Here is a 60193-nt window from a genome sequence, read left to right on the forward strand (position 1 = left end):
TTCATTTAGTTAGTTCCAAAATTAAAAGCATCTATAAGATGAACATGTGTTTAAAATTTATACTACTTTTCTTTTCTAAATAAAGAAACACTTTTCCTATCTACGCTAGCTAAGAACTGGTTGAATAAAAAAAAAGTCAATCCCCATGAGATCCTTGGGAGATATTGAGTGTGTGTATATGAGAAAGAGAGACTAAAGGAGAGAGAGTGGGAGATGGGTGGTAATGGAGAAAAGATGAAATTTTGATCAGATTGAAACCATCATGAAGATGGAGGCCATGAAGAGAAGAAAGTGACCTATCAACTGTTCATAGTCAGACTCTAAAGATACCACACTCCCCATTTCTTCTTTTTGTTCTTTTCTTTTTCTTGGTGAATTTTTCTCCAAATGTCAAATTTACCCTTCATAAATTCTAGGGTTTCAAAACTTCCCTTACTCCCAAAAATACGTAAGGTCCACGTTTGATCTCATAGAATTACAAATCTAGAATTTATTGAATTTCGATATAAATAAAATAACTAGATGAGTTTTTTTTTCTTTTGATGAAATATAATTAGATGAGTTTTAAATCAGTATTTTAATTGAGCTTTAGGCCCATTTGTGTAAGGGTTTAATTTCCACGATTATCATATTTATCACATCTTATTGATATATCAGTGCCTTTATCATGAATATCGTAGTCAGTTTTCAAAAAAAAAACTTGCTTGTTCACGTAATTTGTTCGAGTACATATACGAGATCTTATGGATATTAAACCAAGATTCTATGAGATTTTATTTTGTAAAGCAAGAGATTAATTGTTGAGGAGTACACTCCAATCATCATCCATATCCTAATTGGTTGTGTGTTAATGAGATAACATAAAGTATTAGTATTCACCAAATGATAATAGACCTTTAACCAACCACTTAGTTTCAAGTGTCAACTACTTAATTAAGATACTAATTAAGCTTTCAAGACTTTGATCATCTTTCAATTAATATTAATTAAGTTTTATAAACTTGCCTCCTTTACCAAACCTTACAATTTTCCTGTCTCATTGGTCCTCAAAGTTGAATTAAACACATCAATGTTAAAGTAATCTTGAATATATCAATATCTTTGTTTCTAATTAATTAGGTACTAATCATGTAATACTAATGAATTAGCAGAAGTCTGATCCCATGAACAGTACAACATATAACAACCATTTAGATTTTTCTATTAAGACCCATTTTAAAATATTAAATTTGTGGGTCAGCCTTTATAGTTCCCTTTCTGTTTCCATAGTTAATGGAGAAAACAACCACAAATTTGTTGACCCACATAAGGGTAAGATATTTGTATTACGAGAACCTTCAAATGTTATTAGTGGTATGGGATGATGAGGACCAATATTTTGAACGGCAAATGATATTGTTTCCTTTGATATTTCTAGATCTCATAGTTTTTGAAACCTGATTAAAGAAGCGTTCTTAACTTCTTAAAAAGAGTACTACACTCCGTCTCATCACACTCCATCTCAGTATCGATGCGGGATTGCTTACAACAATCAACAATTCTTTTTTACAAACTTGTCAAACTACCTTTTGTAAGAATTTTTCTTATAGTTGAAGTGTGAACTTAACAAGAGATGGGTGTAATATTTATGAAGAAGACGAAACATGTTTTTCGGTTGTTCTACTGAAAACATATGAAAGCAAAATCCTCTTCTCTTTTTAGTTGCAAACAAAATACTCTTCTCAGTCTTCCATTGGATTATGTTATTTTATGAGCAATATTTGAAACTAAAGTCACATAAGCCACTTCTGAATATATCTTTTCTTTGAGAATATAAAATTGATACCCTAAGATTGCATGCCAAGCTTTAAATGAGACATGCAGGCAAACCCTTAATACTTATTTACCATTAAGAAGTATTGTAAAAGACAACATCACTTTAACAACTATTACCCTTTTATATCTCATATCTTGGTGGATATAGGAAGAAAATAAAAAAGAAATCCTAAAAGATAACATCCTTATGAGGCATATGATGTCATTTTCACTCACAGAGCTACAGGCCCCTGCCACCTTATTTGTAAGAAACACATCCAACCAACATTCTCATGGTATAAATGCCTCCCTCTTCATCATATAATCATTTTCACCTTTTAGAGAGTAAGTTTATCATTCCAATAATGTTTTCTTTAATCATAGTTATTACATCCATGATCCATCTAGAAATTGTTGTTTAGTACAAAGTGGTGGTGACGGGAGGTGGTGGAGAATCATGACACTCGAAAGTCATGGTAGTAGTCGAAGGTAAAACTGTAATAGAGATTGAAAAACAAACATGTCAATTTTTAGATTCAAAACAAATTTATCCCGCAATTCAAATCTTGAGTGAGAAACATCTTTATGCTTTGAAGAACACTTTGGATGCCCATCCCAAGTCGGTTGCCTTAATACTTTTTCTTTTTTTGTTGTTGAAGAGAACACTTTTGTATGTTATTTGATTTTGATTTAGGGAAGGTGAAAAATGTGAAACAGACAAGGTAACACTTCCCAAATACATTGAGGAAGTGATGACGTGCACATTTGTTTGCACAAATGATGTGGTCCTGAAATTTTCTCTAATGCTGGCCCACATGGACACGTCCACGTGGGAGATGGGCCCACTGAAACCAAAGAAGTTTTTTAGGTCTAGTAGCTAGAGAGATGTTGTTTGATGTAAGGTGTCGTTTGCCAACACTAAAATAAGTTACTTTTTTGCTTATTTAAGTGGAAAAGTCAAAAAGTTAGTTTGGTGCGCAAAAATTACCGACTTAGTTAAAATTTGACTTTCTTTTGAAGTTAAAATTTTTAGCTTTTGACTTCAAAGTAAAGTAACTTTTTTTTTACATGCATGAATTTTACTTGACGGTTTTTTTTTTGTCTATTTCCGCTCCACTACCACAATTAAACTTCTACCGTACCATTCTACCATCACCACCACCACAACAAGCATTGCATTTCTCCCACCACCCTACCTCAACTACCACGACCACACCTTAACCACCACCTTCGTACCACCACCACCACCATACACCACCATATCTCGACAACAACCACCTCGTAGCTCCACCTCCACCACCATCCCCGTACCTTCACCACCACCACCACCACCATACTTCCATCATTACCACCTACATATCTTATCCACCACCTTTACTACAATCACCATATCACCACCACCATAACTTCGTCACTATCACTCACATACCTTATCCACCACCACCATCGTATCCCAACCACCACCGCATTTCCACCATCACCACCACCGTACTTCCACTGCCACCATCGTCACCATCATACCTCTATACCACCACCACCACCACCACCACCATCAAACCTCAACCAGCACCACACCCCATAACCATACCTTCATGGCACCACCACTACCACTAATATCACCACTACTTCCTACACAAGAGTAATCGTGGAAATCATAAATAAATTCAATTAAAATCAAGTATCTCTATGAGAAAGAAAAATAAAATTATTGAAAGTAAATTGAGTTACCAAACTAACTTTTTGACTTTTTTTACTTGTAAGTAACATTTTTGCCAAATATACTTCTGAATTTTTTTTACTTTTTTAAAGCAAAAGAACTTCTACTACAAGCAAAAGTACTTCTACTTTTCGTTGTCAAACGACACCTAAATGTCCAAAGGGATTAAGGGAAGTTTTTTTTCCTGTTAAGGAACTAAGGGAAGTTTGTTGGTACAACTGAATATTAATACGGGTATGGGCTGTGTCGTGTGGAAAAGTATTCTAACCGGCGATCGCTTTTGCCCTCGACCCTTAGGGGTTCAGGTACACAAGTGTTCAGTCCGAAAGTCAATTGGGTGGCCTTGGACGAACAAATGAGGAAAATTGAGTCCTTGTCATGAAATAGTCTCACATGAGAGAGACACGATATAATTGTTAAGTTCTCTTTGCTCATTGCTAATTAGTTTTGAGTTGGATGACCACAAATTCAAAAATGGTATCAGAATTAGACACATACATGTTCCACGTCACCTGAAAAAAAAAACTACGCTCAAAGAACCCTACACATGAAAAAAATGTTTGTGAGAATATAGTTTTACATGATAGAAGAGCGATCCAGGAATCAAGATTATAATCTCTAGACCCTCTTCACTCATTGTCAATTAATTTTGAATTGGATGATCACAAACTTAACAGTCGTTACCAGTCTAAGTTCGGACCAGAAGTCAGAGACTTCGAGTCTCGGGCGAACTTGGGTCTAATGGAACATATCTTTTCGGGCCTCCTACGGTGGCAGCCTAGAAAGACCCCCCATATATGGGAAACTTACAGGGTAACCACATTCTTCGGGTGGCCCTTTACAAAATGGGATTCCCATTAGCTTCTTTTTGTTTCTGGAAAATTTTCCTCTGTGTGCACAAAAATGAGAGTGCGTCTAGCGAAATTGGGGGCCTATAGACTTATCTTTTGGGCTTTTAGCTTAGGGCAACCCCCTCCATTTAAAATGAGTTACACGCTTTATTTTATTCTTTTTCTCTTTCTTCGATAATCTTTGAAGTATTTGAAGTTGAGATAATCTCTGAAATTGCGATTACCTCTGGAGATTCTCTTTAAACTCGTTTTTGTACGAAACCAAAATGGGTAATCTCGTTGGTTTGAATTTGTGTTAAGTGTTAAACAGTAAGTTCAAACCATTTTTTGGTAAAATAAATAAATGGGTTTTGAATTGATTTTATTTCAACCCTACCATCACTATTACAGGCGATTGAAATTGGTTGGGCCGAACAGACTTTCGGTCGCAAAATCAGTCTGACTCGACCGGCCACTGATAACGAGGTGGTCGAAGCGAATTGATCACAAGTCAAAGGGGGTGAGGCCGCTGTTAACACAAATGGGAGGCGCCACTAAAACTTCCCGTTAGCATATTAGCAAAACGAGCTGGGTTACTTAGGGTGCCAAGATTAACAAGTGTCAAAAACTATCACGCAAGAGTTAAAAGCCGTCACTAATATGCATCAAAACTGTTACAAAAGTTGTAGATCAAACCCCATTCCTAAAACCTCTATCTCTCTCTGTTTCTAGAGTATTTATTACTAGAAGTCATGAACATCTAATTTAGCAATGCAAGAAAAGAGAAACATAAAAAGTGAAGTGCAAGACACATTTGAGAAGAAATGATGAGCTGCTTGTTGTTTGAATAAGCTGCTGATCTTCTTGATCCCCTTGAACCAACACTTTTTTGTTCTTTCTCTAATCGTTACTTTCGATGAGAATGTGTAGCTTTTAAGGTATCGTTGTCGACAAGCATAACTCTCATGCCAACTACTAACAACTAGTACTGATGATTTTCCACAACAAGAAGAAGAAGAAGAAGAAAGGATCTTATTCTTGTATTTATGAGGATCTGTAGTTTGTTTATTATGATTTGTGTTGCTAATAATAAGTTTACTCAAGAACTCAGCATCTGATTCTGGCCATTGGTATAGTTTCCTGAAGCTTACTAATTTAGTGGGTACTGTCACATCTATACAGCTTCCTACACAACAAGTACCCCTTCCAACCATCATCATCATCTCTCTCTCTCTCGCTCTCTGCAGGTTTCTCTTTGCTCTCCTTTAAATTATGAGAAGCTAGAGAAATGGAGCTTTGGGTGGTTTGTTTTTTGTCTTGAAAGTAGAAAGAATAGATTCCATTGTGAAGCACAATGTGACAAACATATCTTGCTCAAAGACTTGGGTATATGAAAATGTTTAAAATTCGCCATTGTGCACCACCTGTCCCACGTGGCTAAGAGGACGGACAGGGGCAATTTTGTGAGCGTAAGACGTTGCACAAGAGTGTACGCGGAGATGTATTTGTATCATCTTTGTTCTGTAAACTCCCACAGTATCAGAGTTTATGTGCTCACCTATTTCTCAATGGACCAACTTCTAAATGATTTTAATTAGTACAATTTTTTCTTCTAAGAGGTCAATATTAATTGACACTCTTCTACACAACATATTCAATGTGTACTCTTTCATATCAAGATTTCAATTTGATGTTCACAAAATGCTACATTTGTAAAATACCTAAATAGTCATCTACCAATTCCATTGTTGCACCACGACTATCAGTGTTTAGTGTGATACCCTCGCTTTCATATTTTTCTTATATTTTATTCAATTGCTTCAATCCTTTGTAAATAACATAAAATGGAGTCGATGATAGTTTTTTATTGTTTGAAATCTGAGCCGGATAAAACAAAAAAAATTAAAACTACAAAAATGTAGTATATAATAATAAACATACTGCCTGTTCCCAAAAAATGACAGACATCCGGAAATTCAAAACCACAAAGACTTTGTTCCCTTACTCTCTCTGTCATGTGCCCTTGATATTCAAATTTGAAGTTCCACAGTAGTAATGCTGATTTTAACCTTTTCATCAACTTAAAAAAAAAAAAGGCATCAACAGTTTGTACTTTTAGCAACTGTATAATACCGGAAGACAGTATTAGTGACGTCATAACCCGTTGCCTAAACAAATGGTTTTCGTCACATCCCTCAAGTATTAAGATTATCAAAATGATAAAAGTACCTTCTTTGATGAGTGAGTCCTTAGGTGACCTCCTTGACTACCTGGTGAATAAGCAATTCAGGGGTGTTTTGGTCTTTCCCTTGAGCTAGGAGACCAAAATATCCCTTGCCTTATGAGGTTAGAGTCGACTCCCCTGAGGCCATCCCCAACGGATTAGAAAATCACCAAATTCTGGTGATCTCCTGAAAAACAATCTGCTATGCCGTGAACAGTAACTGCCCATCTGCTGTGCCGTGAACAGTTACTGATCCCTCTCACCAAAATGGTGAGAGGTGGGCCAGGGGTTTATTTAATAAATGTTTGGTCCCCTGTTTTGTTTCTTCTTTAATGTTTGATCCCTTTTTTGTTTCTTGTTCAATTTTTTGGTCCCTTTTTATGTTTTTTTTTTTTGTGTTTGGTCCGATAAAATTCTTAATTACTTAATTAAATTACACTAAAATAAAAAATTAAACATTTAATCTAAATATTTTAAAAAAAAACTATCTTAAATTTTTTGGTCCCTTTTTATGATTTACCTCCGTATTAACGAAGTAGTTTCAATTCGTAATTTTAGTAAAATGTCGTATTAGTTTCAATTTGTAGGTTTAGTAAAATGTCGCAGTTTTAGTAAAATGTCGTAGTTTTTAGTAAAATGTCGTATTAGTTTTCGTTTATTGTTTTAGTAAAATGTCGTATTAGAGCATCTCCAATGCTAGACTCAATCTTAAAATCTTAAGTGCCACCTAGGACTTTAGAGTTTTTTTGAGAAAAAACCTCTCCAATGCAAAACTCAATTGAGATCTTAAGTTGATGTGGAAGCATTAAGTTTTAAGATGTCTCAACTAGAAACTCTATTTTTGAGATCTCTTTTGAGAGTCTTAAGTGTCCTAGTCATCAAATTTAATTTTTGAACTAATAGAAAGCTTTTCTTTCTCAACCACTTTTTCCTATTAAATGTATGTATGACATGTGTATCTACTAGAGTTTTTTAGAGTGTTGCATTGGAGAAGGAATAGAATTAGAGACACTCAAGTTAGCCACATAGGAAAGAGAATCTCAATTGAGACTCAACACATAAGCCAAATAGAGTTTTTTTTAAGTTTTGCATTGGAGATGCTCTTAGTTTAATTTGTAAGTTAAGTCTTGTAATCTCAACTAATTAGATTTATTTTATAAAAAAATTAGTGTTAAAAATAGTATAAATGAAATTAAGCGTGATGAATAGTGGTTTGGTGGGACTTTTAGTGTTTTGTCTTTGGGTTCAACAATTCGAAAACACCAAAAAAATTGGTGAAGATTCCTTTTTGGTGATATTTTTGGTGCCAACCATTGGGATGCTCCGAGTAACCGAGGAGCTAGGTCCTTGTTTCACTACTGTACAATTATAGAATGTGTTTGTCTAACCTATGATGCACAAATCATCTGAGCTTGTGTCTGATTTAGGTTGATCTTGGAACTATTGGAGTCATGTGAGTTAGATTGAGATATTGAAAATAAAAACAAGCACCACACCTTGCCTCCCAAAAAAAAACAAAGTCACAAGAAAATATTCATAACCTCATATGTATCAAACTAAGGTTTCCCTTAATTACAAGTTCATATCAAAGAACTTAGAGAAAGAGAAAGAGTAGTACTAATTAATCAAGCCATCATCTTGTGAAACTCATGGAAATCAAGAATCCCATTGCTATCAAGATCGAAAACTTGTATCATCGTCACACATTGTTCATACGATTTTACGTCTCCTAGGCGATTTAGCATACGTTGTAAGCTCTTTGGTGTTATGCATCCAGATCCTTTCTCACTCTCAAACATCTCAAAAGCCTTTCTTATATCTTCCTCATCATCATGTACCTCTCCTCCTAATACTCCATTATTACTATTACTACTACTACTACTATTACCTAATTGGGATATTGGTAGTGATTGTTTCATTGACACCATGAAATCTTTATAATCTAACAAACCATCCCCATCACTATCAAGATCATCAATAACACTTTGAGCTTCTTCATCTGACATGTGCTCTCCTATTGATACAAAATAAGTTCTTAACTCCAAACTCGATATCTTTCCATCCCCGTCTCTGTCCAAGTATTGAAAAACTTCCTTAAACACGTCTTCTTTCTTCGTTCTTTCTTTCAACGAAAGACGAGAAGATACCAAAGATGATGGTGATGAAACAGTAGTAGTAGTTCTTGGGTATGAAGATGAAGATGATGATGATGAAAATGATCTTTTAAGACGACCAGGGAGATGGCTTATAAGTTTGAAACTTTTGTTTTTTGAAGAAAACCATTTTGAGGCATTTGAAACACTAACACTAGACATTTAATTAAGGATAGTAATAAAACTATATATATTGAAGATAGATACTATGAATTATATGTCAAGATTGAAGTATGAACAACTTATATATATATATACATGTATACAGATAGATAGGATGAATGAGAGTTCACATAAGATCAATTGAGTTAAATAGAAAAGAAAAGAAATGACAAGGAATTGATTTGTTAAAAGATGGGAAATGACTTAACAAGAGAAAGACAAGGAAACTTACAAAAACAAGTTGGGTATGTTTGTGATGATGGGAGAGAGGAAGTTACTATGCAACTTCCCATAGACCGACTTTTCTTGGTTTGATGCCTACACCCTTTTTATTTTCTATATATTGTTGTTGATCTCTTTTCTACCTAATTTTATAATATGGACCTCATGTACATTTAAATATGTAAAGGAAAATTACTACTAATATTGGGGTTGATTCAGGCTAGAGTATGCCGCCGATAGGATTTAAACAGAGAAAGACTCTAACTTTTCTCTCTAAATCTTGTCTGATCACGTGTCACGACCAAGATTTGGCTGAAAAATTGGTCGGACATAGTATCAGAATTGATATATGCCGTGGAGCACTGGGGCTAGTTGGTTTTTGGTAGGAAAAGCGTACCTCTTTTGTTTGTTTGAGAAGTTGCATTATATTATGTGATTAGGTCAAGGGCATAGCTTATAATTACATCATCAAAATGATGTAATATGGGTTGTGTCACGATATAAAAGATGGAATATATTTCAAGAGTTACATGTAGTTGAAAGTGTCCCATTCTTACAACAGTCAACTTGATCAAAACTATGATTTATTGACCCATTTAGGGAGTACTACTTACTATATGTGCTCGAAACCTTAAACCTTGAACAAACTGCAAAAGACGGAAATAGAATTCCATATTTCCATGGGCATCACTCTTTTCTAAAATTGACTTGCAAAAGAAATTGTTCAAGACTTGTATATTTTGTAAGACTTTGTATTTTTTTTCTTGTTGAAAGACTTTGTAGTGACTTTCTTTGTATATAGTAATATATATATAGTCCTTTTTATATATATAAAAATATATAAAAATACATAAAAATTGACTATTGGGTATTTCTGCATATGCGTGTTATCAAAACTAGTTGAAGAGGTGGGACTTTTCTTTATCCTAATGAAGTGACCACTACAAATTAGAGAATTCCATAACAATCTCAGTCTCACTCACAATCTTCACTTCAATTAGTAACCTATCAGGATGAGACTGAGTGTTTCCTAAACTCCGGTACCGAGTATTAGGTAAATACTGAACTCTTTGTGGATGTGGTCATGGCATTACTTGTCTGATAATGACCGTGGGTCTATCTGGCCCACACGTAAACACCAGTTGAAGAGACGATGCTTTCCATCACACTTACAAAGTAACTAGTATCTTTTCCTACAACCAATCTTTTGAAACTATCACCAACAATCTTCAGAGGCGATGTGGGGATTACACTTATAAAGTGCCCCCGTCCAGCCATTTTAAGTCTAGACTAACAATTTTTGTTGAACAAAAAAAACAATTTTTCTCATCACATATACATACATAGTGTGGTTAATGGGCTATATTCGTCTCAAACTAGTCTCGGGCCTATCTCACCGAAACAAAATGCCCAGAACGCCAGTATCCAGACTTGAAGTGCCCATAGATGCCCGAGACGGTGCCTAATCCCACTCCTAGCACCAACATATTGGGACTTTTGAGATGTTAATTGAGACGGTGAAATAAATGTGCCAAGTCTTTTGGGTGCCTTTAAATGCGCCCCTCTTTTTTTGCTCAGACCATTCTCTAAGGACCGGGCAACCTGAAAGTACTCGGATTGGCCTCAGTCCGTGTTGTTCAAGTTGAAAGGGGCATGAGAGAAAGGGGCCTCAGTGAAAAAGAAGGGCACCCAACAGACAAGTAGTGTTTGGCGCGCAACTTCACTTGAGCGCGCCAAAAGAGATAAAACACAAGCAAGCACACAATACTACTACTAGTGGTCCACTTCCTCTCTTCTCTTGCCTCCAAATTTCATGCCATGGCGATTTCTCCTCACTTCTGTCGTTTCTCACTCCCCACTGACCTATCTTTACCGGCAAACCACACCGGAATCGGAATCTTCAGATGCCGGAAACTTTCATCCATCCGTTGCCACGCCGGTGGCGAATCTTCTGCTGAAACTGTCGATTCGGATTTCGATGCTAAGGTCTTCCGTAAAAACCTAACCAGAAGCAAGAACTACAATCGTAAGGGTTTCGGATACAAACAAGAAACCCTAGAACTCATGAATCGAGAGTACACCAGTAAGTTTTCTTTCTTTCTTTTTGGTGGTTTCTGTTTTTAGGCTTCTTTTTTTTTGTTTATTAAATTAGGGTTGCTGCTGTATAAAAAAGGTGATGTTATAAAGACGCTGAAGGAGAATGGAAATGAATATAGATGGGGTAATGTTACTGTGAAACTGGCCGAGTCTTATGGATTTTGCTGGGGAGTTGAACGAGCTGTTCAGATTGCGTATGAAGCTAGGAAGCAATTTCCAGAGGAGAAGATTTGGATTACTAATGAAATTATACACAATCCTACTGTCAATAAGGTACTCCACTAAATTGAGGAAAGTTTTAGAAAGCTAAGACATTAGGGGTGCTAGATATTGAATGAAATACGTCTAAGAATTTGAATTCAATGGGCATTTGGTAATTGTGGGTAGGTTAGTTATGTGGAGAATTGGTAAATAAACATTGGACTTCTGGTACTTGAGATGTATGTATTTGCACTTGTCATGAGCCTGGTTACTTCAGTAGTCGTTTGATTTAAAGAGATTTACGTGTCAATTTATATCTTACTTCTACTTAAGATATCTATGATAGTTTGAATTGTGAATACCTCATAAAATTTCTAATGTCCATGCTCAAGTAAACGAAGTAACCGTGTATGATGTGCCCTCTTTAAATTTTGGGAATTGACAAATCTGCGAAAAATTGGCATAAATTGAATCTTTCCTAACTTCGTTACATCCTTATCTAGGCATCACCTGATCCACCCGAGTAACCTGTCGACTGAATCGGGAATGGGGGTAGACCAATGTGATCTGGAGTTAATATTATATGTAAATAATTATCTATACAAGGGTGATGTGTCCCAGGCTAACTGATCCCAAGTCGACCCCATTTGCAACTGCTTAGAACTCCTTATGTTATTACTTCTTTCTAAATCTAATTGTTTATTATGTAGAATAGTTAAAGGCGTTATGTCTCCTTAATGCAGAGATTAGAGGACATGAAAGTTGAATATATTCCCGTAGGCAACGGGGTGAAGCATTTTGATGTTGTTGATAAGGGCGACGTTGTGATTTTGCCTGCTTTTGGTGCTGCAGTTGATGAAATGTTAACATTGAGTGAGAAAAATGTGCAGATAGTTGATACGACTTGCCCATGGGTGTCAAAGGTCCTCTATCTGGAAACCAACTTGAGTGATTTGTTAAGCAGTTGAACTGATTTAGTTATAATCATCAATTGTTTTTAACTTTATAATATTGTGTGAAGGTATGGAATACTGTTGAGAAGCACAAGAAAGGAGAGTACACGTCAATCATTCATGGTAAATATGCGCATGAGGAGACTATTGCAACTGCATCTTTTGCAGGAAAGTATATTATAGTAAAGAGTATGACGGAGGTACTGCTCTTCTACTTCTTGGTTGCTTACTTTGCTCCTTAAAATCGTCAGGTTTTGAAGACGAGTAGTTATGCTACCCATTAGATCTAAATTGTCTGACTCATTAACTCAAACCAGGCGGCTTATGTATGTGACTATATCCTTGGAGGTGGGCTTGATGGATCTAGTTCGACCAGAGAGGCCTTTCTAGAGGTAGCATTAGTTGCTTATTCTATCTTGATATTAGACCCAAAGTCAAGTTCTGTAAATAATTGTGGTTCATGTTTATTTTGGCAGAAATTCAAATTTGCAGTTTCCAAGGGTTTTGACCCAGATGTTGATCTCATGAAACTAGGCATTGCAAATCAAACGACGATGCTGAAGGGTGAAACAGAAGAGATTGGTGAGTTAGACAGAGTGGCTACAATATGTTCTTACATATGCAAAGTGTCCCCTTGTTGATTCAGGTATATAATTTGTTTGAATTGTCAGGGAAACTGGTTGAACGGACTATGATGCGCAAATATGGAGTAGAAAACATTAATGAGCATTTCATAAGCTTCAATACAATTTGTGATGCCACTCAAGTACTTGACTCTCCCTGATTCTCTGTTTCTTTAACCAAATAAACTACAATGTAGACATTCTTATTTTTCTGATTTTATGTGGATATTCTTAACATAGATATTGTGTGCGTCAATGAGTTTGTCTTTATACTTGAATTGGTGCTACATATACTGGTTTTGATGATCAGTTCTCTGTTTCTTGTGTTCTGTAAGGAGCGGCAAGATGCAATGTACAAGCTGGTGGAGGAACAGCTAGATCTCATGTTAGTAGTCGGGGGATGGAACTCAAGTAACACCTCTCATCTACAAGAGATTGCAGAGGAACGTGGGATTCCTTCATACTGGATTGACAGTGAGCAGAGAATTGGACCGGGAAATAGAATTAGTCATAAGTTGAATGTAAGTTGTTACACAGAGATTCTAAATCTTAAACCGTTTTACTTGCGTATATGTAATCTTCTATGGAGATTTCTCTTAAAGTTGTCTTTTTTGTTATTGTGTCAGCATGGTGAATTGGTTGAGAAGGAAAACTGGCTACCAGAAGGTCCCATCACTATAGGTGTAACGTCAGGTGCTTCTACCCCAGATAAGGTAACCGTCTTTACATAGTTACTCTCTTCCAAATAGGTGTATGTATGACTTAGCAGTGGCAGAGCCACCTTGGACTTGGTTAAAGTTTCAATGGCCTAATTCTTCCTTAGAAATTTCAATCTCTCAAATAAGAAAAAGTAGAGAAATTTAGTTCAGCTCACTAGCTCAGCCAGCTGAATATGGAAATATTTGTATTACAACAGTAATTCTTCCTTAGATTTTAGCTGTATGACTTAGCAGAGGCCTAGCCATCTTAGGCTCGGTTACATCAGTTGTCCCCCTGGACCCCAACACAACTTTGAACTCTTGCCTTTTTCTCTCGTAGAGTTTGAATCTCTCAAGTGAAAACCAGAGAAAACATGTACCAGCTCAGCCAGTTGGATGTGTAGATATTTGTATAATAACCTTAATATATTGGACTAGTTTTTATTTAAACCCAATTTATACAAATGTTATAGGTATACTAAAAGACACTCTATCTTGCACAAGTATATGGGGATTAGGATGATAATTTAAGAGCTTGTAATCTGAGAGAGTAAAAAACTTCTATGTAAATCCCCTCCTCCTTATTTTCACATCAAACAAAAACAATAACCAAATAAAGATATAGCTGAAGTGTAATTCTTGGCTCGATCGATTTGGCTTATATATTTATAGAGTAAGATACTTTATATGAAGCTAAGAGATAATCCATGCTATAAAAACTAGTGAAGTTCTCTGAGTATTCCACTTTTGTACTTATAAGCATTTATGGGTTTCATAGCATAAACTAATATGCCTCCGTTCAAATAACTTAGGTGGTGGAAGATGCTCTTATAAAGGTTTTCGACATCAAACGTGAAGAAGCCATGCAGTTGGTGTAACGACTGGTAAATATTATCATCATCTAGACGCAAGTAGTATGTAAAGTTGTGTTGTATAAGTTGTAAAAATAATATAATTTGACAATAAACCCCTGGAATCAACTGGCATGGGATATCCAGTTCGAATATTCCTACTTGTTATGGGTGGAAGAAGGAAAATCATTGTACTTGAAAGGTTCATTAAATGGAAAAAAGAAGATACTCAGTAGTTAAAGATGATAGTTGGATTCACTTAGGTAGGGACTTCAAAATGTGTTTGCGTTTGTGTTAGATGTGTTTATTTTAGCCCTAAAGTGCGACCGTCAATTCATAACTGAAATTTGAATGAAAACAAACTTTTGAATTATACAGTTTTCGAATAGAATTAGACTTTTAAAAGTAGAAGAGCATATACCTTTTAAACTTCCATAAAAATAACAATAATGATGATGAAGAATATACCAAGAGATATGCTAATTGTACAGAGACACAAAAGCCAAACCCTCACTCAGTAGTTGGCTTCACTTATTATATACCCTAGGAGAGCTGCTATTTGCACAGACTGCACAAACTTACACATTTTTAGCATGGCTGGTGGGTGGAGCTGTGAAAATGTCTGTACTTACATCTCACTTACACCATCATGGCAACATAGCTGTGAAAAGATTCACAAAGTTATTCGACATCATGTGGTCATTTTTTTTTTAATACTCTTACTCTGGTCTACTCAGTAGAGAAACACACATGTAACTCCCAAACTGAATTAGGCTTCACGGTGATCTGCTCATTTTCTCTTACATTTTTCAACGTTTGATTGATTATACAAAGAGTAAACGAGATAAAGATGAACAAAAGAAAAACCCTTGGACAAAACAAACAATTTGATGTGAGTTTTTAATTATCACTACTTGATTACGATGATCCATAATTATTGAAGAAGAAAACAAGAAACTTTAAGATATATTAGATATGCGGAAAATAGAAAACGATAGAGAACCATAGAGACAATGGCAAATTTTTTTTTTTTTGATGAAGGACAATGGCAATTTTGGGTTCCATTGTTTTCAGTTGAAAAATATCTAGTCGAAAGACATTTTCAAAACGAAACGAAACCTTGAATAAAATTAAGCATGGTCGCTTTGGCCAAGATTATAATCATCTTTTGTCACCTCAACTAATATTATCTTCTAGCTTAACTCGTAAAATTTTCTGTAACGAAAAATGTTATCAATAAAAGAAAGCAATATAAATATCTACTGTACGTTCTATGTACTTCATATACCCCAATGTCATGGATAACTGTCATGATTTTTCGAGTGATTATTTAGAAATGCTTCACGCGGATAGGAAGCGGTGCGATACTAAAATTCAAATTCGTGAATATAACACGGGGTCTTTTGTCCTTGTGAATAGAGAGTTTTTTTTTTATCTATAGTAATATTATTTTTAAATGACTCTCAGTAATCTACATAATAAGGGATGAAGGTGTCTTTCCCTGTAGTCCAGATTGAATCTAATGAAGTTTTCTTTTTTTTGATGAAGAATCTAATGAAGTTATATCAAGTGGTTCAAATTTAGTTTATTAAAATTAGATGACGTAAAACAAGAAATATTTTGTATTTTTTTTTTCTTTCGAAAATGGTTCCTAAATTTATGTGTATTTGTGTGGTGAGAAGAAGAATACACGTATGGGATAAACCAATAGTTATCCATTTGGGAAGTGGCTAAGGGTGATTTCATGAAACAAACCGCCTAAAGAGAAAGATGAGGAGAGAGAATAAAAGTATCTTTGAATGATGTCAATGTCAGGACGCGGAGGACCGAGGTTGCTAATCTGTCCTCACTTCTCTTTTTAAGGAAACAAGTAAATGGCACGACATATGATATGTGGGACTAATTTTAATGATGAAGCAGTCTGGGCCCTTGGATTTTATTATGCACTTAAGATTAAAATATAGCCATATACAATTCTTTTCCTGAGTATTTTTCTATGATGTAACTTTCATTCATTAATAAATAACTACTATTTTTTTTTTTTTTTTGTTGTTGAACTAATAAATAACTACTTGTTGAGTTATTAGTTGTGAGTCTTAAAAATCTGACAATCACCTAATGGATAAGGATATAAATCTACCATTTACCAATTCCAAGTTATTAGTTAGAGTATAAACTGATTTTTAAGATGTATGAGTGTCTTTTAAGACAATTCATAACAATTTTGAATAACGAAAATGTTATTTTGCTCCACAAAAAACAATCTGAATGTTCTGGACGAAGCAAATTGCGGATGTCATGATAATGGTATGCCAACGCCATATCCAAGATTGTCTTATTGGTGCCTTCAAGCCAAGTTGCACTGTCCTATGAATATATGTCACCCTTATGACTGGAGGCAAACAAGGAACATGAAATTAGAAGATGACTCCATTTATTAACCTAAATGAACCTAGACTTATGCACGTCCAGGTTCCTTCCGTCCCAACTCATAAGTAAACTGGTTCACTTTTTTTTTTCATTTCCCTCATGATGTATGTTGTTTCATTTTATCAAGAATGAACCTGGCTATGATTTAGAGTTATTGTTCTTTCTGTTGTGGAGTTGTAACCTTTTGTCGTTACTATCGTAAGTCCGTTGTTCGTACGTCAAAATCTCTTGTGCAAAAAAATCATACTGTACATTTGCTTCATCTGTTTGATACGTTGGAATCTCTTGTAAAAAAAAAATCATGTTGTATATTTCCTTCATCTGTTTACAAGCATTATATGACCATCTAAGCGTGTAAAGTTTACTTCGAACAAATTACATGTTGGGTGGGGTAGATGTCATGTCAGTTTGTATATAACACATATTCGAGTTTTAATACGTAAGTACTTCTTTTTTTTTTTGTTGAAAAAAAAAGTACTTCTTTTTCATTCATTTTGCTAGGTAGATTTTAAATTTCAAATTCGTATAGTCCATGAACTTTGAGATATAATTTGATGAGCTAATGTTTTATTTTTAATAAAAAAATTGATAATCACGAAATAATAAATAAACAAATGTCTTTCCGGGGGTAGAAATGGTTTTCTTTGTGATCTACCTTTTTATTGTTTTGAAGCCTCATTGGGGAAGGAAAATTTCCCTAAGACACGAGGTGATAGGGAAGAAAAACAACACACATCTTAGGACAAACCGCCACCATCACTTGGATGGCATCAAACACCGATGATTAAAATAAATGTTCAATTAATTTGAGATTACGAATAGACACTTTGCTTAATCATCAAAGACATATAATAGAAGATGACTTGTCATAAGCTTGGACTATCTAACAGAAATGAAACCGATTACTTTCTAATCAAGTGATTTTTGTTGAATAGTATTATTAACGTTAATTTAAGTTATCTTAGTAAGACAGAGCCGCCAATTATCTTTATTTCCGTTGATAGTTCAATAAGATGTACTTGCACTCTGACGTCCAAGAGATTATGGATTATGTTTTAAAACTTATATAGGAGTCCATGGCAACCCAAAAATTCCAAAATCTGTTATTTGTGATTGGTGTGTGGTCTCCTGCCTTCACGAGCCCTAAGTGTTTATGGGCTCTCTAACCATATCACCTCCTCTTACAACGGATGTGAGACTAATATGGACACACAATTCATTGGCCTTAGATATATTTATTATCGTGATAATAATCTAAAAAATGAATTTCATGTGGCGCATTAAATTTTGAGGTTGAAATGCATTACAAAAAAAAAAAGTGACTGCAGTAAATGTAAAAAAAATGTGAAATATCCCTGCTGGGATGAGTAGGGCATCCAAATATATAGTTGAAGCTTAGCATATCCTCCTGTTGGTTCTTTTTTTGCTAACATTGCTTGCTACTTGGCCAAACAAAATAGTGGGTGGGATAAAACAAAAAAATGTGGGCACATAATGAATGCTAGCTAGGGTTTGTACTCTTGTTCCATCCATTAAGACTAGTCAGACACCTTTAGTCAGGGGGGCGGGCGGGCCAAATAACACACTAGCAGGCAGCGTTTGTCTTGCTCCAGGCTCCAGCCGTTAAGACCACCTTTGCTTTGAAATTTTTGATCAGGGGAGGGGAGGTGGAATTTTGCCAAACAACATTCATTTTCCTTGAAGAAAAGATAGAGAGAGAGTATGAGTATGGGCAGTAAAATTCCACCTCTTTTACCACCGGCGGGGTCCATAATAATAATATTATTAGCCTATAAATAAATCCACCTCTTTTCTTTAGCCGATACAATCAGTGTGTGTGCAGTAGAGAAAGTAGATAGCTATAGAGAGAGAGAGAGAGAGAGAGAATGGTGGTGAAGAAGGGGGGGAGTTACTACTACTGTTCAAGAGAGAAGAAGGAGGGATGTGTAAAATGGGTTGAGAAATATTTCAAAGATTGTCTATGCAACATAAGTGATGAGATATCATTTGGGTGTGGAATAGTAAGTTTAGTTTGTTGGGGTGTTGCAGAAATTCCTCAAATCATCACTAATTTCACTAATAAATCTGGTCATGGTGTCTCTCTTACATTTCTTCTTACTTGGGTTGCTGGGTATGCATGACTAATTCTTCCTTAATTTCATTACCTAAAACTTCATTTTTTTTTTCTAATTAACTAACAAATTGTTTTTTTGTTTGTGTGATTGATTTATCTATCTATGTTGTGGTAATTGGGGCAGTGACATTTTTAATCTTGTGGGTTGCCTTCTTGAACCAGCTACAGTAAGACCTCTTCTTCTTCTTTATTTGTTTGTTTCTCTCACTAGAGAGAGAGAGAGAGAGAGAGAGAGAGAGAGAGTATTATCTTTTCTTTTTTGTCTCTGAGTAGAAATGTAGAATAATAAATCTGAAACTGCATTTGTTGTTTTTCTATGGTGCAGCTGCCAACCCAGTATTATACAGCTCTGGTGGGTAATTTAACAACAATTCACCTTTTCTTCTGTCCTCTTTTTTCTTTTTTAATAATAATGAATAAAATACCACTTGTCCATTTGCATATAAAATCGTGTCTTCTTTTCCCTTTGGATAATCATGAAACAAAAATCATATTTGTGGAGCATACAACAACAGGCAGAATACTGATGTGTCACCAAATGGTCAGCCTATGCAAGAGAGAGAGATTGGATTGGAGTTGACCGCATCACCAACCATTGGGTTTGTGATCTGGTCCAAAATTTGGGTCAATCAGCGTTACTCATGATAAAAATCGTATAGACTCCTACATAGAAAACGAACGAACTAGATCTTTTAACTTGTCTAACTACTTGTGGCCGACTGAATTCTTAAGTTCATAGTAGAAAAGCATATAGGTAGCAGCATCAATGTGACCAACAACTCTTGGCTAGAGAGGTCAAGAACTTGGTTTTTGCCCCCCTAGGTAGGTCCCAGATTCGAGGCATTACAGGTTTATACTCCCTCAAAAGTATGTGTATATGCCAAATTTTAATAAACTTTATGTACATATACTATCAAGGTCAGAATACTAGATCTAATGTTATCTATGATGTATTTTACACAGCTCTACACTATTAGCACAATACTTTTGGTATTGCAAAGTGTATACTACGATTACATCTATAAATGGTGGAAGTGTCGAAAGAAGGAAGAAACTAATCTATCGGTATTTCAATCTTCCAACTTACCTTCCTTATTGCTATGAATTAAATGTTGGATTTAAGTAAAAAAAACGTAACATATATTTTTTTTTTAATTATAATATTAGGTTAGTGAGGAGGAAGATACTTCGAAACCTCTCAACAAGAAGCCTGACCAGGATGGGGACGATCCAAAGATACCCGTACCGAGGGTACCCAAAGTTTCTTCCTGGAGACACTATACGTACGTAAAGTACTTGTTTTTACAATTATCACCAACAATATAGTCATTCTTACGGTATAATATTGTAACATAAATACAGGTCGGCCAGATCACTTGCAAGTAGTAATACACCACCATTTGGATCCTATCTAAGGATAGCAAGAAGTGGTCCTTCAGCAATTCAAGATATTCATAAAGATGGGTCTTCCTCTGAAGACGACGATGACATTTTGCCACCTCCCCAACGTACTCAGTCCAAGAGAATCCCCATTCCTATCCCGTCTCGCTCTTCTGTAATTTTTATCCTTTAATACTTAGCGGGTGACACATGAATTAACTTCCTTGTTCGGCTCTAAAAAAGTGGGTCGTTACAAACAGGTCGGATATGGAGCATTTATAGCTACATCTGCCAGTTTGCCGTTTCAAAGTAAAGCTTTGATGCAAAAATATGTAGCGTTTTCAGGGAGAAGATTACTCAGTGTAAGAACTTGGTTATGTTGTTATGGTTTGATGAATTTTAGAGGTGTAGTAAAAAAAACTAGGCAATGACATAAAGAGGAAATTCTGTTAGGAACACGGTGGGCCGAAGCACGAAGTTCTTGGACTTACACTTGGTTGGTTGATGGCTGCTATATATATGGGTGGTCGCATTCCTCAAATTTGGTTAAATGTAAGTATTAGTACTTGACTTGTTATTTATTGATATTGTCCTGACTTTTGACATCAGGGCCCAAGCCCAACAGGTAAGGGTTTTGTTCGTGGAGAATGCTCCACGAGCCCAATTAAAAGGCCTCGATACTTTGAACACACACTTGCAGCCCGGGCGGGCTTCGGGCACTGGACTATCACAATTCCAATTATTACTACGGCTTGGGGCGTTACATGTATTTTTGTAAATCAATTTGATTTGATAAGTGGGCTAATGAAGTTCAATTTGATCAGATCAAAAGGGGTAGTGTAGAAGGAATGAACCCTCTCATGTTCATCTTTGCACTCATTGCTAATGCTGCTTATGTAGGAAGGTCTCTCTCTCTCTCTCTCTCTCTCTCTCTCTATGTCTCTCTCTATGTCTCTCTCTATGTCTCTCTCTCTTTAAACAAGTAGTTTTGTTTCCTTTGAATGTAGCATACTAGTTAGAAGTACAGACTGGAAGGACATAAAGCCAAACATGCCATGGTTGCTAGATGCTGCAGTTTGTGTTGCACTTGACTTATTTGTATCCTTTAACATCTTCTTATATAGCAGCATATATCATTTAGTACTACTTCTTGATAACAATCTCTATACTTGCTCTTCTTTTCTTAACCTTGATCGATACGTACTTAGATCATTTTGCAGTATATCTTTTACGGAGTAATCCGAAAGAGGAAAACAGTTGACGGAAAAGATGATTATGGTGACTACTTCGAAGCTGAGAAATCAATTACGCAATAATCTACTCTTGTAATTTGTATTATTTAAAACTAATTAAGAGAACGCAGTTTGTATTGTAATCTTGTACTGATATCTATGTATATCGTGTGACGATTTATGCCCACGTTAAGAATCGAATCGAATACAATCTCAACCCTATAGTGTTCTTATCCTCTTGTTTCTATTTTCAAAATCAAAATTTACATGATTTCTTCTGCTTGTTTATGTGTCTTATGAAGTGGGTTCTTGACCACTATTGCCTGTGTTCATATTCTCCATTCTATAACTTACTAAAGTCTGAGGAGGCTTTTCAGATTCGCCGCCCCATGTTCTTATCCGTTCTTCCGCTTTCGAAGCCTGTATGAAGTAAAAATCTCAAACCATTATTCGATTTGCACGATTTATCAAAGTATTGAGCTTTACTTAGAATTATATAGTTCACCTCTTTCTGCCAATTTGCTCTTAGCATGATATATAACAATATGACTGTTTGCAAGAAGCTTCCAACTAACATTCCTGTCCAAATCCCCTGTTTAAGATATAGATAACACGAAATGAGCTTGTTGAGTTCTAAGAAGTAAACGATTATGATAAGAAAAAAAAAATCGACGATTGAGTTTCTTACCTGAACTCCTAGCTTGAACTTGTAACCAAGTAGTGCTCCAATAGGTAACCCGAAAATGTAATAACACATAATATTTATGAAAGCAACTAAGAATTGCCATCCTGCACCAACTGCTACCCCTGCAAAATATGTTTGAGCTTAGTCACTTTTTTTGTTTATTCCTTCATTTTCTTCGCTGAGATAAGTCGATATAGATGAATACCGTGGAGAACAGGTAAGATACTATTGAGGAGAATAGTAGCTGCCAGAAAATACCCAAGCTTTGATGTTTCTTTCACAACTATGGGTTTATCTGTGAACACTTTGGGGAAGTAATCTCTTGTTGCAAGAACAGCAACTGTAAATAAAATACCAATTACGACTGATGTCGAAACAGCTACAAGTACTGAAAATTTAGCTGCTTTCGGATGTCCAGCTCCTAGTTCGTTTCCGATCCGTACACTGTTGTAATATCAGTGTTATGATATCAGTGTTACGAGAAACTATGTAGTTTTCGATTGTAATGGAGAAGAAGAATATAAAACAAACCTGACAGCAGCATTGAAGCCTAAAGCTACCATCAATGCCCATAGTTGCAAATTCATACTGTACAAATACAAAATTCAGTGATCAATAGATACAACGATATAATGCCCCTTATGCCTTGGAAGTTATCGATATTGTCCCTAGTTTTGATACCCGAGCCCAATAACTACGGGGTTTTATTTGCAGGGAACGCTCCACAGGCTCAACCAAAAGGCCTTCACACTTACTAAGTTTGAGCATGCATATACAACTCAGTCGATGCTCTCCAAAGCGATGTGGGACTATTACAAGCGAGAACTCGTGCGAGAAATTTAAAGGGATTGGATTTGGATACTCACCAAATTGAGATAGCATCTACTGCGATATCCGGATTCTTTAACAGACCAACCAGAAGGATGATTGCTGTGAAATACCAAAGCTCCAAGCTGCCAAAAGAAGTATTTTCATTGTTTCAGGAACAAGAAGAGATTTACATTTTTGGGATGAGATTGATCGATTTGAGGTACAAACCATAACATTACGGCAGAGGCGAGCGAGAGTTTGACAAAGCTATACAAATTTTTGAATGCCATCAAAGAAAAACCAGTCCATGAATCTGGGAAGTAACCGGCAAAAATGTAGATTAACTGACCCAAGATAACAAGCCACCATGAAATATTTCCAGCTATAGCTGCCCCGACTAGACCATGACCGAGCTTCGTAACTAGTATCCAGTTCAGTAATACATGAAATGCTAAAACCACTATCGAAATTATGGTCATGACCCAAACTTTCCCCTGAGATTGGAAGAACTTCTGAAGAGGAAAGTTGACAGCATAAGCAAACAATTGAGGAATTACCCATATCGAATATTTCCCCGCGAGTTCTGATATATCTTTGCTCTGATGAATAGACTTCAAAATCGGTGAGGCAAAGACATAAATGGGTGTTAAAATCAACCCGGTAACTCCTGTTATAATCCAAGATTTTTGTAAATATACTCCAAGCATATTGAATTGCCCTGCTCCAACTGCTTGACCACAAAGTGTTTCTAAAGCACTTCCCATTCCTAGCTATATCAGACAGAAATTCGGAACGAGAATTGATTATATTGATGAAATTCATCTCGAACTAGCAGAGTTTTCTCTTGATTGGGTAAAAGTGAAAAAGAAGAAGAAAAAGATAGTATACATACCATGACACCATAAACGAATCCTTCGATAACGTTTTGAACAACAGAGACAGCAGCAAGTTCTAAATCACCCAAATGGCCAACAAATGCAACAGTGACAAACCCAATTGAGAATTGAGATACTGCTGTTAATAATGCAGGTCCTGCAATTTCCCACATTTTCTTTGATTCATCACAAATTCTATTGTTCTTCAACATCTTCATTCTTTTACCTAACAAGAAGAAGAAGAAGAAGAAATAGTAGTATCAACTTCTTGAGTATCTCATCTTTTTCTAGTTAGTATATATATATATAACTTCTTTTCACCTACCACCATGACATTCACTTTTTTCTTGAAAATCTTTTAGGGATTATCTACCTTGTGGATGGCATGCATTTGAGATAAGTACTTATCAATTAGTAATGAAACTCTTCTTTGACTAAACGTTGGATTGGTAGCGGCATAAAAATAAAAACTACTCCTACATAGTAGTATTATAGATAGACTGGCCGAAAAGTCAAGGACGAAATGAAAACATATCCGATGGCCCAAATCATTGGATCAACATCTCACTTTTTGAGGGCCTAAGATTGAGACCGTTGATCGCAACTCTTATTTTCTTTGATTTTTCGAAATTTACCATGTCAAACTTATAGTAGCTTCTTCTTATGACATTGTTCTAAAATCAATTATTGTTGAGGTATGGATATATATATAGGGGTCAAATAAAAAGGAAACCACTTATTTCTAAGTCTAGTGGTAAGTGTAAGATATTTATGATAAGAACAAGAATAAGATAGTGATGTTTAAATAATATGCAAATGGCTGCGTTCAATCTTGACTGCCTGGTCCACCCCCATCTGACTAACTTTTCACTAGTAATTAAAGATGGAGGGGGGGGGGGGGGAAGGGACATGAAACCCCCTCCCTCCTCATAACTACAGGGAGGGGATGCCTGCCAACACCTACCAAACCAGCCCCCCAAGTAGGAATTTGACTTGTAGGTCTTTAAATCTACAAATGGACCATTACAAAGTCTTTGCTAATAGGTACTTTACTTTTATATTGAAAAAATACTCCATAAGAGCCTACAAACCTACAGGGGCGGCCCTGACTTTTCGGTGGCCCGAAGCGAGGTCTGAAAATGTGGCCCTTTCTATCAAATTGTAAAACGTCTAAATGTATTTACATGAAAAGGATGAGTACCGCAAAATATTTTCATCATATTTATATAACAAAATAATTTTTTTTGATTATTACAATCACTGAAATTTTGTTCTTCTTAAATTTTTCGATGTAAAGTCACTAATAATCGTCGAATAATCAAGACTGTCAACTATATCCTTCTCAATAGATATAATAGCTAACCAGTTTAACCTTATTTCTGACATAGTAGATCGAATATAAGACTTAATCAACTTCAACTTAGAAAAACTTCTTTCTGCAGAGGCAACAATAACTGGTATCGTTTACATAATTCTATAAGAAACTTATGTGTTCGGTTAACAACCTTTCATATCTTTCAAAAAATCTAGTACTTCAGTTGGGCTTTTGATCTCATTTGGTAAAAGACGCTTCAACATTTTCAGTTCAGAAACTAAGTCTAGTCCGTCTATGTTATATGACTCATTATGCTTGAAAAATGTTTCAAAGCGAACACATTAATATCTCAAATTACCATCATCTTGAGAGTTTAACCTTTTTAACTCAAACAGAAAACTAAATATTTCTTTATATTTCTAGTTTGCTCGAATATGCTCTTAAGTGAAGAAAAAGTCTGATCTAATATGTATATGTAATAATTAACTCTAAATGCTTCTTCAAGTGACATTGATGGATCTTCACACGCATTCTCGTCAAACTGTGTCTTTCTTTGAATAATATGTTTTTCCCAAAATGTTGTTTCAACTCCCATTTTAATGACAATCTCTTTAGCTTCAACCATGCCTTCTTCAAATCTCACTTCTCTATAATCTTCAAGAGAACGAATGAGTCCATTCAATTTCTCTAATGCAACATTAATATCCATATATATCTTCAGCTTGAAGTGTTTTGCTAATAGAGTTTACCGCAAACAATATATTATGCCAAATAACTATGTTCAAAAGGAATTCAAAATTTTCAAAGTCTTGTTTTAATATTTTTTGGCATCATAAACTGTTTTTCATCACTTGTCTCCACCGATTCTTCTAAAGCTTCTCGTAATTGTGGAACTTGAAACCTAATGTCTTGGTGACCCTTTTTACTTAACATTTTTTAAATTGGACAAGCTTCTTGTAATCATAACTTGTTTCTACCAGTTTTTGAATCAACACTTTCTACTCTACTTTCACATAAATCAAACAAATTGTTGGGCCCACCATCTATTTAAAGATCATCAAATTTGGTGGCCCTTTTTACTTAACGTTTTTTAAATGGGGCCCTAATAATTTTGTTAGAGAGTTGGACTTCTTATATATTTCTTACAGAAATTAATGTCTCGGTGGCCCCTAAAAGCCGGTGGCCCGAAGCGACGCTTTGTTCGCTTTGGCCCAGGGCCACCCCTGCAAACCTAGACCTATTACAAACTTAAATAGAAACCAACCTTTCCTAAAGAGAGTGAAAAAGTCCAATAAAAATGAGAAAGAGTTGATCGGGAAATGAGAATAGTTAGTTTTGTGTAAGTACCGAATAGACTTTTATTTGTAGCATTTTTCTAGCATTGATGGCTTAGGAATATGACATTAAATCTAATGGGCACCCCCAACAAATGCTCAATTAATTAGTTGGTGGTCTAAAATGGACAAACAAACTTTTGTGAGTGCACAATTTTGTGGACAAATAAAATAATATACATTAATATCATATATATATATATCTTATAATTATTTGTAACCATATTATAACTAAATTTGGACAGAGCAATAATCATCAATGTAGTAGTGATCACATTTTTTTTACCATTTAAGTTATCAAAGTTTAGATATGAGTAATGGTTTCCATTTGTTTGTGGTTTTTTTTTTTTTTGAAATAAGATTACTTTCAAAGATGAAGGTTACAATTTAGTCCTTGATAACAGGAAGTGGGGAAAAGAAAACAAAGACATATTATAACGGACGGACGTTAACTGAAAGGACTGAATCATAATGAATCAGTCAGTAGGGGCTAAAGTGAGATGTGCTAAGTTGTGTACCTCCTGATTGCAAACTCGGGGGCAGTGCAAGATCTCCACGCGTAACGATCTCAGCCGTCCACGTATGTTAGAGGTGATTTGAGAGTCGCCAACGGACGGACAAATCTTCGTCCTTGAGAAATCCAACGATGAGGAGTCGCCTTCCAATATATAAGCATCAAGTCCTAGGGTGTGAGCCAAATCTAACCTTAAATGAATCCCATTAGTACTTCACTGTGAATAGGTGAGATTGGCGGGAACTTTCGAGTCATAGTACCTAAGATTTCACTATATTGTTATAAGTTTAATTCTTTAAACTTGGGACACATGCCAAAGAGATGAAATATCTTCTCCACATCTCTACTGTTACAAAGTTATAGTATTTGCCAATATCACAGAGAGTTGGGAGCCCATTATGTTTGTGGGTTAAGAGAGAGAAAGAGTTGTGGCCATAGAGAGTCTGCCTTTAAATGATACGTGAGCGTCTATAGAATTCCATAAAATAGAGACGGATCATGTAAAGACAGGCTCTCTATAGGCAACCTAGAAAAAAAATGCACCTTTGAGGGAGAAAATTATTAATGAAGTTTGAGGCAGGATTTTATAGGCACAATCTGGACTCTTGTCCTGGTTCCATTGTTTAAAAGGCAATGATTCACCCGTTTTATCACGTGATTTGATTAAAATACTACTAGTAATTGTTAGAGATTTGAAAATAAATTCTAAAATTCAGTGATTTGATTCAGATTCGATTCCTTTTTCAACTGTCAAAGTCTAAAGCACAATTCGAAGTTTTATTTTTTATTTTTTAAAATGGACAAGTTCGACTAGTAATCTAGACTCTACTCTTAATCAGATTGAAATACACCAAAAAGAGGAGGGTGCTTCTAAAGGCACCAAGCCAAAAGGCTGTTAGCATCCATCTCTATTAGCACCAGGCCCAACTGCTCATTTCTCTGTTAGCACCGTTCAACTATGTAGGCACCAGTCAAAGCCAACTTAACCCTAACACCTCCATCCGTTTATCACAAAATCAAACAAAATCTATCGGACGGACTGAACCAGTCCGAGCCTTAAGAGGACCAAACAGATCAGTTGATCAGGGACTTAAGAGGACCAAACGGATCAGGTGATCCGGGACTTAAGGAGGACCAAACGGATCAGCTGATCCGGGACTTAGGAGGACCAAACGGATCAGCTGATCCGGGACCTAAGAGGGCCAAACGGATCAGCTGATCCGGGGCTTAATAAACATCCCAATCCTCACTCTCTTTCCCGTGAACTCGACCATGACCAGCTCCTCTTCTACTTCTCGCAAGGTTTTCTTCATCTTTCTCTCTCTAAAAACCCTTATTCTCATCTCTCTCTCTCTCTACCTTTCTGAATCTTGCAATCTTTCTTCTACATTTACAAAGGGGATATAGAAGGAATGAAGATGAACATGAGAAGGAAGAGGAGAGAAAATGAGTTTATTTTGTGGATGAAATTTGGTGAAGAAGGAAGAAGAGAGTGGACCCATTCTTTTTTTAATTTTGTGTATTTACTAACAGGAATATAAAGTAAATAAGAAAAAATGAATTTTTTTTACTTACACTATCTAGATGAGCACACATGATTTTTGTTTTGGAAAAAAAATGAATTGGTATTCTTTTTATTTTGGAAGAAGAAGATGGAAGAAGCAAATGAAGGTGAATGTCACCCACATGTTAATTGTTTTAGATAAGGAAAAAGATTATGACATGTTAATTGTTTTTGAATCTGGAGAGCTATCAATTCACGACGTACATGTTTTAATCTAAGAAACAATCAGATTAAAATGAAATTTAACAAATTTAAAAAGTAAACATTTTTTTTGTTGTCACAACCTTAAATATGGCTAATTAAAAAATATAGTATCATTTTTTAAAAAATGGTTCAACTAGTTCAAATCATTTTGTGTCATCCATGAACTATTTTGCTTCTGGTAAAATAAAATAATAAGAACAATTGTCACCTTCTCAAAATCCGTTCTTCTACTTCATTATTAAAATTAGGGTTATTTTTCAAATGGCCCCCAACTTTGTGAACAACTTCCTGCCTGGCCCCCTATTTTAGCAATAATTCTTGTATAGTCTCATTTTTCCGTTATCTTTAACATTCTGTTACTCTCTCTCCTCCATCTCATTTTCTCTCTCTGCCAAGTCACCTATCACGCCACATCATCATCTTCACCGGTGAAAGTCACCGGCCGGCTAATTTTCCGGTCAGCGACCTTAAACTTTTTTTTTTTTATTCTCTCTCTTTAAATTTTTTTTTTTAACCTTCTTCTCTCTCTAGATCTGGTGAATCAGATCTGGTTCACCAGATCAATGGCTTCCGAATTCGGAAGCCATTAAAAGCCTGCGAAAGAAGTCATTAATGAAGGTCTGTTCGCAGGCCATTGATCTGGTTCACCAAATCTAGAGAGAGAATAAAAAAAAATTAATAGAGAGAATAAAAAAAAAATTGAAGGTCGCCGATCGGAAAATTGGCCGGTCAGCGACCTTCACCGGTGAAGATAACGGAAAAAAGGGGGGTCATACGAGAATTAATGCTTAAGCAGGGGGTCAGGCAGGAAGATGGTCACACAGTTGAGGGCCATTTGAGAAATAACGGAAAGTTAACGGTAGCTGAAAAAGAGAACCATATGAGTATTTTTTGCTAAAGTGTAGGGCTAGACAGGAAGATGGTCACAAAGCTGGGGGATCATTTGAGAAATAACCTTTATTAAAATTATTTTGTTTCTTTTTAAAAAAAAGTTTAATAATGTGGAACAACAATTCATATCTCCCCTACCGTCCTTTTGTTTTCACGAACAAAATAGTTTGCTTCTTGTGAATAAATAAAGGGAAGTTTTATAGGGCCTCCCCACTTTTGTTAAAAGGCCTCCCCATGAACCATTTCACTTGAGAAATAATCATTGAGGGGGGCCTTTTAACAAAAATGAGGAGGCCCTATAAAATCTCCCATAAATAAAACGTGGAGAACAATGAAGTTAATAAAAGAAGCTGTTGTTGATCAAACCAACCGACAACCAACCAAATATTTTTCCTTTCAACAAAAAAAAAAAACCAAATATTTTTCCTACTTTCCCTTGGAAAAGGTATCGCCCAAAAAAATCTATCATATAATCACGTGACTGAGAGACAATAAGTTACACGAATCTCTAGGTCAACGAATGACCAAGATTTCTTAACCTCCAAGAAAGATATTTTATGTCTACTAAGTATTTTATAGATCTTCATAAAAAAAAAAGTACTATTTTATTGTCTTATTTTTCAAATAGTCCTTAACTTTGTGACTAGTCTCCTGTCCAGCCCCCTACTTTGTGAAAAATAAACAGATGGCTCTCTTTTTGAATTACCATTATAACACCGTTAAACAGTCATCACTTATCTTTTTTCCATCTCATCACCTCTCTCTGCCACTTCAATTTCTCGCCACCTCATCGAACATACCAAGATTTGTTCGGGAACAAACCTAGCTCAGGCGAAGGGTAACCCCTTCGCTGGAGTATTTAGAGAGAGAGTAGAAAGAAAAAATAAAATTTCTTTTTAATGTTAGAAGGTCGCGAGCTAAAAAATTGTTCGGGCGACGACTTTCACCGGTGAAGACGATGAGGTGCGCGAGAAGATGAGGTGGCAGAGAGAGGTGATGAGATGAGGAGAGAGAGGTGATGGCTAGTTAACGGAATTATAGTAGTAACTGAAAAAAAAGATCATCAGGATATTTTTGATAAAATAGGGAGTAAGGCAGGAAACCGGTCATAAAAGTTGGGGACTATTTTGGAAATAATCTTATTTTATACTACTACCCAACTACTAACCAATCGTATCTCGTATTTCTTAGTATATTCTATTCCTTGGCAACCACCCAAATTTAATCATCTCACCCCATTCTTTCTCCTTCTTGTTGTTATTTAGCACCTTCTTCCCCATCGGTACTCCGCCCTCTTTATATGCCTTCCTTCTCGGAGTCTCTCTCTACTTCCTCTCTCTAACCCATCCCTCCTGGTCTACAACTGAAGGGATTCAGCCGTTCAGGCAGGGGGAGGAGAAATCAAAATTGGGGAAAAAAAAAAAATCTAGACCAACCGACCATTGGTTGGTTCTGATTTGATTTTGAAACAAAAAAAAAAAAACATCAACGATAATGATGGAGAGTTTATCATACTGGTTATCAGAACACCCATCAATCATAGGATTCAGATGGAATCACAGTCAATCATGGGGTTCAACTTGGTCTTTTCTTTTTACATCTATAGCTGCTTATATAACATTATCTATCTTCCTCCGACTACTTGTATCAATTTTCCGGTGCCGGAGACCAATCCCACTCGGACCCATTCCTGCCCTTCACTCCTTATCCATGGCTTTAATCTCTCTCATCATTTTTGTAGGTATTATTTTCTCATCAGTTTCTGAGATCCGTGAAACTCGTTGGTTTTGGACAAGAACTAAAACCCCTTTTCAATGGTTCCTCTGTTTCCCATTAGGAACTCGACCCACTGGCAGAGTCTTCTTTTGGTCTTATATTTTTTATCTCTCTAGATTTCTTCACTTGATTCGAACTTTCTTTTCCATTCTCCGGCACCGGAAACTTACATTTTTTAGGGTATTCAATCAATCGATATTACTCTGTATGTCTTTTCTATGGTTAGAATTTTCACAATCTTTTCAAGTAGTTGCAATTTTATCAACAACTTTAATATATTCGATTGTTTATGGGTACAGATTTTGGATAGGAATTGGATTACCAAGTGCTTGTTTTCCATTTGTGGTGAATTGTCAAATGATATTATTAGGTTGTAATTTGATTAGTCATGTTGGGGTTTTGTTCTTGCATTTTCTCAAAGGTGGGTGTAATGGAATTGGAGCTTGGGTTTTTAATTCTGTTCTAAATGCTGCTCTTTTACTACTCTTTATGAATTTCTATGTCAAGATGCATCTCAGACAGAGAAAATCTACTCATCCAATTGTTCATCAAGATGAACAATCCTCAAACTTATTAGGGTTGAAGAGAGAGATGAAGATGGTCATGGTCAAAGAAAAGGGTATTTGACAGAGAAAATATTACCCCTTTATTGTATAAATAGATAAATATTACGTTTATTTATATGATGATGATCTAATGAGAATCTCTGTTTTTGGTTCATTTATTTCTTGAGGTTTAGTTGTTTACCCTATAATTCCAATTTGGAAGTGATAATCGGGGTTGTCAACCCTTTTGACATAAATTCCAAAAATTAAGAGGTTTTAGAATTTAGATTGGATTCCCGCATGAAATGAGATTGAACTTGAGTTATTAAAGGTATAAATAAAACTATTGGACTTTAGGTGTCTTTAGTATGTTGTTGAGTTTTAGGTCTCTTTCATTTGTAAGTAGTCGGAACTTGGGTAAGGCATTCTACCCAAACCCCGACCTATTTTATCTACCCAATAAGTACCCGTACATTCTGCCTCATAGACCTGTGATTTAAGTCTGCCCGTTAGTCCGCCTGATAATCCGTGAGAAACATTATGATCCAACGACTGGGGTATCATGTCTTCTCGCACCCCAGTCGTTGAGTTAAAACCATTGGAGGCCCTCCAACCTTATAAATACCCCCTCATTACTCCTTCTCAGTCTTTTATGCATCCTCCCTCATCTTCTCTGCTCTTCATCTCCTGATTAATTTGTCTCCGAAACACTACCCTAAGCCTAAACCCCAACATCATATAGTCATCTTATTCTCTACTTCTTTTCAACATTTGAAGATTTTGGATATCTCCCTCGCATCTCTCTGTTATTCTCTGAAAATGGTTGGTAACCGGAACTCAATAAGCCTTCTAATCCTCTTCAGTCTTTGGTTCTTTGCTATGATTCTGTGATCTTGGTAGAAACAAAACTTGAATGTTCAGCCTATACGCTGATGATTCAAAGTCTGATCCTTTTGTAAATGAATTTGAGAAGTTTGACCTTTTGATTGGTGGAGTGAAAAAGTACCCTATTCTCTCTCGAATAGCTCGTGACGTTCTTGCTGACCCGGTTTCTAATGTTGCTTCTGAGTCTGCATTTTCTTTGAAAAAGAAAATTTTAGGTGATTAAGGAAGTGGTCTTACACCGAAAATGTTAGAGTGTCGGGTTAGTCAGAAAAGTTTGTGGTAACCGCTAACTTAATATTAATATGATACAATTTGACCCCTCGAACGGCGAATTTCTAGTGTCTACTCGATTATTCATCGTCTTAAGTTCAGTCTCTCCAAAAAAAATTTTCCTTTTTCATGTTTAACTTTTGAAGTAGTCTAAATTTTTTAATGTAATTTTTGTCTTCAACTTACATTTAACGGATGAATTTCAATCTTAATATTTCTTTCATTGACATGGCCCTCGACCCGACCTCCGGCGTCCGCCAAAGCCCGAACGGGCTCGCAGGCACAACCGGGTTGCAGGGCACTATTATTACCAAATTGGTCTGGCCTGAAGTGCCCGCTAGACCCGAACAGACAACCAAAATTCGAGCTCGACCGACTTGGATCATGAAAGAGTTGCCCGAGTCGGACCGGGCTCGCTCCATTCCCGCCCCTAATTGGGGTTAGGCATCCCTTATCAATCTGTTGATATATGCAGAAAAATATAAATAATAATTCAAAGTGATGAACTCTAAATTTCTAATGAGAAAGTACCTACCAGTTGACTTTGCGGACAAAATTATAGTCAATTTAGAAATTTTATTTTTTCTATTATAAATCAGCTTAGTTTGAAAATGACATTAACATTTTCATTAACAAATTAAGTTTTTTAAATTCGTGAGGTGTGTTGCATAAGAAAAGGATGCCTTCAATTACAAAAAAAAAACAATACTCTTTTTTTTTTTTTTTTAAAATGACAAAAATAATACACTGTTTTTTTTGTTGTTGCAAGCAAAAACAATACACTTTATTTTTTGTTGAAAGGCAAAAACAATACACTTAACAATCAACTTTTGAGAGGGAGTATTTATTTTGTTCTCGCTTCACAATGTGAGAAAAATCCGGGACAAGAATACGGCCCAAAAAAACATAATTTTAAACTATTCTTTATCCTACAACCTAATTTACAAAAGAGAAACGCTGTTTAGCCAAAATTTCCTTAGCCAGATGCAGTCCGGAACCTTATGTGACATGAAGACTAGGGCCAAATAGATAACTGGCCTGAGAGCACAGGACTGCTAGATGATAGTGTATTTTGGTCACGAACTAGCTAGTATATCAAACTCAGGTAAGCACGTCTGTTGATATCACTCTTTCAGTTTTTTCTATTGCCGAACTAATATATTCTTGTAGATTTTACTAAGATGCTAAAATCAAACACAAATGAGTGAGAATTCTCCTAGGGCACATCATCAAACCAGAGAATGATGAAATGAAATAACAGCATATGACATACGCTGCCGGGATGACCACTCTGCAACACATGCAATGTTTTAGATCTAAAATAAAGTTGAAATGACCCCCACCATCTCTTCAATGGGTCCCTAAAAAGCAAGCATTTTCAACATGTCATTCTTTTTTCAAACTTGGGGACTTCAAATTAAAACCACTAGTTGGTCTTACACTCAAACTTTTAGGTCGTCATCTTCTTCATCTCATGTTGGTTTCAGATTCTTGATTGTTCAAATTCAAAAAGCAAAAGTGCATTCTTCTGTAACTAAAGAGAGCAGAAGACTACGAACCCTTTAAGGTCCCATTTCACCTTTAACGAACGAAATAATAGAGTTCGAACTGAAAGCGATTCTTTCTAACTTGAAGTGTCATCATGGTATTGTTTTTGAAGTAGGTGGTTAAATTGATCATCTCACTAAACCAAGTACTCTGTTATTTGTCATATTTAGTCAGAGAGCGTCTGATTTGGCCTCAGAGTTCGGTTCCAATTAACACTTCTTCCATGTTACTACAGTTCAACTAGTCATCTTACCTGAAACATCAAACATAGCATAATACACTGTCATATTTCAAATGAGTTTGAACTTAATAACAGTGTAATTCGTGAAAACGAAATTTTGTATTATAATATTATTTTGGATTCACTAACATGGCTGCCAAACTAAATTTAGGGACATTAAATTGGCAGAGTACCGATTTACCAGGAGATAACAGAATTAACTCTGTTTGGTTAAGAGCTCAATGTCAGCTCCAACTTCAGCAATCTTCGCTTCCTTTGAAGCCTTTGCAACTTTGGCTATACTTAGAACATCGAAGTCCATTGCAATTCCTTTCACAAGACCCTCAAGCATCTGGTTTCAAGAACCAACAGATCACAGTTTTAATATTGATTTCGTTAAACTATAATTTTAGAAATCTAGGCTATTGTGTCGGAATTAATGCAATCAACCCCACATGGGTAAGGTGAACTGTATAATCAAGACAACATTTCTTTGTCAAAAGAAATGACTTCGGCACAAGGAATGGAACTGCTGGCTAAGTTATGCAGGTTCAACAACTCAAATGCCATTAACCTAGATCACTATGTCTGAAAGAATCATTCATCTCTGATCTGCTTATGGAATTTTATCTCCAAATATGTTCGGAAAGATTATATCTTATACTATTGACAACCCCTTAATCGTGAAATGCAATTTCTCGGTTGAAACATATTCAGAGAAACGGTTGATCTGTATTGGTTTTTCACTATTTTGTGTAACAATAGGCATATTAATCACTAACTTCAACTAGTCAAGCACCTCGGCGAGGACATCGTAATGGCGTTCTTGTTTAACGTTGACTTATGAAGTATGAACGTGCTATCTCAACATTTCAGGTCTGGTATAAAGATGGGTGAAGGACTTAATTTAGGTTGTGGCTTAGCATCTTACTCATCATTTTAATTCAAAATCGACAAAACTTAGATGTAAAAGATACCAGAGATCCAACAGCAACAAGAGCCCGGAATTTTGAATCAATATCTACATTTCCTTCTTCAGCAATCTGCAAGTAAAAGATAAAAGCATAAATTCATGACACAAAAGTTTGTCCACGTTATTAAAACTAACCTGCTCTTAACATGCAAGTATGCAGCAAAGAAGATAATTGGCCATCTCAAGTAGGCAGAGTATGCAGTTCGATACTTAAGAGAGTTTAGGTAAGAGTTGTTCTACATATTTACTCACGTTAGTTGAGAACTAGACGAGGCATGAACACTAAAACAGATAGTGATGCCTATCCAAAACATAAATAAATAAACACAGATAATAACCAAGAATTCGAGAGAACAGTACTTCTTTTGACTTTTACTTCCTCTCATATGCCATAGCAGTTCTGTTTCTTTTTTTAACCATATCTGTGTTAAGTTTGTGGTCATCTAACTCAAAACCAATTGGCAATGAGTGGAGAGGACCTAGACATTATATTTTTGGTTGCTAGATACCCCTTCTCCCATGTGGGACTATTCTCACATGCCCCCTCACGTGTGGCGTTCTTTGAACCTAGCACGTGTTTTTTTCTTTTCGGGTGACGTGAAGCACGTTTGGGCCAAGCTCTGATACCATGTTAAGTTTGTGATCATCCAACTCAGAACCAATTGGCAATGAGTGGAGAGGACCTAGACATTATATTTTTGGTTGCTAGATACCCCTTCTCCCATGTGGAACTATTCTCACATTCTGCATAAGCACGTGTGATGGAAGAGTCCTTACTTCAAGAGCAGCTGAAAGAACTTGCGATTGACCTTCTAGATCTTTTTTTTCAATCAAAAGCACAGCATAGCTGCAAAATCGAAAGAAGATATATATAGGAATGAGAGGCCATAACCTATTACCAGATAACCAAGATGAAAGCTAATAGCCACATGAAGGCCAAATACAGGAAGAGTGCATCATTTGATGCACTTTCTTCTTTGTTCACAAGAAAATGTCATAGTAAATAAACAACAAAGAAATGGAACAGAAGAGGAGACTTACTTGAGTATCAAAGTGGAATAAGACAATTGTACATTCTTGTTCGAAGTTGAACAACTTGAGTACACATCGAGAATCTGCAAGTTCCGTATGCAAAGTATCAAAAGTTGTATACAGGTATCAAGTACCTAGCGAAGTGCAAACAAACAATACATTCTATGTGATCTTATATTTATTTATTTTTTTGAATAATTTGAATTGATATCTATGTGATCTTATATCGAGTAGCATTTATAGAAAACTAATATTGTAACTGGCTATCTTCTCGAAGATTAAGCCTTTTTTTTATCTGCGTAAATTACGTTGAGTATTTGAGTAGTGATGTGGAAACTGCCAACCAAGTAACGCTAACCAGCTACTTCATAGGATTAGTTTTTCCTAGGTTATAGTTATATAACGAAAGTAGAATCACCTATCTTTCTTTTTTATTCTGTGGCACTAGAAGTGATCAAACATTAGAGCAATATGAGATGGGTTTGTTTTTTCTCATCTATATTGAATGATTATTGCAATATCAAGTTGTCACCACGATAATCTTGTGCTACCAGACAAAGAAATTCCGTAACAGTAGTAAGAAAATATTCCAAGATTTCTTACAAATCATGTATCTCAACACCCATAATGAAATACACATTAGTTGTCACAAGATTTTACTAATAAAATACAAATGAAAAGGAACATTCTTAGGTAGTGTTCACTGCTAAGTGTTAAGTATCAAGTATGATCAGAGTTTTTGTTCAAAAGTATAATCAGAGATCATAATACCAGAGCAGCCAAGACTACTAACCTCACTACGATGACTTTGTAACCATTGATAGGAGGATGAATGCTTGAAGAGATTTGTAACAGCACGGATGCTGGTCAAAAGATTTGCGGCTAGTGCCTGAGGTGTTGTCACCTTCTTGATCGTCTCCATTAATATATCTGGTTAAAGCATGTTATCAATAAAGCAGCTATGAAGCCTTAATGAAAAGTTAAATAAAACATCATATTAAAACTCATAGAAGCTTTAGCTCTTTTTGTCTAGTCTCTCCACTAAGTAGATAGACATACTAAACCAGCCGCCATTATGTCAACTTTTTCGTTTTCTTAAATGTATATTATATATATATATATATCCAACGAAACTACATGTCTTTGACATACACAAAACTAGATGTTGTTTTGAGAAATGATCTCTCAATAACTGGAAAGTAATATACCATTGCCTTCACTGAAATGTTTCAGAAGTAATCCTGCCCCATCGGGATGAATTATGAGCATTCTCACAACATCAATTACTGCATCAAAGAAACATACAAGTTAAAGTCATCAACGAATCTTCGCACACAATAAAGCTGACAGATGGAGTAGATATTCAAGAAAATGATTTCAATCCTACTATCATCGTTTCGATCATTTGCAAGGTGCAACTGTGAGATTCCAAGTCTTCAGACCTTCTACACAGATTTTCAAAGTAGTCACTGAACCACTGAATTAACGTCCCTCGTTTTTTCAGCCAATAAAATGTAGTTGGCTAGCCGCTGTCAAGAGAATTAGGTATGCACTAATGCCTATTCTACATTGATAAATGACCAGACAATAACCATCTTTTTTTTTTGAGATTGGCCTCCAAGAGTCAATACATCTGAATGGCATTGATACATCATAAATATAATATGCAATACATCATGAATATAATATGCAATACATCATGTATTTGGATGAGCACTATAACTGCCAATAAAGACATTTTGGGTCCCAAGACCTCATGGGTTTAAGAGGGAGTGTCCAACCATTGCACCAAAGGTTGGTGGACCAGACAATAACCATCTAAACGAGGCAGAGGAGCTCAATCGACGTTGGAGAACATTAAAGATATATGCTTGTATCAAATGATCGTTAGGCCCATAACATTAACAATGTATATGGTTACAGCTCCCGTCTATATTTCCTAGAGAAACAACGGAGGTTATCTTCAGCATGAAAGGACGATGGGTGGCAGAGACAAATGAAAAGAAGCAAGTAATTATAATGAAAGAAGAAAAGAAAGTGAGCTTTTGGTGTAGATCTTATCAACAGACAGTAAGCTGTATCTGACTCTCATGCAAACATCAAAGACAACAAAACAATATAACCATTCATGGAACTGGCATTGGTTCATAAAATTAAGAAAGAGTCTTTTTATGAAGGTAAAGAGGATTAGTTTATACCTGGAAACATCATAGCAACAGGCCATGACTGTAACAATCTAAATAACAATGCAATGTCAGCTTCGGCAAATGTACTGCAATGATAGTGTGATGTGTCCTTTAAAATCTTCACCATAGCAGAGATTCTTGACAGCTCAATTTCTGTTAACGCTAGATCCTTTTGCACCTGTTAGATGATTGACCATAAAAAAATGTCCGCAATCAAGTTCAATAATTTATTATTTAAACTTGAAGAAAGGGAGAAACGACAAATCAAGTAAGCAACAAAGAATGTAAACATATAAAGAAACTGGTCAGAGGGAAAAAAAAGGAAACAAAGGAAGCACGCCCAGATAAGTAAAACAACTAAGTTTTGGACAAATACAGAGTTGCCACTTCATGAAATGTCGTCTCTACTGGTAACAAGCAAGAAGTCAAATGTGTATGCCTATTTAATAATAGTTAACCAAAAGGACACCGAGCTATGCCTAAATATCCCTGACAAGTCCAACTTTTGGTGAAGTTTCACAGTTTGCATATGTTCTTAATCTCAGCTTGAAATGTTAGATTTGAGAGTTAGCACATCTCAGACATCTACTGATTGGAACTGACTTCATGTCAGCTCATAATTTGCTGCTTGAAGCTGCGGAAATTCTTGCATGTCTTTCCTAGATAAACTTCAACAACACATTCATTGTTTCTTAATGTCCTTATTCTTACAGTCCGTTTTGTAAGGACGAAGAGAGTCATCCCTTGGATTATACTTCCATTTCAGCCCTATAGAGAGTGAAATTGCGGCTCAAGGAATAGTGAGACTTTAATAACGAAAAAATCACTAAACTATGCGCTTCACATGTATAACAAAGCCATAGAAGGAACCAAATCAGGGTAAATAGAACATGAAAAGCAGAAGGCTAATTTTCTACAATAGAATTACACCAACCTCGACCAATAAGATATGAACACTGAAAAGTTATTGAACAAATTACGAAGAGCTCAGACCTCTACAAATATCAAATATCTTACCGGATCTGATAATAAAGCATTGTTGAATTCAGCAATCTTTTTCAGAATACCATCAAACTGGCCCACATCAAATAAAAGCATTCCTTTCTGGAAACATAAAATTGTAAGGAGAAGTACATTGAATAACCTTCTCAAATCCAAGACTAAAGCACAATTTACTTCATCTGGCTCGCACAGGAAAATCAAGTATTTATTTTGAAGTATGCCCATATTATACGTAATTCTAGCTACACACACAGATTATCATTTAGACTTAGTAATGAACTAGGTTATAATAATATATATATTAGTATAACCTAGTTCATTACTAAGTCTGAATGATAATCCGTATACCCACCTAAGCGCTTTTTGTTCTCCTAAGATGTTCTGATAAATAAAGAAAAATATTTGCAAAATCTGTCTATCCCAGTTGGATTTTCTACCTAAACTGTCCAGGATTTTCTAAATGGGATGACAAGAAAGTACCTTGGGTATATGCTTGAAAGTAGGTTTTGCAGAAACACCTGATAAGCATGTAACATATATAAGAATATTAACTAGCTTGGTGGCAAGAATCTAGAATCATATGTTCGCATCAGGAGAAGAAATAAAAGAAATCACAAAGAACAAATTTGCTTTCTAAGCATAAGAAAAATATATAACATAATTTGTAGCCAAAGAACTAAGCAGTAGTTGAACACTTAAAGAGTACTGCTACATACTGGGAGATCTTGAAGGTTCTCCAGGTACATACGCATTAGCTGAAACATAAAGGAATTACGAGCACCGATTATTAAGAAAACGTGTGAAAAAATTATTCAAGCACACCTGGTTAATGTCGTAATTGAAGAAAAATTTGATACTTACATCCAGTGAAAGGATCGCGGAATGACGAATCAAAAGCAAAGTTTCTCTGCCCAGAATTTTGTGATATAAAATCTACAACCTGCTGTCGATAAGAAAGTGGAAGACTCTCCTTGAGCAGCCATTTGTCAGCAGCATCATAAGGGTTATCTGAAATCAGCTCACTGTTATCATTTTCAGGGTTGAAAAAATGTACAGGAAACTCGAGCACCCAATCATCATTTTGATTGAAAAGGCAAGATCATATTGATTTGCGTTCAAATATTGGTTGGGCTTAACAGGGTTGGTCTTAACCTCTAATAATTTCAAGCACTGTATAAATTTATGCACAACGCCCAAAATTATTTATTTTTTCTTTTTCTTCTTGGAATAAATATAAGTCTGTGATCAAACAAAACACAAAATCATTATTCCTTCTTTCTTAGGTCAAGTACCTCAGTACAGAAATAACATTTTTTCATACAGCGAATATAACTACTAACTACCTGATCGATTGTAAGGCAACTTTCGGATAGGCTCGCCATCTCCAATGTCAACATCAAACACTAAGAAATAAAACAACACAAATTAGAAAACTAATACCGCTAAAGAAAAACAAAAAATTACATGTAAACGATAGATTACTTAATGTACTTTTATTTTATTTTTAGCAAAATACAATAGAAAGTTATGAAACACCTTTTTACAACATATACAACAGAAAATTACCATAATCATATTGAACGCCATCAAGGACTGGAAGTTTTGTGATATCTTCTGGTCCATCAACCACTTCACCAATCTAGAAATTATCAATTTTCAGATCAACAATGGCATAAATTGAAAAGACAGGCCATCACACCTAAAGTTTGAAAAGCTATATACACAGAACCTTTTTTTCACTAATACGCATAGGACTTCAATCTTAAACCCCTAAGTACGTGGGTCATTGACTCCTTATGGCTGAATATAACAGCATAATGGGGACACACAGGCAAACTAGTAGAACGAGAAATTCCTGTTAACAAAATATATTAAAGAACTAAAACAAATAAATGTATTTCACTAGTGTAAAATCGAACATGGTTCGATTTTACTAAAGATCTTTATGCAATAGCTGACTGTTTGACCCGGTAGGTAAGGATTTTTTCAATAAAATCCTTATGCCCACCCCATGTGAATACAATTAAGGCTGAGATGGATTCAAGAGTAAAGAAGGTAGTACTTTATCCCACTTCTGGTCTCTTGAGTTCCATGAGTAAGCAACACCATTATCCCCTTCTCTTATGACTTTTGTTTGTCCATCCGTTGTACCTGTGACCATGTTAAGAAGGACACGAAGAGCCCAAAACTAAGAAAATATCATAATTCAAATTATACTAACAACATTCTATTTAAATACTAAAAAAAACAAAGGATTAAATTAGCAAGGTTGGGCCCTTTGACCTGCTCAATATTGCAAAGAAAAAAAGATTAAATTAGTACCTGGAATACGCAAAGTCTCCATTCCTGGCAACTCCTCCAATTTCAGTCCTCCAACTCTTTTCCTACAATATGAAGAATATATAAGCATGCAAAGTAGAAAAAGGAGAGATTATATGCCAAAGAAAAGAAGGCATAAGCATATAAGCTTCATCCCAGGAATGCTCATTAACTTCTGACGTAGATGAACACTTTTCTACGCCAAAACAAATGAGAATATGTTTCTAAAGTATAATTAATGGTTTAAAATTTAAATACATTCATAATCTGCAAAACCAGTAAACGCGAACCATAATTAAGTGGACGGTGATAACTAGCACCGAGAGGTAAACTTCAAATGTTCTCACAGTCATCTACAAATATTCTCAGTCTTATACAGATTGTCGCTTAAAAAACACGCATATACTAGAGTCGCAGACCCTAATATAATGATACCTGCTCAACTTGTACAGAGAAAGTTGGGAAGTGTATGATTCAACATCAGCTGGATCGGCAATCCTATCTTGATGTACTGTCCAAATTCGTACAACTCCGTCAGAACATGCTGTAACGATATCCCCATTTTCCAGAAATTTGGTATCCCAAACACAACCAGGATGTTCAATGCTTTGGACACAAACTCCATCTGCATAGCACAAGATTTCAAAGGAGAACACTTCAACCCAAAATCAAAGAGACAAACTTTAAGGAAGAAGAAATCTACTACTTGCATTTGCCTATGAAATAGAGCCGGGGCAGATTCGCGTTTGACAACATTGGGTGATACGCATACCATGTACACAGTAGCCTTTGACAACATTATGTTATGCACGTGTAGTTGCCTTGAAAGAATAGAATGGTCATTCACCATTCTTCATTACCACAAACTTAATTACTAACTTACGCTTTTTTCCAAACATGATGTGATGGTGGGATACAGCTATATGGCTACAGATGCAAAACGTAAAGCATTTAAATTTGATTAATGTTCCTCCAGTGGAAAACTAAATGAATTTCACAATTGTCAAGGACAGAAAAATTAATAAACACCTTTCCATATCTTAGCGGTACCATCTTCGCTGCCGCTAACAATCAGTCCAGAAGCATTTGCATGGACAGAATAAATAATTGCAGTATGACCAACCATCTCCAGTAAGACTTGACCAGTTAATGCCCATAAACGAATAGAACTGTAATTGCAACATACCAGAATAATCAAGAGAAAAATTGGAATAAACTCCATGTCAGTCTTAAGGATAAAGAAATGCAAAACAAAGAACAGAAATACATATATAAGACACTGGGCAAACACAGAAAAATTCTTTACAATCGCTTTACTGACTGATAAAATTGATTCACTATCCAGATAAAGGGTTATAAATTTACTATGCACATCCAATATCTTGTCTATTTTGCATCCCAAACATAATACAGAACTGAAAAAGAAAAGGTATCTCACCCATCATGAGATGCAGAAAGAACTCCAAGACCAGGCATTACAGCTAAACCTCGAACTGTATCTGCACATGCCCCAAATGCGTGAGAAAATAGGGCAGCATGAAGTCAACAATCGTAACTTAGAAAACCATACATAAGTTCAGAATAATAAAGAACTCATGAGACAAAATGTTAAAACAATAAATTTGATCTTTTATCGCATCTAAGCAAGAAACTCCAGAAGTATGAACCCTCCAATATACCGAAGTCTGACACTGGACTAGCTCTTGAATAATAAATGTGAAAAGGGAAAAGGTTCGCTTTGGATCAGAGTTTGGGTGCTGCAAATGTTACCATTTCTTTCAACTTTGCCACTACCACAAGTACATATTTACTTAATCCACGGATAACCTGCACAACCACTCGTCCACTCCCGTAAAAACACCAAAACAATCACGTTTCGACAACCAACAAAACCATTATTAATCCCAAGTTCTTCATCAAATCGCCATACCACACCACCCAAACAACATCGCTTCACCAATTTTACTACTCCGCTGACTAAAATCGTAACACAACCACCACAAAGATCACTACCATTCTACCACCGGCATTACTTCAATTATATAGTGAAATTGTTTAGCTGGTAAGAAAGAAAGTACTCTTCATTGAAACAACTATATTTATATATTCCTGTCAGTCCTTGGGATATTTAGAGCAACATATGTTAAGGATATTAACCTACACTGTCACTCAAAAAGCTTTAATATTAAGGAATGAATATAGTGTTATGATAAGATAAGCACAATAAGTACCTCTTGACAAAAATAAAATTGAAAGAAAAAGTGAACCTGTATGCCCTACAAAAGTGTGTAAGCAAGTCTTCCCTCTCCAAAGTTTTAATGTTGAATCACTTGAACCTGAAAGAACGGGTCGAATATAAAAACAGAGAGTCAGGGACAAAAATGAAGCAGGGCATTGGTTGAAGTAAACTTAAATATACAAAACAAAGAATGAAAATACAGATGCTCTACCAGTATGCAAATGCTGCTCTAAAATAACAAGCACCGGAAACTATTCATTGTACATCTTAAATTTGAATGCCAATAGAGATTCTGAAACATCTTTTCAGACTGAAGACTTCGAGCTACGAAGGAGTGGAACACTCTATACATATTTGCATTTCGTGGTCACTTTATATGCATTGCCAACTATTCAAACTAAAAGGAAGGGAGAGTGATAACATAATAAAGTAACATCATACATTAACATATAATCATGCAATCATTGGCGGATTTAGAATTTATTTTTAGGGGATGATAAAGCCAAAAAGACTTAAAATCAAATAATTTGTGAAATTCACACCTCAAATATATCACCTCAGGATCAGGGGCGCAGCCAGGATTTTGCTTTAGGTTAGGGTTGACTCAAATAAAGTTTTGTGTGTGAAATTTTTGTCCAAAAGGCGCATGAAATTTTTTGCTCGATTAGAATTGCTTCATTTTCTTTTCATTTTATAATAAAATGTTCTATGTTCTTTCACTATACATGCCTAAAATTTGAGAAGCAAAGGAAAATTTCAAAGTAAGGTTTGTGACATAACACAAAATAATTAAGGACATTAGCTCTTTTGTCTTGCCATGTAGTTGTAACGAAATTTGGTAGGCATACCACGCTAACTTTGCTAAAAAGAAGTAAGGGAGAGGCCTACGGTAGTGGTTGAAGTGGTAATGGGAAGAAAAAAAAAGGAAAGAGGGTAGAGGGTGGGAAAAGAGAGAAAACATTAAGAGTGGAGGACCAGTCGATAACCTCTGCTGGCGACTGGCAGTAGATAACTAAATAAGAGCGAGACCATGAAGTGGAAGAAAGAGAAACATATAGTAGATAAAAGAAAATACAAAAATTATGACTAACAAAAATAGTTTAATTACAACATATGAGTGGTACAATTGGAAAAACAAAATAAAATTTAGGGCCTAAAATGATGTTTGGACACAACTGGGTGCGGACAAATAGTTGGTTAAATATTCGGTACCTAATTAGCAGTTAATTTCTATTTGAGGGCCGGAAAGAATCAAATGGAAAAAAAAAAGTTAAAAATGTGGCTATCGGAGGAGTTGAACTGCTGACCAACCAGACAAGAGTTAGAACTTAAACAAACTAGGCTAATTGCCTTAGTTGCTTACGCTATGTTGCGGAACTTTGAAGAACTACCCCAGGCTATAGCCTAGGTTAGTCTTCACTTTCGCCCGTGCATAGGATGTGATTGGCAATTTGGCATAACCGTCTGCCAGAGTCGTGAGCTCACTTAGATAAGCGCATACGGAGCGGTTCGGGGGTTTCCTCAAAGATATTACCGTCTATGGGGTCCTGATTTACCGCAATTTTATCATACAAGACTTACATTTCACGTCATCAATATATGTTGCTTCATCATTGTCCTTCTAAAAGGAGAGATGTGTATGTGTTTGCACATGTTCTTTGGGTTTTGCTATTTAGCAACTTCGAAATGGAGGTGTAGTGTAACATACAAGAAAAACACATCGAAATGCTTGACATCGTAACACAATCTATAATACTAGAAGATTACTATCACAAAGGATTGAAAAGTGCAAACCACCGTGACCACAATAATATAACGACATGTGCATCATTCCCCAACACCCAACACGGTCAAACAATTTATGAGGTAATATTTAAAAACAAAAAATTTGCAGTTCAAAGTGGCCAATAAAACCTGTGACAATTTCGCCGGATGGCAGCTTTATTATTGCTTGTACTGCTGCCTTATGAGCTTCCCATGACTCAACTGATTGGGCATTCCTCCATCTTCGAATGGTACTAAAACGTGCAACCCCCAACAGATAAAAGAAAAACACATTATAGTATACCAAAGCAAGGTATAACAAACAAAACCCAATGAATTAAAGATGATCTCACTTTTCAAGTATATACATATATGACTCACCAGTCAACTGCAGCTGAAACAATGTCCGAATTATCATCAATGGCAAGTCCAGTGACCTGTAAGGAATGACCCCTCATTGTTTCTACTTTTTCTCCTGTTTTTAAATCCCAAAGCAAAACAAGAGTATCCATGCCACCAGATACAAGTCGACCTTCCGGAAAACTCTCATCTGGAGAAATCCAAGCTAAAGGTCCAACAAAGCTAGTATGCCCTAAAAGTATCTTTGACGATATACACTTGTTATTCTCAGCAGGATCAAAAGACCAAAACCTAACAGTTCTATCTCTAGACGAAGTTGCAATTCCGGCATTACCACATACACAAATTCCACGTACCTAATCCAAAATAACAAAACTCAATAAATTTCATGATTACAGATAATTCAATCAGCAATCAAAGTAGAAAGTAAACAAACAGTTCAATTAACAGGGAGAACGGAGAAATGCATAATTTGAAGGATTAGGGTTTAGTAATATACTAATTAAACTTTAACCTAATTGTATAAAATAGGATCGATCTGGTTGAATTAAAGTGAAGAAAAACGGGATGAATTGGGGGATAATAGAGAGAGTGAAGAATAGAGTGAGTAAGAAGTTACGTCGTCTTCGTGTCCTCGGAGTTCAGAGCTCAGGCGGTATTCCCCGACGTCGATCTCCATTTTGATTCTTTTTGCTGCGAAGTTGGAAGAAGAAGAAGGAGTGATATCCAAGCAAAGGGAGGGAAATGAAGAAACCGAGAAGACGCCGGTTCCGTACTAATTAGAATAAAGCGCGCCTCCGCATGGGCCTGAGCTTTCTCTGATTTCATGGCTGGGCTTGTACTCCCCAACATAGGGAAATTTTAAACACACACACAGTTTTTGTTAGGATCATGCATTTTGCATTTTCTTCTACAACCTTATTGACCACCACCACCATCAACCTCATCGACAACCAGTCACCACTAGCGGCATCCATGTCTTATTTTCTCCTCCCTCTCTTTCTCTATCTTATATGATTTCAGGTGAAACCCATGTAGAGTTTTTTGCCCCTCGACGATCATGGTTTGGTCAATAGACGAAGTCAAATGTGTAGGTGTTTGACTCTAAATAACTACATAATGACTTCTTTGTTTCTCTTAGACGCTAATGTATGTAGTTTGGAGTAAGCACGAATATCATTTTTTTTTTTACCATGTAAAGAACACGAAGAAGAATTACAAGACATTGGGAAAATTTTAGTCTACTGTCCTCATGTTCAATCATATCAGTCTAGTTTTATAATAATGTGTATGTTACTTTTTTAAAAAGAAATTATTAAATCCTTGCTACTTAAATAGTAAGACAATGAAAATAACATTTATATACCACAATGGATTCGAGTCACTTGTTTTGAGAGATTCCCGTTAAATGTATGGCATATCGAAACAATAGGGTATAAACTAATAGAGTAATGTAGTAATAGTTCAACACAAAAAAAAAAGGGAAGTAGTAGGAAGGTCACGGGATATCAAAGAACCCATTTTCAATACCCTAACCTACTCCACCAAACACCTTCTAAATCTAAGAAATGAGTTAAGTATCCATCACTCAAACACATTAAAACCCTAAACTCCAACTACATTTGGTATGAATGTTAATAGGAACAAATATTTATTTTGTTAGGGTTGTCTTGCTTGTCCAAGAATTTTCAATCCAATCTATCACTTCATGGTTACTATAATTTTATTGCTTTTTCGGTTAGGTCAACTAAACCCTAGCTAATTTCATGGGGGACTAGAACCCAACGTGGAAAGAGTTGTGGGGGTGATGCATATCATGTGAGATATACGTTACTAGAACGCAAGCCCTTATCACGTGACCCTTAAAAATGCTTACCACGTGTACGTACTTGATTGAATTGATCTAACATTGAAGACCGTTGATCAGAGGTTGAAGTAGTTGGTGACAAAAATCAGTTACTTATAAAACATTAACAACTTCTTCCACTACCTCCTATTCTTCTTGTTTAGTTGGTAATCATGTTTAAGTTAATCCGTTAAATCTCGACCGCTAAATCACAATCCATATTTACTAATTGATGGCTTTGATACATCTTAGACGATATTTATCTCAATATCTATAATTAACCTCAATATTTTGTTTCTATAATTAAAAAAAGAAGATAAAGATTCTTGCTCAAAATGTGGAGCTCCCCAAGTATATAAATTTCCATCTCTCTCCCTCTAGAGTTTCCATCATCCACCTCTCTCTCTCTCTCTCTACTTTCTATCTCAATCTCTATATAATATTATGTTACTTTTGTTCTCAAGACAGAACAGAACTATCATGGCGAATTCCCAAAAAGTTTTTCTTGTCCTCCTTCTATCTGCCTTCTTACCAGGTAAGTCTATTCAGATATCACGAGCCAGACAAAAAATCAAAGGCTATAGGAATCTGCAATATGACTAGAGTCAATTCAGACTTCGAATCAGATTTCCAATCCGACTTGGAAAAAAATATAATGCTCGTAAGCTTTTTGTTTTGAAAAACTGACACGCGATTTTTTTTTTTTTTTTCTACTTGTGATTTGACAGGAAATAACAGAGCATCGGCTACCGTTTTCACACTCTTGAATCGATGCAGTTACACAATCTGGCCGGGTACATTATCCGGTAACGGAGGTGCCGTACTTGGAAACGGAGGGTTTGTTTTAGCACCAGAAGCATCGACGACATTCACAGCACCACCAGGTTGGTCAGGTAGATTTTGGGCACGGACTGGTTGCAAATTTGACGAATCAGGTAAAGGTGTATGCGCAACTGGTGATTGTGGTGGTTCAATTAATTGTATAGGGGGTGGTGCACCACCGGTTAGTCTAGCCGAATTCACAATCGGAACAGCCAATACTATGGATTTTTATGATGTAAGTTTAGTAGATGGTTATAATGTGGGTTTAGGAATCAAGCCATCAGGTGGAACAGGCAAATGTCAGTATGCAGGTTGTGTGACCGATTTGAATGGGAGTTGTCCTGCTGAGTTACAAGTTGTGGCCGGATCCGGTTTGGTGGTCGCCTGTAAAAGTGCGTGTGAGGCGTTTAATACACCGGAGTTTTGTTGTACGGAAGGACATTCAACGCCACAAAATTGTGGGCCCACGAGGTACTCGGAAATGTTCAAGAATGCTTGCCCGACCGCTTATAGCTACGCTTATGATGACGCGTCAAGTACTTGCACTTGCACAGGATCAGACTACTTGATCACATTCTGCCCTTCTTGATGATCTCAGAGTTCGATTTAATTTATTTTTTCTAATATTTGTTTGTAATTGAAGATGGGGGGATTTATTTTCTGGATCCATGAATCATGAGTATTAGGATATTGAAAAAGTTATTCATTAATCCAGAGAATAATTGTATTTGATTCAAATCTGAATTTTCATTTATTTCTTTTTATTAAGTGGAAGTGGGTTGGGTTTTTGAAGTTGGGCTCTTTAAGCCAGCAAATGAGAGACTGTCATATGGAAAACTTACAGGAAGTGTTTGGGCACCACTAATTTTACAATTGACACAGACTGTTAGGAGCAAAACAAGAAAAACTTTTTGATTTTTACAAAGGTAAACATATTATTTGTACACATACCTTCGCCTGGGCGATGAGAGAGACCCAACACCACCCAACACAGGTCTTGGGGGCCTCTCTGACCCCAAAAGCTAGCTCAAGAGGTAAAACTTCTCCTACACTTATTAAACACCCCATGCTCCTTCCAGAACTAATGTGGGACTATCCTAACATGACTAACACAGGCACCAGCCGCACCACGTTCTCCTCTGAATATCTCCTCGTTTCTCGTATATCTTCCGACAGGGTGAGTGAGTCTTTCATAGAGAAAGCCAAGGAGAACGAGATTGAGACAGAGCAGTGGTGGTGGTTGGGGCTATAGAGAAAACATGTTGTAGCCTAACACCCACCAAATGTTGGCCAATTAACTTTAGTGTTTCCGAATAACCAAAATAAACCAAAGCCAAGGAGAGCCACGAGTTAAAATATACAATTTAAATGGATTGCTTAGTTAAATATTAAAACACGGCAAGCTCCTGCTTGGGGTGAAGGAGTTCTTTCTTTGGTTGAAAGAAAGAGTTGTTGGATTGGAAGTTAGTTGGCATTTGAGAGGGAGAGAGATAAGAGAGCTGAGTTCATCTTTGTTTGGCAATAACAACATAAACTATAGATTTATAATTGATGTGCCATAATATTATATGATTGAATGAAACCCCCACCAAAACAATGAGATGGTTTCCTCCAAGCTAAGACTTCCTCACATTTCTAGATTTTTAGTTAATGATGATAATTAATATACATATAGTATGTGATATCTATTACACGATTTTAAACTCATATTTCAATTAGGCCCTACAAATAATTTAAGAAACCCACAATGGTGATGTTAGCATAGCCTAATGACTAATGATATTGATCATTTCTTCTTTTTTTTTTATAAAGAATGATATCGATAAAATGATGAGATCACCTCTTGATATAGATATATGACAAGACCATGACTTTTTAAATCTTAGAAGTCCAGCTTTTATCGCATTCTTTTTTAAGTATTGGGATTAGTCATTCCAAGATCGATACTTACAACAGAAAAGTTATATCAATAACTAACTAGGGTTCATACAGAGCTAAAATTTCAACAAATTACTACTAGATCCTTATAACATTTTTCTCCTCTAATTTTCATTACTTTTACCTTTCTTGACATTAAATATATTCACAATGGTACTTTTAGTATGGTGAAGTTTGTATATTCGACAATGGGGAAGCTACAACATCAGGGTAATAGCCTATCTTGAGCTCATCAAACCTCTTGATGTCGAACTTCTTTTTTTTCATAATTTTCTTTTGCTTTGATGTAAATCGGCACTTGAAGTACCCTTCAAAAGATAGATCTTTGGAAGTTCTCATGAAAAAGGTGTAACCTAGAATACAGTAAATAGATGTGACGAAGAAACATATCGGCTCCATAACGTCCCACGACAGTTCCCAAAATGTGAGCCTCATAAACCCAGTAGTTTGTAAGACTAGTAGTCCTAGTCCTGTCCATAATTCTCTTTTCACCAGTGTCTCTGCTTTTTCGTCGATTTCCTCTTTCTCTTTTACCATCTTTTCTAACTCTTTTTTTCTTGGATCATTTGGGTGAGCAATTGTTAGAGGTATTATGCTTTGAATTGCTTTGGCAACCTATAAGAAAACATAATCGTATAATTAGTATCACTAATCATAAAAATTGCATAAAAGTTTAGTTAAATCAATTGATGTGATAAACACAAAGCAAGGTAATAAATTACAAGAACTACATGCCACAATCATGCCCTAAAGGCCACATACACTTGGGTGATAGAGCCAGGCAGCCAGCAACCCTGTGCTAGAGTAATCCTAAAATTGGTTTTCATCCTCCAGATCTCGGGTACGAGGCATAGCCCACTATCGGCCCAGGTTCTATTGGATCACTACGGGCCCATATTCTACCGGACCATAATTAACACTTAGCATTGTCAACCCCTGGATCAATAAACAGACCATACATGTAAACAACCAAGGGTCACAATTAAAGTTCCATTTTAAGCAACCACCGTGATCTATCTCTAGTATGTGTACGTGAGTCATGAAACCTCCTTATCCATTAGGTGAGATTCCCTACTTCAAGGTCATCTGATTTTATTTATCTTCGGCAAAATCTCTAGAACTCTTTGTATTTTTTTTTTTTTATTAACAAATAACATTTGTTGTTGGATGGATCATAGGCAAGGTTTTGGGTTATGTCCAGTCCGAGACCATAAACAAAGTGTCAGACACTCCCGAGAGCCTAAACCAAACCCAGAACTGGAACCAGACTCCTGGAGTAAACTCGCAAATTGAATCGAGTGGAGGAGCTAAATAGCTAATGATAGGGCAGAGCGCCTTACAGCAAAAAGGTGGGGCGCTTATAGAGGCACCCTCCCTACGTGGACAGAATCTCGAAAGATTTTAAGTGAAGGGATGAGATTTAGTGAGAGAAGTGAAACTGAAATTCAAGCAGAAATGTCATCTTCCGCCATTAACAGACTCTGTAAAAAAAAAAAAAAAAACCTAATTTCTTCAAATGATAAAGATCAAAATTGAATGAAATTACCTGATCAGGACGAAGGAAAACTATGTTTCCTAACACAATAACTGATCCAGATTCATCCAAAGTTTTCGCAAACCCTAATCCTTGAGAAGGACTAGTTGATTCACCACAAATCTTAATAAACTCTTCATACGAAATTGAATTCTTAGAAATTCCTCTCAATGTTGATTTCACCATCTCTAATTGACTCAGTTTCAGTAACTTTTTAGCATCTTCAACTGAGATTCCGTTTAAAATCTCTTCCGATTTCGTAATCAAAGCTGGATGATTCACTTCATCTAATCGAAGACGATCTCTGTTTACATTCATTCCTTTTAATTTCTCAAATAATCCGTTTTTCTCTCCGATCGGAAGTGATCTAACTGCCATTGACATGTCAGATTGAACCAAAGTTCGTTTCTGAAGAAACCTCCTGAAAAATCCTTTCTCGCCGGAATCAGGAACGGAGACAAACTCACGATTGAAAGTTGTTTTGTCAGAATCAGGAGGAAGTAGGGTTTCTGATTGAGGAGAAGAAAATGGAGTGTGTCTGAAGTTTAGGTTTAGGGTTGAAGATGACATTCTGATTATAGGGTAAAGACGATGAGTTAGGGCTTTTCGAAGCGCCATTTCTGTAAATTTTAGAGAGAGAAGAAAGACTTGAGTCCTATTTTCTTGGCTTCCAGTTTATGGGTTCTCTCTCTATATATAATCGTCCGATTTGTCATCCCGATATTTCGGATAAATGTTGGACTTTTAATAAAAACGTCGAATTTACGTAAATTACCCTCAATAACATTCAAAATTCATACTAGTAGGTATATTTGGATGCCTCGAGATACTACTGTTTGTCGGATTCCATGAAGATACTGTATTATTTATTTAAGAAGTAAAAGAGTAAAAATGGGTAACAGTAATTAAATTTTAAACATAGTAGTTAAAAAGGATTTTAATGAATCTCATGTATAAACAAAGATAGAGTTGCCATATACTAGTATGATTTATGAAGTATTTGCCAATGATTTTGGTTATGTTCTTTGGCTATGTATTTACCCACATTTCCTAGTAATATTCATAGAATTTCGAATCGAAAATCCTAATTTATTAATGCCATTCCTAATTCCGAAAGGAAAATAAGTTTTGTTCAATAATGAAGATGTCAGTAGTTGTAATAGGCTTTTACTCCGAGGACTTTTATTGTGGTAATAAATTTTTAATTAGAAGAATTTTGTTATATTTGTCGTCATGTTGTCGTTAACTAACTGAATTACCGTTAGCAGACAATGTCTATCTCAGAGATACAAAATCAATAACGGTAACGAACGAAACTATTTTTGTAGGAGATAGAACGAAATATTCGATTACATATTCGAACAAGAAAAAAACACGTGTTGCTAGTACGAATGAGAAAACGATACATGCAAGATCATTTTGCGGATGGAACAATATAAGACTAAGTGTTTATATAAGAGTCAGAGTAGAATGACACGTACGTATCAGAATAAAAGTGCACCGACGTTCGTATTGTATGAGATTTTTAGTTAGCGAAATGTAGATGGAAGACAAACAAATATCATCCTAATTTTAGAAAAATTGAGAAGAATTTAGTTTTTTCTCGCCATTTAAATTTGATTCATCTAAATTTGAACGGGAAAAAGAAAAGAAAGACTAAAAACTGATTTAAGTGGACAAACAAAATATTTTTGAAATCAAATTTCAAATCCAACTTAATCATAAATAAAACAAAAAAGAAATCCAACTTAATGATGGGTCTTGTGAGGGTTTTTTTTTTTTTTGTTGAACGGTCTTGTGAGGGTTTGGTTTGCGGGGGAGGGCTTAAAGGGTTAAAAGTTGATACACTCTAAGTGTTACCTTACGTGAGCCACGTGCCAATGAGAAATAGCAACTCAACAAGAAAGACAGCCACGTGTATAATTGGATGGTTTGACTTACTTCGTCTGAGCTCCACCATACACGTGTAACACAGTAGACGTTATGGTCTTTATTTCTTCACAAGGAAACTGCTCAACAAGTTATCAAATTCACTCCACCCGTTAGACTTGGTTCATTTTGAAACCGTCCTTTTGGCGGACATCAAAAGTGTCGTTCTTTTTTTTTTTTTTTTTTTTTTTTTTTTTTTTGAGGACATCAAAAGTGTCGTTGGGGGCATAAATATCTGGTCAAATAATTTTCAACTTTATTTTGGCCTCCCCCTGTACAGTTCCTCTTTTCTTTAATTAATTCAAAGTTTTCAAAAAAAAAATTTTATTTTGGCCTCTTTACACAGGGCTAACTGACTAAAATGGCCTCCTAAAAATACGACCATCTTTTACTTACGTTTTTTTATGTGTGTTTTTCCGTCGATCAACTTCACTGTTGAATTATCTTTTCTTTTTTTACGTCTCTAGTCAAAATTCTTTCCTTTCCTATTTTTTGTCACTTTCTTCTAGGGGTGAACATCGGTTGGATAACCGACTTTTTGAGTCTATCCATAGTCCAATCCAAAGGGTTCGGTTATTCTAAATTTCAATCCCAATCAATCCATTCGTGGTTTGGTTCGGTAAATGCATGAACGGTTTGGTTCGGTTAAATAACCAAATCAAAGGTCGAAAATTTTCGAAGACCAAACTTTAGAATTTTCAACTTCAAAACTAGCTACAATTATACTTAGAACGTGCTAAAAAATAGTATTTTCTCACAAATCCTTAAGTCTACATTACGTGATAATTCGACATAGTTTATCAACATTTGAAGAAGAAAAAAAATGATTAATAATTGAATCAGATATTCTCACATATATAATATATAGAAAGTAATAATAAATCGTTTGGTTCGGTTTCTTCGGTTATCCGTCAAACAAATCCATAGACCGAACCAAACCACTCGGTTTTTATATTTTAGTATCCAAACCAATCCGGATAACCATTGGATCGGTGTCCAAACCGCCCAAATCTGTTTGGATCGGATTGGTTTGGTCGGTTCGGATACTAAATGTTCACACCTACTTTCTTCTATCCGGTTGTCACAGATCGAGATCACCAGTTGTCGACCATCATTTCTTTTTATTCAATAAAGTTAGGGTTTTAGAAGTTGTTATAAGAATTCTTCCTCAACACTTTTTGTATTTTGTTCGGATTTGATTTGGTTACCCACCATCTCAATTGCCCCATTGAAAATTTACTCACAACAAATCAAATTCCAAAGAGAAAAAGATTCTTGAAACTTTTAGAAAAGAGAGAGAAAAAAGGAAGAAAAGAGAAAGAAATAGAAGGAAGAAGGAAAAGAAGACAGAAAACTGTTCTTTCTAATTTTTGGTGATGGGGTTGGCCGTCGCTGGCGATCGTTCTCGGATAGCAACAAGAGACGAGATAAAAGATAAAAGAACTTTTTTTAAGAGGGGTAAAAAAAAGTTAGTCAACTGTTAAAGTTGACTGAAATCGATTAACTTTAAAACTCAAAAGATAGTCATGATGGAAGTTCTTCAAGGGGTCATTTTGGTTAGTTGGTCATCTTTAGAGGGACAAGATTGAATTATCCCTTGCTTTTGTATGGAAGGAAGATTCTTTATTTCGTCACATAAAATAGACCGTAAATACATTAAGTCATAAATTGAACAGGCTCGATAATTATCATTACAAAGACATTCTAAAAGCTATATAGAGATCCTTAGAGTCATCATATCAGGTCTAAAAGTCAATTCATTCTTACATCTACTTTATTGTGTGTCAATTTCGATAAATCATAAAATTCTTGTTTTGTAGAAATCGAAACTGAGACGTCCAGAATACACTGCCGGTGCTCAACCACTATAACAAGAATTTAATTGTACTATACCTTTTGATTTTCGTTTTAACCTTACCTCCACTATCCACCACCTCCGACCACCATCACCTATTGCAATTATATTTTATCTGTTACCCCACCTCGCCCACTTATTCTCGTCGTCTCTCTATCAATGGTTTTTATGTAGAAAATTATCACACTGGTTAACCTTTCTGAACCTTGATGTCGTTTTTGTAGCTTAAATAACCTTCTCGCCCTCTATTTAAGCTTGGTCGATTGAACCTTTAGCACCAAAGACTATATCTTACAACTCCACCGAAATATTTTGGCAAATACTATTTAGTGAATGCAAGAGTATTTTCCTTTTATATTTATATTTTTAAAACTTTTGGGTCAAGTTTGGGACGCGGGAATCACATATGAATGGAATGTGATTCTTGGGGTCACAATCCTGACTACTGTTTGGCTCGCGGTAATGCAGGAGGAATCATATTCCTGGAGGAATGGAATTCCGCAAAACAGAGTAATAGCAAACCTATGGAGGGGGTGGGTTTGTGATTCACATTCTCGGGAATGATTTGATTTAATAATTCTGGACAAAATAATCCTTCACAAAATATTAGAATGACTAATATTAAAATCGTCATTCTCATAATATTTTTACTAATAAATTAAAAACTTAGGATTTCAACCACCACCGCTCCCTCTCTCTTTCTCGCTCGACCATAACTCTCTCTCTCTCTCTAGTTTTTTCTTCTCTCTTGTTCTTTATTCATTCAAAATCGATTTCGTAACAGTTACAAAAAAGAATTTTTAGTCGAGACCTTTATTTATTTAAATATCCTTTAAATACAACTTAAATTAGTGTATCATACATTACTATTTCATATCTACAAATTTGAATAGATAATAGTAATTAACATATATATAACAAAGTTAACCTATAATTATGTACTTTAAGTAAAAGGATATAACTAGACTTTTGTAAAAGTTTACATTCATATTCCTATACAAACCAAACACCAAGTTAGGAATCTATCAGGAATGGAATTTTTATTTCTGATCGAACCAAACATTAAACTAAAATAATCTGATTTTCGGGAATCGCATTATGAGAATGCGATTCCAAAGAATCACATTTCATTCTCGCGAGTCAAACGTAGAATTCGAGTAGCAGTAAACGGAAACAATGGGTACATAGGTACAGAAGTGACGCGGTGGTCTTTACATATGTATATACACAGCAATCATGTGATACTTTCGTGCCCCTTGGATGTAGTAAATGTTTGCAATCTCAAACTCCACGTCATATGTATATAGGCGTATGTCTGAAAACCTAGAAATTTTGGAATGAAAATTTAGTTATTTCTAGAAGGATTGTGAGATGGATATAGATTCAAAAGAGAACATTTCATGTTAGTTATTGCCCGGGATTACAGTTGATAGGTGGAAGATTTAAGAGCACAAATTCTTGATCTTTACTGGAATAATTTCGTCATCCAATTTGAGTATTCCACCACTTTGCATTATTAATCTAATCTTCTAAAAGAACACTAGATGGGGATGTAGTATAGTTCAAAAAAGTCCAAGTGGAATTTGATTTGGTCCTTATCATAGAGAGAATTAACACAAAATGAATCTTAATTTGTTCACATTATTCATTAGAAGAACAAGGAATATGTTCCGTAACTTGATAAAAGTATTCGATCTGTACCAATGAAGAGAGAATGCAGAAAGAATTTGAAGTCGATTTAGATTTCATGAATATATTCATTGTTATATGCATGATAATAAGGATAAATTTTTCACTTGCTATATCCTATTATTCACTTGCTAAGTCACTCTAGCATCTCCCTAAAACAAAACGTTCAAAAAAATTTAAGATAAATGGTCATGTTATTCTCAATCATATCTCACCCATACGAAATTTCGACCAAGGACTTTTCCTCTTCTTGGCGCCCGACAAAGAGAAAGAGGAGGAGAAATAGAGAGGGAAGAGGAGAGAGAAAAAAAAATCTACATAGAGAGTAGGATTTAGCAAAAAAAATGAGAGAGTAAAAGAAAGTGGGATTCGAATATTTTTTTTTAATGGTAGTTGTTCTGCAACTCTTACTAACATGGAAAAGAAGGGGTGGAGATGGAGCTTAGAGAAAACCAATTTGTTTTCGACCCAAAATTTTTGTAATGTGGCAAGTCAAGTGGACAGGCAACATGCAACCGATTGATGAGACACATGTAGGAAAGGTTCCAAGTGCTAAATCTACTACTCCCATTGTATTTTGAACAAATTGGGATTCCATAAATAAAATACGATTCAACTTCCGCCAAACATTCAGTTGCCTTTCATTTTGACAAAAATCTCTAAGAATAAGTATGTCTTGTCTTCACCTTGCCAAACACCCCTAACCATTACAAAAAGATTCTTCCTTCTTTTCCCCGATGTTTGGGATTCGATAAAGATTCCAACCAATCTACAGAATATAAATTAAAGTTGAATTAAAAATGAAGATGAGACAGAATAGTTGGAATTGGTGGTGGTTGTGGGTTTTCACTTTTCACTTTCTTTGAGTGATATCCTGCCTATCTTACCACAATCCCAAAGTCACAAATTCTCTCTTATACAGCAGATGTTAGGGGAAAAATTAGGTAGGTTCCAGACATAAAATTTAAATGTCTTGGTGTGATTTGAGCTTGCTTGATCTAAACCGCATTTACGGCAAGTTACATAGGATAATAAAAACTATGATTAAGAATTTCTCTTGCAAATAGTATGAAAAACTGTCCTATGAGGTGATGGCAATGCCAACCCATTCCGAATGGTTTCTCTTACATTATAAAGTGCTAACCTTTACTCTTCGTTTCAGAAAAAAAAAACATGGAAATGTATTTTCAGATGCTTAGATATAAACAAGACAAAATTTAACTAGATATTATAAAATTTAACACAAGCTTATTGTATTTTTTTCTGTTGAAATGACACAAGCTTATTGTAAATTGTTAATTAAGATAAACTTCATAAGCAATTTATTGTTGAATCAACTTCAACATTGTATATTGTCTTCCTTGCGGATAAAAATGTAAGCGAAAAATATATTGAGCTTGCATCATTTTAGGCTGAGACATGTGACACTCAACACTTCACACAATTTATTTAGTGTAGAATTCACGGGCTGGATAAGTCTAAAATGACGTAACCACTTAAAGTGTAGCCCACGACACAATAATTAAATCACTTAAAAAGAATTACTCCATTTTATCTAGTGGTACACC

General features: G+C 35.7%; 8 protein-coding genes across 13 annotated transcripts; 4 read left to right on the plus strand and 4 right to left on the minus strand.

Annotated features, from left to right (window-relative positions):
• Window positions 1–8008: 8008 nt before the first annotated feature.
• On the minus strand, window positions 8009–9298 carry LOC147541142 (putative calcium-binding protein CML41). Its single transcript, XM_086634997.1, has one exon. It carries the CDS (start codon window positions 8878–8880, stop codon window positions 8191–8193), a length of 690 nt encoding a protein of 229 aa, XP_086491123.1. The 5' UTR covers window positions 8881–9298; the 3' UTR covers window positions 8009–8190.
• A 1487-nt stretch (window positions 9299–10785) lies between these two features.
• On the plus strand, window positions 10786–14766 carry LOC147541143 (4-hydroxy-3-methylbut-2-enyl diphosphate reductase, chloroplastic-like). Its single transcript, XM_086633386.1, has 10 exons — window positions 10786–11185; window positions 11276–11472; window positions 12144–12323; window positions 12422–12553; window positions 12671–12745; window positions 12830–12935; window positions 13025–13119; window positions 13312–13497; window positions 13603–13689; window positions 14487–14766. Exons 1-10 carry the CDS (start codon window positions 10921–10923, stop codon window positions 14550–14552), a joined length of 1389 nt encoding a protein of 462 aa, XP_086489512.1. The 5' UTR covers window positions 10786–10920; the 3' UTR covers window positions 14553–14766.
• Window positions 14767–18514: 3748 nt separating this feature from the next.
• LOC147541144 (PQ-loop repeat family protein / transmembrane family protein) lies at window positions 18515–21934 on the plus strand. 2 transcript variants are annotated; one of them, XM_086633652.1, is made up of 11 exons: window positions 18515–19086; window positions 19214–19256; window positions 19415–19441; window positions 20053–20154; window positions 20257–20372; window positions 20452–20644; window positions 20730–20831; window positions 20923–21021; window positions 21294–21373; window positions 21477–21567; window positions 21678–21934. In XM_086633652.1, the coding sequence occupies exons 1-11, from the start codon at window positions 18842–18844 to the stop codon at window positions 21783–21785; spliced, it is 1206 nt and encodes a 401-aa protein (XP_086489778.1). In that variant the 5' UTR covers window positions 18515–18841; the 3' UTR covers window positions 21786–21934. The 2 variants fall into 2 exon arrangements, with proteins under 2 accessions (XP_086489778.1, XP_086489780.1); XM_086633654.1 differs by lacking the exons at window positions 21294–21373; window positions 21477–21567; window positions 21678–21934 and adding an exon at window positions 21095–21286 and having other exon boundaries at window positions 18611–19086.
• On the minus strand, window positions 21819–27366 carry LOC147541145 (protein DETOXIFICATION 33-like). Of its 2 annotated transcripts, XM_086633651.1 has the most exons (9): window positions 27239–27366; window positions 24089–24297; window positions 23425–23966; window positions 23253–23339; window positions 22918–22974; window positions 22592–22830; window positions 22390–22508; window positions 22207–22293; window positions 21819–22121 (listed from the first exon to the last, which is right to left on the minus strand). In XM_086633651.1, the coding sequence occupies exons 2-9, from the start codon at window positions 24287–24289 to the stop codon at window positions 21996–21998; spliced, it is 1458 nt and encodes a 485-aa protein (XP_086489777.1). In that variant the 5' UTR covers window positions 24290–24297; window positions 27239–27366; the 3' UTR covers window positions 21819–21995. The 2 variants fall into 2 exon arrangements, with proteins under 2 accessions (XP_086489777.1, XP_086489776.1); XM_086633650.1 differs by lacking the exon at window positions 27239–27366 and having other exon boundaries at window positions 24089–24709.
• A 3763-nt stretch (window positions 27367–31129) lies between these two features.
• Window positions 31130–32389, plus strand: HOS3-1 (GNS1/SUR4 membrane protein family). Its single transcript, XM_086638343.1, has one exon. It carries the CDS (start codon window positions 31388–31390, stop codon window positions 32294–32296), a length of 909 nt encoding a protein of 302 aa, XP_086494469.1. The 5' UTR covers window positions 31130–31387; the 3' UTR covers window positions 32297–32389.
• A 2098-nt stretch (window positions 32390–34487) lies between these two features.
• On the minus strand, window positions 34488–47987 carry LOC147541147 (transducin family protein / WD-40 repeat family protein). 4 transcript variants are annotated; one of them, XM_086633389.1, is made up of 23 exons: window positions 47632–47987; window positions 47034–47368; window positions 46803–46906; window positions 44917–44985; window positions 44088–44148; window positions 43679–43818; window positions 43085–43274; window positions 42653–42714; window positions 42393–42481; window positions 41897–41969; window positions 41674–41733; window positions 41192–41338; window positions 41047–41085; window positions 40811–40848; window positions 40346–40432; window positions 39341–39506; window positions 38357–38428; window positions 37936–38072; window positions 37152–37225; window positions 36888–36957; window positions 36115–36180; window positions 35340–35489; window positions 34488–35170 (listed from the first exon to the last, which is right to left on the minus strand). In XM_086633389.1, the coding sequence occupies exons 1-22, from the start codon at window positions 47689–47691 to the stop codon at window positions 35355–35357; spliced, it is 2274 nt and encodes a 757-aa protein (XP_086489515.1). In that variant the 5' UTR covers window positions 47692–47987; the 3' UTR covers window positions 34488–35170; window positions 35340–35354. The 4 variants fall into 4 exon arrangements, with proteins under 4 accessions (XP_086489515.1, XP_086489516.1, XP_086489513.1 ...); XM_086633390.1 differs by having other exon boundaries at window positions 35332–35489; XM_086633387.1 differs by having other exon boundaries at window positions 38351–38428.
• A 1351-nt stretch (window positions 47988–49338) lies between these two features.
• LOC147541148 (pathogenesis-related thaumatin-like protein 3.5) lies at window positions 49339–50444 on the plus strand. Its single transcript, XM_086674140.1, has 2 exons — window positions 49339–49393; window positions 49587–50444. The coding sequence occupies exons 1-2, from the start codon at window positions 49339–49341 to the stop codon at window positions 50267–50269; spliced, it is 738 nt and encodes a 245-aa protein (XP_086530266.1). The 3' UTR covers window positions 50270–50444.
• A 1108-nt stretch (window positions 50445–51552) lies between these two features.
• Window positions 51553–53819, minus strand: LOC147541149 (calcium uniporter (DUF607)). Its single transcript, XM_086633391.1, has 2 exons — window positions 53165–53819; window positions 51553–52233 (listed from the first exon to the last, which is right to left on the minus strand). Exons 1-2 carry the CDS (start codon window positions 53768–53770, stop codon window positions 51778–51780), a joined length of 1062 nt encoding a protein of 353 aa, XP_086489517.1. The 5' UTR covers window positions 53771–53819; the 3' UTR covers window positions 51553–51777.
• Between the last annotated feature and the right edge of the window lie 6374 nt (window positions 53820–60193).

Source organism: Eschscholzia californica, unplaced genomic scaffold (assembly GCF_041429995.1).
Source record: "Eschscholzia californica isolate CP2 unplaced genomic scaffold, dmEscCali1.0.p SCAF_4, whole genome shotgun sequence".
Classification (NCBI taxonomy): domain Eukaryota; kingdom Viridiplantae; phylum Streptophyta; class Magnoliopsida; order Ranunculales; family Papaveraceae; genus Eschscholzia; species Eschscholzia californica.

Bases quoted from the DNA above. Each gene is read 5' to 3' on its own strand.
- LOC147541142 (XM_086634997.1), bottom strand. From the start codon at position 8,880: ATGTCTAGTGTTAGTGTTTCAAATGCCTCAAAATGGTTTTCTTCAAAA.
- LOC147541143 (XM_086633386.1), top strand. From the start codon at position 10,921: ATGGCGATTTCTCCTCACTTCTGTCGTTTCTCACTCCCCACTGACCTA. The intron at 11,186-11,275 runs GTAAGTTTTCTT...TGTATAAAAAAG, and splicing joins CATGAATCGAGAGTACACCA to GTGATGTTATAAAGACGCTG. The intron at 12,746-12,829 runs GTAGCATTAGTT...TTATTTTGGCAG, and splicing joins CCAGAGAGGCCTTTCTAGAG to AAATTCAAATTTGCAGTTTC.
- LOC147541144 (XM_086633652.1), top strand. From the start codon at position 18,842: ATGGTGGTGAAGAAGGGGGGGAGTTACTACTACTGTTCAAGAGAGAAG. The intron at 19,257-19,414 runs GTAAGACCTCTT...TCTATGGTGCAG, and splicing joins GCCTTCTTGAACCAGCTACA to CTGCCAACCCAGTATTATAC. The intron at 21,374-21,476 runs GTCTCTCTCTCT...CTTTGAATGTAG, and splicing joins AATGCTGCTTATGTAGGAAG to CATACTAGTTAGAAGTACAG.
- LOC147541145 (XM_086633651.1), bottom strand. From the start codon at position 24,289: ATGAAGATGTTGAAGAACAATAGAATTTGTGATGAATCAAAGAAAATG. The intron at 23,340-23,424 runs GTTTGTACCTCA...TTCTTTTGGCAG, and splicing joins GCCTCTGCCGTAATGTTATG to CTTGGAGCTTTGGTATTTCA. The intron at 22,831-22,917 runs GTTTGTTTTATA...ATATTACAACAG, and splicing joins GGCTTCAATGCTGCTGTCAG to TGTACGGATCGGAAACGAAC.
- HOS3-1 (XM_086638343.1), top strand. From the start codon at position 31,388: ATGATGGAGAGTTTATCATACTGGTTATCAGAACACCCATCAATCATA.
- LOC147541147 (XM_086633387.1), bottom strand. From the start codon at position 47,691: ATGGAGATCGACGTCGGGGAATACCGCCTGAGCTCTGAACTCCGAGGA. The intron at 43,819-44,087 runs GTGAGATACCTT...TTGCAATTACAG, and splicing joins CTTTCTGCATCTCATGATGG to TTCTATTCGTTTATGGGCAT. The intron at 38,429-39,340 runs GTATAAACTAAT...TCTTTGATGCAG, and splicing joins TGTTGCTATGATGTTTCCAG to TAATTGATGTTGTGAGAATG.
- LOC147541148 (XM_086674140.1), top strand. From the start codon at position 49,339: ATGGCGAATTCCCAAAAAGTTTTTCTTGTCCTCCTTCTATCTGCCTTC. The intron at 49,394-49,586 runs GTAAGTCTATTC...GTGATTTGACAG, and splicing joins TCTATCTGCCTTCTTACCAG to GAAATAACAGAGCATCGGCT.
- LOC147541149 (XM_086633391.1), bottom strand. From the start codon at position 53,770: ATGGCGCTTCGAAAAGCCCTAACTCATCGTCTTTACCCTATAATCAGA. The intron at 52,234-53,164 runs GTAATTTCATTC...GTTTTCTTATAG, and splicing joins TTTTCCTTCGTCCTGATCAG to GTTGCCAAAGCAATTCAAAG.